A 72,089-nucleotide genomic window follows, 5' to 3' on the forward strand; every position below is an offset into this window, starting at 1 on the left:
GGAAGGAGGGAGTATGAAGCAGTTGACAAACCTCTGTAACATTATCTTAAATTCACACAAGATGCCTAAGTAATGGAGTTATAGTAGTGTGATACCTATATGTAGGAACAAGGAGATGCACTAAGTTGTGGAAACCATAAAGGTATTAAACCTCTTAGTAGTATAATGAAAATTTTGGAGAGAGTGTTGGAGACTATGACGAGACATGATAATTAAATTAGTAGCTAAAAATCAATTCGACTTCATGCATGGGAAGTCTTACTAAAAACCAATTCAATTTCATGCCTGGGAGGTCCATGATTGAGGCAATCCACCTACTTAGATGACTTATTAAGAAGTTTACATAAAGAAATATTGACCTCCACTTGGTGTTCATTGAACTAGAAAAAGGTACACGACAATGTATATAAAGGGACGATTTGGAGGACTTTAGAAGCTAGAAGGGTCTCAGGTTGTTATGTAAGGGTTATAAACAACATGTATTGTTGTTCAGATCTAGAGTCTCAACTCCATGACAAGCTCCAGCAACTCAAAAACCACAAGATAAGGGGAAAAAGCCCTAAAACCCCTAGAAGGAGATCTATCACAAAAAATGCTCAAGGTGGTAGCTTTTTACCTCCAAACTGAAGCTAGCACAGAAAAACACTTGATCCAACTCTTCTCATTCCAAGGCTTGATGCTCCTTAATCTCCTTCCAAAATGCACTAGAAAATACAAATCTTAGCCTTTTCTTCTCTCACAAGTGACTACAACTCGATTAGGGTTTCTCTCAGAAGGTTATTGTGACAAGGGTGGCGGAAATGAGGGCTTAAGGTCCTTTAAATAGAACACAAACCCTGAAAATTAGGGTTTTCTCACTCAGCTCCAACTCGTCGAGTCGGGGTCCTCTGACTCGTCGAGTAGACTCTAAAAATCACGCGGCCATAATATTCTCTACTCGGCGAGTTGGTGCTTACAACTTGTCGAGTTGCCCTCTCAAAATGAATAAAATAATTTAAATGCCATACTTGGGAGTCGGGATTTTACAGTTGAAGGTTCTTGTTCTTGAGACTCTTTATAGTTTTCATAAGGTTTTATGATAGATCAACAAGAGGGATAAACTAAAACTATGGTATGATTTATTTTCTTAAGTACTTGGGTGGCCATAAGAGGTAACATACTTTTAGCCTATTCCCATAATAACACAACAGTTATAGTTTTTTACCCATAGTAGCCACATACTTTAAGACTAAAATTTTGAAACTATTTGTAAGTATGTTGCTTCCTTGTTTAATGAAACGTAAGTAGAGTGTTATTGGTGGTATTAACTTTGCTTCCTAACCATAGTATGACTTACATACATGTTTGACTTATAATTTGAATTTGGAGCAGGGGCACAATTAGAAAGTTGAAGGTAAGCACAAATTGAAGAGTTTGTGTTGATTAAAGTAAAAATAGGACTTACATGAACAAGTTCAAAGGCATGTGGGGATAATAGAAATACAACGAAGACAAACACAACTTAAATAGCAATTGGAGGGTTTTATTAGATAATTTAACACTTGGTAATCCAACAAATGGTTTTTAGTTTTGTTGTTTCAAACTAAGTTGTTAAACATTTATTATATTTTGTATGTAATTGTATTAGACATTTTTAATGTATTAGACAATTTGTATAGTATGTCTATTAAATTAAGTTGTTTATCAGAATAATGTACATGATGTTAATTGAAGAATATTTGTCATATAAATGATTTTAAGTTGTTCAATAATAGTCATGAAAAACAAAAAAATGTGACTGAATGTCAATAATAGTCACTGTTTAATTTATTATCTCTCACTATAAGTTAATAATAGCTATGGAAAACGAAAAAACATGAGTAAAAACTAGTTTATGGTCATGGGTTAATATATTACGTGTCGCTAAAAGTCAACAATAGTCATGACAAATGAAAAAAACATGTGAAAATACTACTTTATGGTCATGTTTTAATATATTACATGCCACTGAAAGTTACCAATAGTCATGAAAACAAAACAACTTGTGAGGGAAGTAGTTTATGGTGACGGTTATCAAAAAACAATTGAAAAAACTACAAAAATTGGTACCCAATGGTGATGGTTTTTACCTATAGAAAAAGTTTTTGGGTCATAGTCATCACAATTAAACGTCACCATAACTTACCTTTAGTGATGCGACCTTTCGTGATACATTGGATGAAAAAATAAAGTCATAAAATGTCTATAATGGCAGGTTTTTTGCGTGGCCAAAGACCAGTTTTGTACTAGTGTTTGTCAACCGTGTATTACACGAGTTATAACGTAGTTGTTAATATAAGTACCATATGAAAATAATAAGATATTTTCACATATATTGATTTCAATTGTATGTTTACATAAACAAACTAAAAGACTTCTAAAAAATAACTTCCTGTTGTAACCAAACATTTAACATTGACATATATTGTTTTCAACTAGACATGCAGAAAATTTGTATATCATTGTTTCAACTGTATGTTCAAAACTGAAAAAAGAAAACATCATTTGCTACCTAAATCAAACATTTTTGCAACATTTCATTTTATTTATGCTTGCTCTATATACACCTCTCGTATTGAAGGATCAATCAACTGGTAGTGGTTTGCCGCTTTCTCCATTCGTCCTTGTGCATTTTAATTAGCCAGTTAGGTGTTTTTTTTTTTCCTAAAAAACCACTTCTGACCACTTATTGTTTCACCGCGCAGCACTTAGCCATTCGCACATGTTTGTTTTTTAGAAGACTTCTAACTTAAAAACTCTTGCGCGTGTGTTGCGTGGCGTATCACTAGACCATCTGCTTCAAACCTCTTCACACCTTACTTTAACTTATTGCAGCAGTCTGCAGACTTTAAAAACCAAACAAACTTTTTATTACATGTTGCAGCCGTTTGGTTCACCTCTTCTGCTACACAGGGTTGTAGAGGTGGTCCGAAAACTTCAGACATTTTCGCTTTGAGAAAACAAGCAACACATTAATGTCACATACCAACAGTTTCACAACATACTTGAACCTTAAATTTATCAGTATCATATTTTGAGCTTTGGATTCCTCTATAGCTCTGCAAATCGAATCCATAAATCTTTCTATTCTTAGTGTTTCTGTGTGATGCATAGTGAAAATTTCACAGTCGGCATTCTATGTCCTCTAGGGCATTGGAAGTCTATATGATGTCACATGTGGAGCACAAATAGCTTCGGCCTTAGACGATTAACTAATAAATCTTATATAATTTAGAAGCCTCAAATGTTGAACAAAATTAAAAAAACAAAGGTTATTTGCAAGTTGTTTCAATACTTTAAATAATGTTATATGCTTTATGTTTGGCACTTGCCAATTTCGTAGAAGGGTACCATATTGTTCTTCAGTTCCAAACATGGCACACAACTATATTTGCTAGGGTTTTACGGCTATATAATAGTATTCGCAGCTATAGATTCCTATTTAATCATTCTTTAAATAATCATTTTATTGTTAATCTATATGGGATTGGGCTAATATTTACATGTTTTACAGTTATATAATAGTATTCGTAACTAGGGATTCCTATGTAATCATTTTTGAAACAATCGAGTAATATAAGAGTTTTCCGGTTCCTGTGTGTGGATGTAGATCACTTCGACCGAACCACATTAATTCTTGCCTTGTTTTGTTCTTTAGCTTTCTTGCGTAAAATTGATGATATCAATACTTGGCCTCTTTAGATTGAAAAAGAACATATATATATATATATATATATATATATATATATATATATATATATATATATATATATATATATATATAAGTATACAAGTGTTATAAAATGTTTTTGAAAAATAAACGATAAATGATCCAGTTTCGATGATTGAGGGCGCTTTAATTTTTATCAAAATGCCCAAGTTTGATTCCCGTCTAACTCTGTTCCTTTTAAGGACCTTTTTTTTTCAAAAGAGAAATTAAATATCCTCCTACCTTTTGATCATACCAATCCTCCTATCCATTTAAATGATGACATGTGTTATATTAGTATCCTAAAATATCATTAAATCTCATTAAGTGAACATTAAATGTTATACATGTCACCATTTCATTGGGTAGGAGGATATGTAAGAACAAAAAGTACGAGGATATTTAATTTCTTTTTTCAAAAACAAATACTTTTTTGTAATTTAATTGGCTATCTCATACTTTGTATTCTCTTTTCAAGGAAAATACTTATATATATATATATATATATATATATATATATATATATATATATATATATATATATATATATATATATATATATATATATATATATATAAGTTTATACAATTGGTCCGTTTGTATGCTTTTATTTTTATCTATATTTGGATTCAAATTTTTAAGCAACTATCGGTTTTATAAATTTAGTTGTCAATATATATATATATATATATATATATATATATATATATATATATATATATATATATATAGAGAGAGAGAGAGAGAGAGAGAGAGAGAGAGAGAGAGAGAGAGAGTTAGGTTCAAATGTTTTCATTTTAGTTATTTTAAGAAAGTAATTAATGCATATTAATCTATTGTGTGCATGTATGATTGATTCTGTACCAATCATTTTAGTTATTTTAAGAAAGTAATTAATGCATATTAAATGCTGAAGATGTAATTAATATTCATTATATATCTTTAACATGTAATATGCATTAATTACTTTATTAAAATAACTAAAATGATTGGTCCAGAATCAGTCATACATGCACATAATAGATAGTCAAAACAAAATAACCTAATCTGTGCAAGGAAAACCCTAAATCCAGGGCTTGGAGCCTATTTAATCGCCTCATTCTTCTTCCTAGTGCTCCTTTACTGTCTCTCATACCCAGAACGCCGCACCCTAAGCCCCCATTGTGCTCATTCATGCTTTTGGCCATTTTTGAGTGATTTAAAGGAAGTAGAAGAAGTGGGAATCTTTGAAGCATCAAGGAGTGGCATTGGATCCGAAGTTTGGGGATCATTTTAGAGCATTTGAAGGTATTAAGTCGTTTATCTCCTCCAGATTTTCATTGGTTATGAGTTTTGGGGATTTTAAGCCATGTTTGAAATCAATCTCGAGCTTGAGGTCTAGATCTGAGGTTGCTACCTCAGATCGATGCTTGTTTTGGTCTAGAACTCCGTAAAGTATCAGCCCTTGAGTGGATCATGGAGTCTTTTTGCCTTAAGCCCTAGTTTTTGGCATGTTTTGCCTAGATCTCCTTCTCTGCACGTAAAGATTGCAACTTTACGTAGGGAATAGGCTTGGGAAGGGTAGATCTACAGTTTGGAGTCCATGCATGACTCAAAAGTCCTCTGCATGTAAGGAGAACTGAAGGGACTCGGTGAGTCCTTTGAGTGGACTCGGTGAGTAGCATGAAGTTGTGGAGAAACTCGACGAGTGGGATGAACAACTCGTCGAGTCGTATGAAGATTGCCTTGTACTCGGCGAGTCTGTTCTTGGACTCGGCGAGTCTGGTCGCGAAACCCCCAAACCCTTCGAGTTGTGACTCGAATCAGTGAGTCGGGTTGAGACTCAGTGAGTTGGACAGGTCTGGACTCAGAAATCGGTAGACTCGGCGAGTCATGGACTGACTCGGCGAGTCGAGTCGCGAATGGAAAGTATCTGATCATTTTGAACTCGGCGAGTCAGTAGGGTGACTCGGTGAGTAGGGTTGACTTGGAAGGTTGACTTTGACCAGGACTTTGACTTGGGACCAGGGTGGACTTGGTTGTCTTTCGGGGGTCAGTTAGACTCAGTGTTGCATTGATATTGGTAGTTCGGGGAGTAAGGGGAGCAGGAGTTCCGTGAGTTGTCAGGCAGGAACTAGTGAGATCATCAGCAAGTTCAGCCAGTGCAGGTGAGTTTCCCTTTGTGTGAATGGGTCTAAGGCCACAATGCCGACCCATGTAGTTATGAGTAGAAGACCCGGGGTTAGCCCTAGGCACAATATGCTAGTATTATTTTCAGGACGAGGTCCAGTAATAGCGGACGGGTGCCTAAGGAATTGTTTATATGATAGTTTATACTTGTTGTTTGTGTGATACATGTATGTGTCTGGTAGGGAGGTGAGTGTGGGCGAGGTCCCGTACCTCACCAGTAGCAGAGTGTGGATGGGGTTCCATATCTCATTAGTAGCAGAATAGGGGCGAGGCCCGAACTAGAACAGGAGTGAGAGTGGGCTAGGCCCGTACCTCACTACCATTAGGAGCGTGGACGGGGTCCCATGACTCATCAGTAGCAGGACATGGGCGAGGCCCATGATAGGCGAGGCCTTAGGACAGAACCAGTTGTATGTGTTAGTTATGAAATGTTTATGTGTTATTATTTGTTGGCGGGCGAGGCCCTGTGACAGGCGGGGCCTAAGTAAAACAGATCTGTATCCGAGCGGGGCTCGAAGCCAGGCGGGGCCTGGAACGGCGGGGCCGTTGTAGCGGGTGAGGCCCGAGGTAGGGGGCATGGCCCAAGATAGTAGGCGTGGCCCAGTATGTGCATTATGTGGTTATGCATGGTATGTGGTAGGGTGGGGAACTCACTAAGCTTCGTGCTTACGGTTTTCAGTTTTGGTTTCAGGTACTTCTGGTAGCGGAGGGAAGAGCTCCGGGTGATCGCATGGCACACTCCATAGATTAGACAGCCTGGGAATGTTTACTATGATAATGAACATGTGTTTTGAAAACTTATACTCATAATATGTTTTGGAATGATGACTTTACTTTAAGTAATGATTTATTAAAAGAAATTTTTGGTCTTAAATTTTGGGTCGTTACAGGAGGACTGTTGACTGAGCGACTCCGCCTTAAATCCACAACCAAACGAGGAACAGGAAATGAGGCAACATCACTCAGTCGAGGTCTATCCATCTTAATTATACATGGCTTTAACGTATATACCGAGCCATTATAGCTTTACCTTATGAAATTTTTAGTTTTACAACAGTGCTGCGACTTTTAACAGAGTTACTATATTATATTTACTACAAGATTAACGTTGTGAACTAGGTGTATTACAAAAGCAAGTATACGTAGTATGAGGGTCCCTTTACTGACGGGATCTCGCAAAAGATAAGACTCTGGTCGCACTAGTTCTAAACAGTTTACGAGTCTGATACAACAAACGCTTAGAATACTTTAACGAGGGTCTGGAGTAGTTTCTCGTACAGCAGTGATCCTTAGTATCTTCCCGTCAGCGCTGGAGTTCTTTATTATTGGAAAGTGCTTTTTGAGGTGTCCCATCTCGCCGCATTGGTGACATGTCTGGTTCGTACTAGTATTGGTGGTGGGAGTGAGGTGCTTAGTCAGAGTTACATGGACACGGGTGCCCTCCTCGTTCCTCCACTTTGCAAATTTCCCTTTAAAGAGTCCGGCTTTAACACCACCTTTGTGTGTGGGTTGGTCCCGATGCCAGGGACTTGTGAAGTGGGTCGTGCTGGTGCTGAAGGGGCGGGGGTTGCCACTTGCTGCTGTTCCGTGGCAAGTCTTTGGAGTCGTTGGCATTCCTTTCGAGCATAGCGTTTTCGTTTCCTCCTCTCGGTTTTACAACTTTGCGTGTCCGTGACTGTCTCCATTTGTTGGCTTCTTGGATCAGTACGATGATCAGAATTTTCCATTCCTTTTCCAGTGATTGCATTACTAGCGTTGACGTTTGCAAGGACAGCTGTCACTGTAGCTGTTACCGCGGCTTGGAAGGTGGCAGCGTCGATATGAATGATAGGGGTTTTGTTGTTCGCCTGACTATCTCCGGATGTCGACATGATTCTGTAACATGAAAGACAATGGGTTCGTGAGTGACCAAGGTTGGCTCTAGTTTATTTGATTCTGACTAAGAGGTGAGTTATTATACATGAGAACTCAGCTTATACACGCTATGATATAATCAAGACTGGGCGGATAGTAAAATGTGTGATTCTATTTTAGTTTCAGATCCCGAAGAGAAAAAGAAATTAGGTCAGCAATCTCACACTTTACTGTTTACCAGGTCTTTGTTATATATAACTTGGAAATGTATGAGCGAGGAAATCATACTAATAACCTTATTACTAACCCCTTATAATTGAACTAGAATTCCTAGTAAGGGGTATCTTTGAACCTAGATGTATTTTAATCGTTCACCATTGGAGTAGGAGTATGTTCTCGAAGGTTTGACCTACATCCCTATGATGCAGTCCTGGTATTTAAGGTAGGAGTATGAGTATCGGAAAGCCATAAGATGGGGGTCGTTCCTACTAAGTTATCTTTATACTGAAGAGATTCATTCTCCGGCTCTGGAAATATCTGAGGATAGTTCGGAATGGAGACCGCGAGAAGAAAGGCTCCTGAAGGCTTATGGCTAATCATTCTCAATCGAGGTTTTGAAATCTGATCTAATTGTATTACTTGCGACCGGAAAAGGTGGTTTACCTAACACATAGTGTGAGTAGTGTAATCACTAACTCACTAAATTGTATTATTTTATGGGTGTATTAGCGCGACCGTAATGAGGAAAAGACACTTCTCCGGTTCCATGTATTGGCTCCCTCTATCTACCTCTTATCCTTGACTGGGACCAGCGTTGGTTTTCTTCGGATAGATACCTAGACTTCTCTTCTCGTATAGACATATTGAATTTCTACTCCATCTTACTTCCGATTCTGACTTTGGGTGTCATCACTTCATGATAGATGACTGGAAATCTCGGAAGTTCAGGCGAATTTCCCACCGATGTCCCTAAAAGGTATAGGCACTTGGTAGTTTCAATAGTCTCGTCCTAGTTCATTTATTTCCGAAGTGGAATTCTTCTCAATGAACTTCTTCTGGGTCTGAATCAACTCTTCTATCGAACACTGAAGTGGATAAGGTTTTCTACAGGGTTCGTGCGAGAATGGAAATGTATAAAGAATCCTAAGAGATTATTAAAACATCTCACTGGGTGATTCATATCGAGTCCTGCTATAATTACATAGGGTACACGAATTATATATAGCTTAGATCCGATAGGCCTTCGAATATGTGATACTACTCTATATCCACATCCCAACGAGGAAAAGGAAGTAGAGCAAAACCGCACATTCTTAGTTTATGGGATCCCTATTATATATAACCTTGAAGGTATACCCTCTGTAATCATAGGTATATCAATAAGGATCTTTTTAGTTTTTCACACAAGGTTATCTATGGATCCTAAAATACCCCTATGGTTTTCTAAATACTTGATTGGCTCTTTAACTTCTAAATATGATTATGGGATTAATGTGAGTCTTTTAGTATTCCAAAATACTCCTATAGTATTTTAAGCTTTATGTTTGTCTCTAGCATTCCTAGTTGGTAAGTTTCAGACCTGTTGCAACACCACCATCACTCCCAAGCACACGTTCATCGCATCTCGAATAAATGTAGTTGATCAGGTTACATTTATTCCAGCTTACGATTACATAACTGCCCAGGTTTGATGGTAATGCCCAACATTAGAAGGCTTTTATTCTTGTTCTCCTTGTGATACTTTGTTCGGGTATTTAGATTTTGGATGTTCTTATACTTTGGTAAAACATGGTTATATTTTTAAGTATAATTCTTGGTCAGAGTGTTTTTATCCCTATGTATTTATAGGCTGCATATCTTTTATGAATTGATATACTGAGCTCACTATAAACAATGCTCTGATACCAATCTGTCACACCCCAAAACCGGAACGGCGGAAACGTTCTGGGGTGGATAACGTCATGTCAAGTATCACAACACATACAGTATAGTAATCAAGGTACAACAACCATTGCATTAATAGTAATAATTTTACATAGTTTACATTTCATAGCAACATCAATGTAATACAAGGAATAATATAGGTGAAGCTCGGTACTAGGCCGTCTTCACAAAAGCTCTCGGGGTGTACTTGTCTATCGCTGACCTGAGAATACAAGTTATTTTGAAAGTGAGTATCATCATTTTTATAATGCTGGTGAGTCCATAAGTATTTAGTGTCATTTTTACAAATACACATTTTTATTCAAAATAACTTTATGAAGGATAATAGTTTAGAATCTATGGTGTATTAGCGTCCTTTCCAGAAAATCCTATATTTTCTAAATAAAAGCAGTCTTCTACCAAGACCCGACCGATTTATGTTTTAAGGAGTAGTTTTCCCCAAATTACTATCATTACCAAATACATAATTAACTTTAAAATGGGTAATGAGAAAATTTCAAGTGAAAGTACTAGGGGAAAATAATATATATACATTAGCAGTAACACTGCTGACTAAAACGAAGAAAACATAGACTCCAGGAGAGTATCGAATGAATGATACGCTTGGCTCAGTCTAACAAAAGGAAGCACAGACTCCATACAATATCGAATGAGCGATACAGCTAGCAAAGTCTAAACAAAGGGTAAATCTGAACTAGTATGTAACCATGCTGATCGATGATAGAGTATCCGATGACCCTCCAGGTCTGGGTGTGGGAGTGTCAGTCCCGTATAGATCTATAAACATGAGGTTCGCTCTCCTTCCCGAAGACTCTGGTTACACGGCGTTGGCGTAACGAAGCATCGTAGAGGGAAATAGTGTGTCACATTCTAAAGCCAAAAGAGAGAGAGATAGAGATAGAGATAGAGATAGAGATAGAGATAGAATTTCCTAACTATTCCTATAATAGTTACTAGGGTTCTAGAAACGTGAATAATAGAAAGTTGCATTTACTACCCAAAGGCCATGAACTAGCTGTGTGTGTGTGTGTGTGAGAGAGAGAGAGAGAGAGAGAGAGAGAGAGATAGCTTTTATGTCCATATATGTATACGTGATATATAATTAAAGTTTAAACGACCTTCGGATGGATGCCCGATACCCACCAAAGCACATCTAAATTTTTGCTCACTTATTTTTGGTTCGCTTGTCGAATATTATTTAAAATATTCCAACTGGCTTAAATCTGGCCAAAAATATTTTGAGATAAATTTGGCTAATTTTTGACGTGCTTAATTACAGCGTTAAAACAAACGGAAATTCCGGGTTGTCACAAGAAGAGTACATACCGTCCTTCTCCATGAAGAACTGGCGCATCATCCCTTAGGCCCTCCAGGCGTCGCACATCCCCGTAACAACAATGATGTAATCCTCCCAAGCAGATACTCTTCAACGCTAGTGCCACGATTAGACTAGCACCCTATCGTGATGGAGACTGGTCAGAAAAGACAGTTACTCGGGGGTAGCCAAAACCAACTAGGTTGCAATTCACCCAAAGCTACTTGTCCTGCCAGTTTTTCTTGGGCGCTTTCTGGTTAATGATGAACGTGTTGATGCCTCGGCTTTGAGAAAAGGTATGAACACCTGATTGTGTGTAGGAGTTGATGTAGGCCTTGAAGGCCCAAAATTAAGGAAGCACTTTGAGGGCTCGACAACCCAGTTCGAACCCCACAATCTTGTTAACATCGTTAGGGGTCAAGTCATCCATGGAGAATCCATATAGACGCATGATCTCATTAAATAAATTAGTGGTAACGTTATACCTGCCTCAAAGATCAGAATGGGACTCCATCTTTGCCCTCTGGCGGCTGAAAGATAATCGCCCCTTTCCTGGGAAATTACAACCCATGTTCAGCCATGAAAACGAACTGAATCTGAAGAGCCTCGAACTCATATGGGGTTAGCTCGATTCCAAATCATGGTGTCACTATTTTTTCTTAGAGCAAGAACAGGAAAGAAGAAAGGGTAAGCGAAGAGAGGACATAAGCAGTTGAAGAATGGAAAAGGTAAAAAGGAAACTGTTCATGGTAAGGAAGTTTTAAGTGAAGAGTGGGAATATCGAATCGTCACCATGATGAAACCGCTTGTGCTGATGACTCCATCACATCAACGAACATCCAATCCATCTTCACCGAACACGTGTATTGATCAAGGCTAGAACGAGTCAGCTACGCTATGCCAACGCTAATATCTACTAGCCTAGAGGACTTGTTAACGTATCCCTCTAGGAATACATTAAAGATAACATAATTGTTATCTTTAGGACGACCTAGTTAACTGCTAGGATCCTGATGCTTGGCGCCCTCGTGCCCAGGTCCAATTCCTGACGATAATCTCTAGTCTATTATAAGCCAAACCATAGCTGCGCATTTCCCAGAGCGACAAGTATAGTGTTCAGGGCGATGTCCTCTGTTTCTTCTACACCAATAGCAGATAACCACTATTGGTGCACGATCCACCAGTGGGACTCCTCCACGTCTTGTTGGACCATACGGGATAAAGGATATTGTTGGGATCATGTGCAGAGAACAACATGTATAAAAGGAATCCATCTTCTCTAGAAGAAGGGATCGCTTCTTTATTCTCCAAAATCCTAATCACCATATTCTCGTACACATACTAACTAGACCGTCGGAGCTTCATCCCAAGACCACCTTTTGGACGTCAACTGACATTATCTCTTCATTGTTGTGATCATAAGACTCTACGTAGTTGGAATCATCAAGTAACGACGTTATGTCCCATGCACATATCACAACACGATTTGACAAGAGTAAGCCCTCCCCTACCCCTACCCTCCAAATGATATACTTTTAGCTTTCCATAAAGACAAATTATTTTGAACTTCTCATTAATCGTATTCTAATTCTTGTCTAGCCTCATATTGGCTCCAATTGCGAGACCAATATATTTAAAGGGAAAATAAGAAGGCTCACAAAGCAAAATGCTAGTAAGACGAGCAATATCAATAATAAAGTACAAGTATAGTTATAATTTATAAGTCCCATAAACACTGCCCCTCTCCCTCTTGAAGGCAGCCTTACGTCAATGGTGCAATGCCTTCTCAAGTTATGAGGACAACAAAACTATCAAGACTAACATTAGCTTAAAGTTTTCTGTAATTTTTGTCCAACTGTGCAACTCGTTCAAATGTTCATGTCTAAAGTTTGGTCAAATCATAGATCAGTTAGGTTAAAAAAACGCTTGGTTGACATCAAAGTTTTCAACTTCCCTTAATTAGATGTTGACACTTGACAACTCACGTGCATAATGAACAATGAACAAACAAGGATCATAATCGAAGAAAATGAAGTTTGAACATGTGATATCTACCCTAATAAATAAGAATGATTTTGCCACATGCCTTTCTCTCATTCAATTTGCCACATGTCACTTTGTCATAATTTAGAAATATATTTATTTTCCACTTGTCATTTATTTCATTTTCCATTTATAATATATTATTAATTAGTTTACATAAATTAAACCTATCATAATGATATTAATTTCAAATTTTAAATTTAAATTTCAATTTCAAATAAATTTACAGTTTAAACCTTTGTGTTTAATATTTTGTTATAATTAACCTGTTTAGTATACGGGTCTGATAACTAAACAATAATTTTAATTAATTTATTTTTTGCATGTTTTTTTCTCATAATTTTTATTTATTTCAAATTTCAATTTCAAATAAACTTCTCATTTAATCGTTTCTATTTAACATTTTGTTTTAATCAACCCGTATAATATACGGGTTTCATAACTAGTCTATGTATTATTCGTAGAATGTAAAATAGGTATTCAATATTACTAAATAAATGGAAGCAACACATTAGTACTCGATCTCCGTTGGTGGATGAAAGCAGTGAATGAGTGTGATTACAAAAGCGGTTGGGAGCCTACAAAGTAATCTGGGCCATCGGATGAACTTTCTGAATCTCTTGTACTCTTTCGGAGATTAGGACACCGAGAAAGTTTTTGATGAAGTCTACGAATCTGTTCATGTACTCTTTTGGAGGGATTACAGTCGGCAAATGGTTCTTAGGCACCTTAAAGTTGGACTTCCACCAGTTCTCCACTATCCTCTCTGGATCATATGGTCTAAGATAATCAATTATACCGCATAGAAGCTCTTTTTTTTCAGTGTCCACTCCAAGCAACAAGGAATAATCCATCACACCGATCCACTGAATATTAATAGAGAGAAAAATACAATATAAGCAATGTTAGAATAATCCCTCCTAATTGTTAAAGATCATCACTAGCCCAATAAAACAAATATTATTTAGAAGACTTTAGCTTGTTCTAGAATGCTCTAGAAGATTCTAGAACATTATGGAAGACTATGGAAGACTATGGAAGACTCTGGAATATACCGGAAGAGTCTAGAATACTCTAGAACAACATGGAAGACCCTGGAAGGATATGGATCATTCTAGAAGACACTGGAGCAACCTAGACCTCTCCAGAACATGGTAGAATATTCTAGAAACATATGGAAGCATATAGAGTATGTTAGATAGTTCTAGAGTTATCTAGTATGTAGTAAGTGTATACTAGTATCTAGAACCTTCCTAAGAGGCCTATAAATAGGTATGGAGCTCATTTGCTCCAAACCATCCAAGAAAGCCTCAAAGAGAGAAAAGTGTGTAGTAGTCTCACAAAGTGTAAGGTCTTCTTAAGTGTCTTAATAAAAGTCTTGTTGTTTCCCATATAAAAGAGTCGTGTTCAACAATCTGGTATCAGAGCAAGGTTTCTTGATAGTGATAACGAGTGATTCTCGTTGTATCGTGAGTAGTTTGTGACTCTGCAAGTTTAGTATCGAAACTAGCTTGTTTGGTATTACCGAGGTACTGCCAACACGATGGGTGATCTCCAAGTCGTCGGAGGAATCAAGAAACTCAACAACAACAACTACAAAACGTGGGAAACATGTATGAAGTCCTACTTACAAGGACAAGATCTATGGGAGGTCGTTGGTGGAAGCGAAACTACGCCACCAGAGGAAGACGTTAATGGTGCTTTACGCAAATGGAAAATCAAAGCAGGCAAAGCAATGTTTGCCTTGAAGACCACAATTGAAGAAGAGATGTTGGAGCATATTCGGGATGAGAACACCCCGAAAGAAGCTTGGGACACGTTTGTGACGCTTTTCTCAAAGAAGAATGATACGAGACTACAACTTTTGGAGAACGATCTATTATCAATCTCACAACGTGACATGACGATTGCTCAATATTTCCACAAGGTCAAGTCGATATGTCGGGAGATTACTGAACTAGATCCACAATCCGTCATTGCAGAAGCTCGAATGAAGAGAATCATTATCCATGGACTGAGGCCGGAATATAGAAGCTTTGTTACTGCTGTACAAGGATGGCCCGCTCAACCATCACTTGTAGAGTTTGAGAATTTGTTGGCCAGCCAAGAAGCTATGGCTAAGCAAATGGGAGGCATCACGCTGAAGAGTGAAGAAGAAGCACTCTACACAAGTAAAAGTCGGAGGAATTTCAAGCCACCTTCTAAAGAAGGATACAAAAATGCTGACAAAGGGAAGAGTCAGCAAGGAACCTCAAAACCATGGAGATCTCAAAAGACCGACAATAAGAGTTCTCGGGGGAGGAGGTTCGAAGGCAACTGCAACAACTGTGGAAAGTGGGGCCACATGTCCAAGGATTGTTGGTCAAAGAAAAAGTCTGTGGAAAGCAATGTAGTAACTTCCAAAAAGGAAATAGAGGATGAATGGGATGCTGAGGCATTATGTGCCATTGAAGAAAACGAGTTGGCACTCATGACAATGATGGGAGAGCGTATCAACTATGAAAATGACTGGATCATTGATTCAGGATGCTCCAATCACATGACTGGCGATCAGAACAAACTACAAGACGTGAAGGAGTACAAAGGGAGTCGCATGGTACTTACAGCCAACAATGCACGACTTCCAATTGCTCAGATTGGAAAAACGACGATCATGCCTGGTAATAAATCTGACATGGTGTCACTACATAATGTGTATCACGTGCCAGGTATGAAGAAGAACTTGTTGTCGGTATCGCAACTAACATCGTCAGGCAACTACATCTTGTTTGGCCCACAAGATGTGAAGGTCTATCGAGATCTTAAAATATCAGAAACGCCAACAATGGAAGGACGAAGAGTGGAGTCCGTTTATGTGCTCTCCGCAGAGTCTGCCTATGTAGATAAGACTCGTAAGAATGAGACAGCAGATCTATGGCATGCACGGCTGGGACATGTTGGTTATCACAAGTTGAAGGTAATAATGGAGAAATCCATGCTCAATGGCTTACCTCAACTTGAAGTTAAAACAGATGTTGTTTGTGTTGGATGTCAGTATGGTAAAGCTCATCAATTACCATACAAGGAGTCAAATTTTAGAGCAAAGAAGCCACTAGAGTTAATTCACTCAGATGTATTCGGTCCAGTCAAGCAGACATCAGTTAGCGGGATGCGGTACATGGTGACGTTCATTGATGATTATTCGAGATATGTGTGGGTTTTCTTCATGAAAGAAAAATCTGAAACATTCTCAAAGTTTCTAGAATTCAAGACAACGGTCGAAGGAGAAGTGAGAAAGAAGATTCAGTGTCTACGCTCAGACAATGGAGGAGAATACACCTCAGAAGAATTCAATCGCTATCTAAAAGAATGTGGTATACGTCATCAATTCACATGTGCCAACACACCTCAACAAAATGGTGTAGCTGAGAGAAAGAATCGACATCTTGCAGAAATTTGTCGAAGCATGCTACACGCGAAGAATGTCCCAGGAAGATTTTGGGCTGAAGCAATGCAAACTGCTGCCCATGTGATCAATAAACTTCCCCAACCAAGGTTAGGTTTCATCTCACCATTTGAGACACTATGGAACATGAAACCTACTGTTAGCTACTTCCGAGTATTTGGCTGCGTTTGCTACGTATTTGTGCCTAGTCATTTACGTAGCAAGTTTGACAAGAAAGCAGTCAGGTGTATATTTGTTGGATACGACAATCAAAGAAAAGGGTGGAGATGTTGTGATCCAACAAGTGGAAGATGCTACACTTCAAGAGATGTGGTGTTCGATGAAGCATCTTCATGGTGGTCCTCAGAGAAGAAAGTACTACCAGACTCGGAAAATATTGAAGAAGTTTTAAAACAAAAGATGGGGGAGCAAACTGCACATATTTGGTCAAGTGTTGATACACCTGATGATCCGAGCGACACTGATGTCATTGAGCAAGAAGTCTCTCAAACAAGTGATGTCGGTGAAAGGGAGCCGCCGCCTCCACAACTTCGAAGGACGGAAAGAATCCGAAAGCCTAATCCCAAGTATGCTAATGCGGCCATTTTAGAAGACGGTGTTAAAGAGCCGGAGACATATGAAGAAGCAATTAAGAATAAAGCTTGGCAGAAGGCGATGGAAGAAGAAGTTACAGCCTTAGAGCAGAATCAAACTTGGGAACTAGTACCAAGACCAAGAGATTTAAAACCCATTTCCTGCAAGTGGGTTTATAAAATAAAGCGTCGCCCAGATGGATCAATTGAGAGATACAAGGCTCGTCTGGTGGCTCGAGGGTTCTCACAACAATATGGATTGGACTATGATGAAACATTTAGTCCAGTGGCGAAGATAACTACTGTACGGGTGCTGCTAGCTCTTGCGGCTAGTAAAGACTGGAAATTATGGCAGATGGATGTGAAGAATGCTTTCTTGCATGGAGAATTAGATCGGGAGATCTACATGAACCAACCAAAGGGATTTGAGGATGCAGTTAATCCCACTCATGTGTGCAAGCTGAGAAAAGCTCTTTACGGATTGAAGCAAGCACCAAGAGCCTGGTATGGTAAGATTGCTGAATTTCTTACCCGAAGTGGTTATTCAGTTGCACATGCAGACTCAAGCCTGTTCATCAAAGAAAAAGAAGGGAAGTTGGCAATTGTGTTGGTTTATGTGGATGACTTGATCATCACCGGGGATGACGAAAGAGAAATCCATCAAACAAGAGAAAATCTATTGGTACGATTCCAAATGAAAGAGCTGGGGGAGCTTAAACACTTCTTGGGGTTAGAAGTTGATCGTACAAAAGAAGGGTTGTTTCTCTGCCAACAAAAGTATACAAGAGATATACTTCAAAAGTTTGGCATGTTGGAGTGTAAGCCAATATCAACACCAATAGAGCCAAATGCCAAGATATGTGCTCATGAAGGAAAAGAGTTGGACGATGGAACGATGTATCGACAACTAGTAGGTAGTCTTATCTACCTAACTTTATCTCGGCCTGACATTGCTTATGCAGTTGGAGTTATGAGTCGATACATGCAAAGTCCGAAGAAACCTCATTTGGATGCTGCCCGACGGATCTTGAGATATGTCAAAGGTACGATTGACTATGGTCTCTTGTATAAAAGAGGAGAAGACTGCAAGTTGGTTGGATATTGTGATGCTGACTATGCAGGAGACCATGATACCCGAAGATCAACCACTGGGTATGTGTTCAAGCTTGGGTCGGGACCAATATCATGGTGTAGTAAAAGACAACCAACAGTATCATTGTCAACCACGGAAGCGGAGTACAAAGCAGCGGCTGTAGCAGCTCAAGAAAGTACATGGTTGGTACTCCTAATGGAGGACTTACATCAAAAAGTTGACTATGCAGTACCACTTCACTGTGACAACCAGTCTGCAATTCGGCTGACAGAAAATCCAGTATTTCATGCTAGAACAAAGCATGTGGAAGTGCATTATCACTTTATCAGAGAGAAAGTCTTGATGGAAGAAATTGAGATGCGGCAGATCAAGACCGATAATCAAATAGCAGACTTGTTCACCAAAGGGCTGAGTACTGGAAAATGTGAAGGTTTTCGCTGTCAGCTTAACATGGTACGAAGAATGAGGGCTAGTGTTGAGGGGGAGTGTTAAAGATCATCACTAGCCCAATAAAACAAATATTATTTAGAAGACTTTAGCTTGTTCTAGAATGCTCTAGAAGATTCTAGAACATTATGGAAGACTATGGAAGACTATGGAAGACTCTGGAATATACCGGAAGAGTCTAGAATACTCTAGAACAACATGGAAGACCCTGGAAGGATATGGATCATTCTAGAAGACACTGGAGCAACCTAGACCTCTCCAGAACATGGTAGAATATTCTAGAAACATATGGAAGCATATAGAGTATGTTAGATAGTTCTAGAGTTATCTAGTATGTAGTAAGTGTATACTAGTATCTAGAACCTTCCTAAGAGGCCTATAAATAGGTATGGAGCTCATTTGCTCCAAACCATCCAAGAAAGCCTCAAAGAGAGAAAAGTGTGTAGTAGTCTCACAAAGTGTAAGGTCTTCTTAAGTGTCTTAATAAAAGTCTTGTTGTTTCCCATATAAAAGAGTCGTGTTCAACACTAATTACTAGTTATTCATCTGCATTACACTATTTACTTGTTTTTTTGCATAAATTTTATAATAAAATGAGAGATAAAAAAAAAAGAAATACTCACGTGGAGGAAGGAAGTATCGTTCAGTATAGCTGCTAGCAATTTTCGTACTGATCTAATTTCAACGTATATAGGAGAAAGCTTCATGTCATCTACAAAATTTTGGTCCAAATATACGTTCCCCACGACATCAGTAGCAGGATTGGAACGTTTAAACAGAGCTCCTTTCAGATCATACAGTCTAGTAAATTTTCGGCAATAAGTAATGTTCTCCATCACCATTAGATCATATTTTGTTCCACTCTTTTTGTTTGTTACCTGCAACCATATAGGTCACCACCGGAACAGGCATACAAAATAAAATATAAATTCTGAGCTATTATTGAGCATAAAAACAAACCTGATAAACCCCAAGAATTTTTGCAAGGCATGTCGTGTGTCCTTTTTTAATGTACGCAAAATAGGCAAAAGCAGTTTTATGAAATGTGCAAAACTCGGTCTTGTGAATTTGCTTTATAATGAAGCGATCATCAAGAGTTTTAGCAAAGAAACATTCACTCTTTCCTCCTTTGGCATCCCAGGGCTTACAACGGCTTAGTGAAGAAATATAAGATACCTCGGATAACCCACAATGCTTACGAAGATCAAGAAACTCTTTGGGAAACAGAGAAGCTACTGTGTATTTGGGTGTGTTAGCTAATCTTCCCATACAGATGACCGGGTGAAGATAAGTTGAAGAATCAGGCATATCTAACCCATCAGAAATAGAATGAAATGATTCATCAGAAGGATAACAAAATAAAGAACCTAGAGAATCCATGAAGTAACTGAAGGAAAACCAATTCGGGGAACTCAGAGAGGAAAACGGATGTAAAGTCTGATATGATTTCACATCCAATGAGTTGTTCTGGTCTTCTTGATAAGCCAAAGCTAAAGCACAAGCAATGATACTAGACAACTCATCCTCATAATCTGATACCATATGATTGTCAGTACCCAATAGAAAATGAAGGTTTAATCCCTCTTGGGTATTCCTTTTGTGTCCCCTTTGGAGATCCTCCAAAGAAATACTTTGGATTTCTGAGAAAGGCCTCCACATCCACCCCTTAGGATCTGCTGATTTTAGTGAATGCACCAAAGAAAATTTACCATCACTTGTTTGAGTGTCAACCAGTTTTAGATCAGATGAATGAAGGGAACAGACACGCTCATTCCAGATGTAGGAAAGCAGCATAAGCTTCCACCGTATATGATTCAAGGAGAGCGCCTTGTATGACCATTTATTCATAGAAACATCTCTCATGTCAACCTATAGTATTAGATGGATGATTAAAAAAAGAACGATAATAAACTATGTGTCATATATATATATATATATATATATATATATATATATATGTATATATATATATATCTATGAGTGAGAAAGTAACCGACTTCAAATTGATCTTGTTCTTGCTTCAAGGTCTCTTTGATGTCAGAGAATCGTTTACATGATCCTTCAATGTTCAACGTTGACCCAACAAACTTGTTTTCCATCTCCTTCAGAGACTTCTCAATGTCAACAAACATTGAACGTCCTTGTTGCAACACCTTCCAAAAAGTAAAATTTTATTAAATGATTTGTTGACCTGCTACGGTTATGTAAATCTTTCTTATGAATTTGGTAATGAAAAAGTATAAATTATAAATGGCTTGGCAAATAATATAGCAAATAATACAAAAAATAAAACTTACCTTCACCATTTTATTGATTTAGATACTTAAGCTACCTTTTTTGGTGATTTAATAGTTTGGAGCATACAGACCATTTAAATTATGGATGAGTGAGAGAATGACAAAGGGGAGAAAGAAACCAAATTATTTAAAACGGACATAACTTTTCATCCATCAGAAATTTGGAGGTCCAGTTCCCCAATTACGATTCATTTCCAGTTTTATTTATTTATTTTGTTTTAATAACAGATACTGTAATTTCCATGATTTCGGTTTTACCAAGATTGTTTCAAAGGTTACTTAGAGAAATTAATTGTCAATTCAATTTTCAGAAAATTGGAATACTTGCTAAATTTAGCTCCAACTTATATATAAGGGTATTGTATGCTTTCTCAATTATTCTAGAAAATATGTTTGTTTAACGCTTTTTTGGTGTTACTACTTCTGTTATGCTTAATTGTACCTTTTTTAGAAACTAATTTTTTTTTCCAGTTACCCAGTTTTAAGAAAACATACAAAACACAACATACTTTCCATATTTCTATGATGATTATAACAATAGTTCAGTGCTAAATCAATCAAAAATAATAGTTCATAGGATAAACCCATTAAATCACGAAAGTTGATCACGCTTTTCTCGATATGTCCCTGACACATACCCTGGAAATAGTCAAATCGATGAAATTATAAAAGTACAAGACTACAAGTGGTTATTTATTTATTTATTTTTTATTTGTTTGTGTTTCTCCGAATAAAATAATAATATATAAATGCCACTTTCACACCAAGCCAATAAACTACCCATGATTATACATACCTTCTCAACCTCTTCTTTAAGAAAATCGCCTCCATTTACATCGCTAAATTTGACCTTCCTAGGCGGCAGATATACAGAGAAAGTAGGCACAGTTGAGTATGTAAGCATCACAACCATCGAGCCTAATCTGCAAGTTTCACAAATTCGTGTATGCATATATATATATATATATATATATATATATATATATATATATATATATATATATATATATATATACTCTCTCTCTCTCTCTCTCTCTCTCTCTATTGTGTATAGAGTATCCCTATATGCTTGCCTTGGTAGTATGGTGTGAGGTTCAAGCCATGACCTCACTTTCGTTGCTATGAGGACATTGTGATTTACCTACCTCTTGGTTGTGCAACCGATTAGTAGGGATGCTTGTCGGTGGCATACTAGCATTTACCCTTTTTTATTTTCTATGAGACCAAAGAATGCGTATATTTTGAACATGAATCCCCTTCTTTACCTTGTGTTGATGATTTCTGTCACATACAACCTTCACTACAAAGGTCTGCAAGATGAATATTGAGCACCCTTTTATAGAATTACGTTCCAAATAACTGAGATCTTCAATGTGAATATGTGCGCATAACTTTTTTTTTTTCATCTAGATTACTAATAACTCAACTAATAGCAATATTATATAGAATTCCTATTTTTCAAGAGGATCGAGTCGCACAGCCAATATGGGGAAGGCAAATCACAGAGTCCGCAGAGCAATGGAGGAGATGTCTAAAGCTTGAATCGTAAACTGCCTGGTGTGTCACACTATAACAGAGAATATCAGTTTTAGCCACCTCTAAAATGGAGAACCATTATACACTCTAGTTCTTAGTACACATCAAACATACTTGATAGTGAATAACATATTCACAGGAGGCGTACCCGTAGAAGTGAAGATAGTCCCCATAAAAGTAATGTCCACAGCTAAATCGTATTTCCCATTTAGGGTGGTTCAAGAAGGCAAGTTCTAAGATGCTCCCAAAGGATACGCCACGAGCATCAATGGGGAACAATACTCTTTTGGTAGGATTTAAGCTTCGAGCGGAGGGTTTACATTGTCCACAAAAATTCCACATCCATAGCTTTCCTTCATTTTCACCAGGCAAGTGCTTATGGGAAGGAAGACGTTTGACTTCAACTGTAACCTTCCTGTCTTGATGAGCATAGTAGGAAATATGAGCTTCTGCCAGTTCCTTACATGTTCCACAAAAAAGCTTCTGCATAGTGACAACCAACTAAAAAGTTATGCTTGACCTATTGGGCTACACGTAAGAAATAGCAACATACTTCATATGTATTATTGCATCTTGCTTTCATATTTTTTTACAGCATTTTACTTTCTATTTTTATACCTTGTTATGGCATTGTACTATGAAAAATCTTCCCTTTAAATTATTTTCTTATTTGGATATTGTACTTTGAAAAATCTAAAAATTGCTTTGTAATTTGAAGACATTCTATTATCAATACATTTTTCAAAATACAAGGTATTAGACACTCTTGTAATTATCGTAAACTACCGGTAATTGTAATATTTGTCTTTACATATAGAGATCTCTCGTAACCTATAATATTCATTTAATAAAATACACAATTATAAACCCCATTATGCAAGGTATCTACATGCTAGGATTTATTACACGCATGGTAACCTATAATATTCATTCTATAAAATACACAATTATAAAATGCATGGACACATGCTAGGGTTTACATACTATTCACATCGTTACTGTTCATCTGCACAATATAATTCATCCCCTCTTTCAAAGAACTATTTTGTTTCACTTCGTCAGCTTCACCACTACAAATAAAACCTCTTACAACTCAAACGTTTTCATTGAAACAATGTCATACTAACTAAGGTTACAGGAAGACCATGGTTCATCCCTACCTCCTCACTAACCTATTTGGCTATATCAATAACACAACCGTATGCTCTCCAAATTTGAAAATACATCCAAGAGACAATCCTAATTACCCAATTTGGATCTAGGGTGATGTGCATGTATGTATGTTGATTATCTCACCATATTATTTTTTCATCTTGTTCAAGGTATCACTTCTTGTGATCAATGGATTTCCTTGGATTAGGCCTTCATATCGCACCCATCATCCAAGTGCACCGATAAGATACACCCTAGATACACCTTTTCAAAATCGAGATGAAAGATGATAAAACATTGATGCCTACTTTAATCATGCACAAGGGTATGTCGGTTGTCGCTCCTGTTGCTGACATTATGAAGTAGTCAAAGATAAATGCCTAGTCATACTTGTTCTTTCCTGTCTTCGAGAGGAATACAATGGTTTTAAATTACCATCACAACATGTTAATTCCCTACCACCTTCAGTGAACTTCCTATACTATACGGTGCCTACAAGTTAGGCCATCTCCAATTCATTAAACTCATTGAGAGTTGAATAGAGTGCCAACTAGGAGAGAGACTATATATATTAAATTAAATTCTTAAAAAAAACCCATAACTTTTTCACTACATATTTTATTCAACCGTTCAGTGGTGATTTAACTCCACATTCTCTTTCCTCTATATTATATTCAAATTTATTCTATTAAACTCGCATTAAACCCCCATTATGGATGGCCTTAGGACTTTCACACATTAACATCCTTGTCGACAAATCTGAATGCTCTTTAGCATCCTTAACTGCTTAACTAGTCCTATTGTGTTAGCCCTCCACTTTCAAATAATACACATCATACCTATCAGTCTTGCTTCAGAAGAATGTTAAGCTTTCTATCTTAGAACGACTAATCCTGATTAATACCTAGTATTCTAAAATCGATCACCATATCAACATCCTCCACAACCACACCCCACCCCCTCTTAATCGTCTATGTCCCTATTATTTTTAACTAAAACCAAAACAATAGGTCCCTTTTCGCCTTTGGCTAACCACACCACCACATCCTTCATTCCAATAACATAGCCTACGTCTTTGACCATTGTCAACAAATTTTGCAAGTGGCGTCAAGCAATAGCCCATAAGTACTCTAATCTTATTAAAAACAACACATGGTCTTTGGATCCTCTTGTTCCTCTCAATAATGTTGTTGATTGTAAGTGGCTTTACATGATGAAGTGAGAAAAAAAGTGCCATCATTCACCACAAATGCAGTTTTGGCAACAAATATGGGAAACTTTCAAGAAACCTTTATCATTGTTAAATCTATTACAATACTGTTTGTTCTCTCTCTCTCTCTCTCTCTCCCTCTCTCTTTCTTTCTTTCTTTCTCTCTCTCTCTCTCTCTCTCTCTCTCTCTCTCTCTCTCTCGATATTACACAAAATATGGTCATTTTGGAAGTTCGATGTTCAGATTTCTTTTGTCCAATACACCCTTAACGAAATTATATTTGTGAAAACATTGCACAACTTCATTGGCCCACATAGACAAGATCCATATATGGCCTTATGAAAGACCTAAAGCTGATTATATAGACTTTCAAAGGTCCTCCACGTTTCCAGATTCACAGACTCCAAAACAAGTAATTCCCTATTTATTTACTCATGTGTAAGCACAAATCTATACATATTTGTCTATATTGACGACACCATTGTTATCGGGAATAATACTGCCAGAAATGACGTCATTAAAAAACTCAACACAACCTTTTCTTTGAACGACCTTTACTAACAATTATTGATCTTCCATAGACGGGTCTTATTTTATATTCATGGCACAATAGACCAAAATATGTTTATTTTGGAAACCTCAGGTACAACACTTAGGCTTTTCACCGATGCTTATTGTTGATGATTTTAGTTTGTGTGTACCTCTATTGACAATCATTCTTCTTCCATAGACGGATCTATTTTATCTTCAGAGAATGTGGACTGCATGAATATATAAGATCAAATTTTAAGTTGGTATGATAGAATGGCGTAGGTTAAGGGGGTCACACCCCTTTGTAGGGTCCTAAGGGTACCGCCCTTAGCGGGGTCCAAGGGGCGGAGCCCTTGACGGTAGCCCAATCTATTGGTATTCATAAATTTGAATTTGTTTACTTATGGAAAATCCAAATCCTAATGGATGGCAGTGGTAAGATTGACAAATCTCGTCCTTTTTGGAAACCATTAATTAAGCCATTAATCCATGATTCTGTTAATTAATTTAGAAGACAGAAACTCTAATTTGTCAAAGTATAAATACGTCTCCTCTATAGAGCCGTCATTTGAACCTTTTCTCAACTCCCCTTCTAGAAAAAAAATCTCTAGCAATTTGGCTTATGTTTTTGTGCCAAGATTCGTGAGCGTCCTTTTGGATTATCTTATCTAGTAACCCGGGCATAGGATGAAAATATCAGTTTGGAAAGTGTCCTTACATGATCCATAAGGAATCTGGTTCTCCACCATCACCCTACTAATATTCCCCCAACAATTAGCAAGCTTCCATAGCTCCTCCGCCTAGCCGCCTTATACGATATATAGACGAGACTTGTTGTGGAGAGGATCATTGGTAGATGAGGTGCTTCCCCGCTGATTGATCTTCAGAAATTTGAATTAGTTTCTTTATAGAAAATCCGAATTCTAATGGGTGCCCATGGTAAGTTTGACAAATCTCGTCAGTTTTGGAAAACATTAACTAAGCCTTTTATCCATGATTCTCTTAATTAATGTAGAAGACGGAAACCCTATTTTTGTTAAAGTATAAATACGTCTCCTCTATAGAGTTGTCATTAGAGCCTTTCCTCAGCTCCTTCTAGAACATACTCATAATTCTCTAGCAATTTGGCTTATGTTTTTGTAACAAGATTCGTAAGTGTCCTTTTGGATTATCTTATCCTGTAACCCGGGCATAGAGTGAAAATATCAGTTTGGAAAGTGACCTTACATGATCAATAAGGAATCTGATTCTCCACCATCTAATATTTCCCCAACAATGAGCAAGGTTCCACAACTCTACCTGGCCGCTTTATTTGATATGTAGACGAGACTGGTTGTCAAGATGATCATTGGTCCATGATGCGCTTCTCTCTCTCTCTCTCTCTCTCTCTATATATATATATATATATATATATATATATATATATATATATATATATATATATATATATATATATATAACCTTATTTCATGGAATGACAAGCAAGCAACACACTATTTCTCACTCCTTTATAGAGTCTAAATACAAAACTCTATAGCTAATCTAGTTGCTTGAACTTATGTGGCTCCAAACTCCTATTCGTGAACTTACTATTAACACACCTTCCTCATGATGTGACAATTTGGGATAACTTCTCTATTAATCTTGTTTTTCATACTTGTATAAAACATCTGGATGTAAGTTTTCACTTCATTAGAGAAAATGTTGCTAAAGGGGACATCCATGTTCAATTCATATCAACATACAATTAGATTGCTGGCATTTTACAAAGTAGTTATCGACTCCAAGATTTCTATTTTTATGATCTAAGTTGCAGATTTGTCCTTATCTTGTGGGGTGGTATTAGATAGTCTCGTAATTATCTTAGACTAGAGGTACCTTTGTGCAATATTTATCTTTATATATGGATATCTCTTATTTAATATTAGATTTATTCTATACAATGCACAATTATATGACCCTTTATTGGATAGATATTTTAAAGTAGAATGTTATAGCTATAATGTAAAGAAATTAAAATAGAATAATATAATACACAAATAAATGAAAGTACGTGCATTCAATCCCAATAGAGAAGATGGAATACTCGAAAGTAAGCAGAAGAAAATGATAAATTGTTTGTAAAGGCATGAAGAATGTGAACTAATAAAGCATTAGGAAAAATATGGAGTTTCAAGTAACCTGATTGAATAGATCATCCACCAAAAACTTTCCAAAGGGCATATCAAAATTTTGGTAGAAGTTGATGTCCGGTAGACATGCAGTCCGACTTGTTGCATTGTGCCTAGATATGAATAATGATATCCGTCGTGAACCTAACACTGCAGTAATGTCACCCTTATGTGTCATAAGGTCTTCATTGCAGTTTGATAATATTGTCTTTTCTGTTGGGTCAATCGCAGCTGCCCTTTGAAAGAATAAACCCTTACGGATCACATGGTATACAATGATAACCGCATGCCTTACAACCCGTTTAATCTTTTTTAGTTCATCCCTGTGAGATCCCTTGAGCAAAATCTGTAGGGTGTCACATTGAAGTTATCTACAACTGACATACAAGAAAGGACACACAAAATACACTTGTTAGTAGTGAACCCTATGAACAACAATATATAAACTCACTGTCAATCCCATTCGTGCAGGATTCCCCCCGAGAAACATTATAGTCTTCATAGGCCTTTTTCCATTATCAAAAAGAGCAGCATGTTCTTCTTCAATCTTTTCTAAATAAAATGTTTCACACTCCATCAGCTTGTGGTCATTCGGTTGATCAGAGGACATTGGTGAGCTGGTACAAATAGCAACTTTCTCCAGGTGGTGTCGTTTCATTTCCATGACTAGTGGCAACCCTTTTGCATGGATAGATTTTTGAATATCCTGGGAAAGAATTTTCTCAACTAGGACCACGTCTGGATGGAAATTCTCTATCATTTCCATAACATCTTCCTGGTAATATTGCATATAGCATATATTAGAGCCAATAATCAAAACATATAAAAAGGGGTGATTGATCACAATACTGAGACTTGAACCTACAACCACACTTATGGCTTCTCACCTCCTTACCACTAGGAGACGCATGTGACTCAAGTGATGATAATCCATCTGAAGAAACATCCCAAACCAATAGCAACTGGGGTTTTGTAATTGGCATGTGACTGTCAGCTGCCTGCGTTTTGAAGACTAGGCCTTTGAAAACTTTACTGAAAAATTAAAGCAAATATTAATATAAAAAATAAAACAAGTGTTGTGTACATGATACTGATTCTTTTTTGGATTGAATGAATGTGACTAAATGACTAATTTATCCTTCTGTTTAGAAATGATTCTACAAATGCACTAATAGTTAATAGCAAGATGATTAGTAATTCTCTACATATGAATACAAGCATTAATCAGAACATTAAACAATTCTACAGATATACATCCTAACCTAGCCCTATCGAAAATACCCGATACCCGAATTACCCGCCCGATTTTTTCGGATATCGGGTAAATTTTTCCGGGTAATCGAGTTACCCGATTTTTTTCGGGTCGGGTAAAGGGTACATTTTTTGGGTTTCAGGTATACCCGAATTACCTGAATTACCCAAATTATTTTTAAAATTCTTTTTTTTGTAGAGCTTGTACTGTATAGCAGGTATTTGATCACGCTTAAACTAACTATCATTATTGTAAAACATAAATATATTTATTATGACAATACGACACTAACAATATTAAAAGTAATTTTTATATATCATCACGTTCTTTAAAACTTAATTGTTTTCTAGATTATAGTTTTTATTGCAATTAACAAACTCATTATCTTGACGAAACTTCAGAACATGACAAAACTTATGGCTACATTTATCTTAAACATTTTAAACTTTTAAATTAAGATCTTTAGGTATTTATTTTTTTAACATCTTATTAGATTAGATTAAGTTGTTAAAAAATTATTTGATATCTCATGTATTATTAATTAAAAAATCTCAATGTTCAAAAAAAAAATTATATATTTCAAAAAAATTATATATTTTGGGTGAAATTCAAAAAAAAAAATATCATCAGCTAAACAATTAATACCAAAAGTTTAGGGGATGAAGAAAAAGACTAATAAGATAACCTTTGGTTTCTAGAACCCGTTGCAACACATATAACCTTCACATATATATCGGGATTCACTGCCTTTCCATATAAAGTATCTAGCTTTAGAGATACGACAGCTTCCAATGATAAAGCCCAAATTGTATCTACCCATGTATCACCATCATTTCCTGCACAAGAAATTCCCTTAGATATAAGAAGATGCTCCACATGTTTCTTAACACCCGATTTCATAAACACCATCATATCCCGTATCTTTTCCTTCAAGTTCCCACTGCGTTCGTCTCCAAGCATGATGCCATCATCATAATTGGCAACATTACCCTTAATATCACCCTCTTGGTCTTCTGGTTCAGGAGGAAACCAAATCTTAGAATCAATATACCCATTCTCATTACATGGCTCATGATTTTCAGTGCTTGATTCTTCTCTGAGAGTCCTAAAGGGAAAATAAAACAAAGAGTAAATGTAATCAATTAAATAACTATGCGAAGGGCCCACCAATACATGATATGTGATCCATCATCCATGCATCTAACTTTTTATTGATTCCGAAGGAGATGCCACTGATTACCTGTCATTTGAGGGCATTTCCACAACAGAATCATCTGAAATATAACAGTCATACGGATTAGGACTTGAAGAGAAAATGTTACTTGGGATGCATCATTAGCCACTTTAGCCATACATGACTCAGTGGAAAAAGGAAAAGAAACAAACCTTAAGCGCTGTTTCTATTAAATCTATTAAGTGAAAAAGAAACAAGTTACTTACTGGAACATGAAAAAGAGTTATCAGTTTTTGTTACAGGCACAGCTGGACTGAGTGCTGATGTTGGTAGAGAAATCAAACTACGATGTGTCATATCCTCAAACTCTTCCCTTCACCAGTAAATTGTCATCAAAATGTTACCCTTTCAAGATTAAGAATCCTGCAACATAAGAAAGGAAGAATATGTTAAGGTTTAAGCACTTCAACAAATTCACAGACAATTCCAACAAATAGTAATAACGCAAATGGAAAACAAGAACACAATATCTAAGGTGGTTCAAATGATAGATTTTATTGATCGACTGCCGAATTACAATTCTGCTATCTTACTTCTTAGGTTACACGAATTCAATAAATATATATATATATATATATATATATATATATATATATATATATATATATATATACCACATAAATTTTCTTCCGTGGCTCCCCTACCCTCTCTTTGGGGAGCGGATGCCATCATTGGTATGCCCAAAAATCGTTTTTTAAGGAACCGGTTAAAACCAGCCGGTTCAAAGGAAAACCGAGTTGAACCGGAACAGTTAAACTGGTAAAAAAACTAGTTCTAGATAAAAAAATCATCTAATTTTTTTAGAAATTATGGTTCAAACAGGAGGAACACATGATACACACGTCTTATGTGGGTAATAATCAACTAATCTTTGGGTAAACAGTCTCTAACACTTATGTTTACATTTCTTAACTCTTATATATAGAAAATGAGATTCATCTTTTACTGCAATTTGATAAGCTGTTTCTTTCACTCATATAACTATCTAGGTTTGCTTCATCAACTGCTGAATCTTGAATAAAAAATGAAAATAGATATTCAAATGATGACACTTGTTTTCTAGACGGAAAAGAAATACGGGGCAATTTATATCTTAAGGAATCAGACATAGAGATATTCATAACACATAGAGTTAATGGTATTTTGGAACTAATTGATTAAGCGGCAGCTGGTAGACCACCTAAAACAGAAAATTTATTATTTTAGTCATATCCTGACATAAGAAGGCCAACATGAGCAATGCTTGAAATAACAATCCAAAATAAACATCAAACTGGTAGGACTACCGGTTTGGTGATAGGTATTGTTTTTCAAGACATTGGCTACAAGGTCAATGTTAAATAAGGCTTCACAACGTAACATAATAATGCAATCATTGTCTAGAAAAATAAAAAACAAATTTGTTTCAGCCGTCCGTCCAACAAAATATAAACTTTTATATAAAAATGTTAAAGAAAACCACAATAAGACAGGACAGAGCACATTCAAACGTATGCAACTTTTCAGGTAACCAGATTTATCCGGTTTTCAAACTCAGTCTTCTTTCAAATACTAGTTAAAATCAAGATCAATACTCAAAGTCACCAAGGGAACAAAACCGTAATTAATCATGCACACTGTCTTATAAAAAACTGAAATAAAATAGTAATCTTCTGAAGATAACAAGAAATTCGAAGCTATATTTAACAAGGTTTTAGCTCTAAGCTCCATAATTCTGAAAACATATAATTAATGGCTACAAGAAAAAATAAGATAGTAGAAGACCAAACCTACCTGACGCAACCAGTATATATCTCCCACCACCCAGAAATCGAATTACTGTTTCCTTTTGAGTAGCAACATCAAATTATCATCAAATTACGTATACGAGCATCGATATCAGAATTATGGACTGATATAAGCAAATTAAGCAAATCAGAAAAGAAGACATAAAAACATCAACCCGAATATGGTGAACCTCGGACCACTATAGGAACTGGGATAAATCCGATCAATCCGGAAAAGATGGAAACCCTGATAGCAGCGGGTCACCGACGGACATGAGAGAAAGAGTACACTAGAGAAGGGAGATTAGAATATGGAAGAATATTAGCGGATGACTTGACAAATGAAGCAAGAGAAGTTCTACAAACGACGAATGAAAGAAATTTCGTAGCGAGTGGTAGACTATATATGCTATAGTAGTAGCTGGAAAATAAGAATATATAATGCTACAATAGCTATGTCTATGCGAATGAAGAAATCTCAAAAGGAGAATCAAAGGAAGTTTACATACCTAATGGGTCATTTGACTCGTTTCCAAAAAAAAGAAAGAAACATACGTAATGGGTAGTGGGTCTAATAAGAATATATATATATATATATATATATATATATATATATATATATATATATATATATATATATATATATATACACACCAACAAAGAAATTTTAAATTGAGAATCAAAGGTAGGTCGAATATGCTTATGGGTTCTAGGTGGAAAATAAGAATATATATGCAGGTAGCTATATGCTTATACTTTAGAGCATTTTAAATTTTTGTGAAACTAATTTGTCACACAATGTTTTTAATAAAAAACTTCTCTCTAAAAATCATTTTCAATGCATAAGTTATCGGTAATGTCTTTTGTTTTTAAATCAAATATTTATCATCATCTATTAAAAACTCGGCTAATACTCAAGCGTTGCAAAGAAGCAACATTGTATAATAAATTTTTTGACAAATCATATATATATATATATATATATATATATATATATATATATATATATATATATATATATATATATATATATATATATATATATATATATATATATATATATATATATATATATTATAATAAATGAAAGTTTTTTTTACCACATATTATCTTCTCATTCATTTGGACATATGATATTTTCTAAAATTGTTAAATTTTTTATTTTCCACTTGTTATTTTATTGTATTTTTCATTTTACTAAATTAAAATTCCACATTTAATGTGTAAGGTAATATATATGTAAAGTATTTATTAAAAAAAGAGTATATATGTAATGTATTCAATACATTAAAATCTCATTAATTTTAATAATTCAAATTTTTCTCATTTTTCTTATAAATTCAAACTTTTCAAATTGTTAAAATTTTATATTTATTTTTTTTAATTAAACTCATGTAATACATGGGTCTCACATCTAGTGTGTGTGTATATATATATATATATATATATATATATATATATATATATATATATATATATACTATAATAAATGAAGGTTTTTTTTACCACATGTCATCTTCTCATTCATTTGGATACATGATATTTTCTAAAATTTTTAAATTTTTTATTTTCCACTTGTTATTTTATTGTATTTTTCATTTTACTAAATTAAAATTCCACATTTAATGTGTAAGGTAATATATATGTAAAGTATTTATTAAAAAAAAAAATTATATATGTAATGTATTCAATACATTAAAATCTCATTAATTTTAATAATTCAAATTTTTCTCATTTTTCTTATAAATTCAAACTTTTCAAATTGTTAAAATTTTATATTTACTTTTTTTTAATTAAACCCATGTAATACATGGGTCTCACATCTAGTATATATATATATATATATATATATATATATATATATATATATATATATATATATATATATATATATATATAGGGAAGGGTTATATGGAAAATAAACAATTAGGGCAACACATGTTAGAACCAGTGAAAACATGACAACACATCATTTTGGAATAACTACATAAATAACTTTCATAGTAGATTGCTTATGAATATAGAAATGGACACGTGTCACTTGATCATTGGTTCCAACATTTGTTGCCCTAATTTTTTATTTTCCATTGAACCTACTTCTATATATATATATATATATATATATATATATATATATATATAAAAGAGTAGCTATTTTGTCATGTGTCACCATATTAGACCTCTTAATTAATATGTTGCTACTTGTCAATCTATTAGTTCTCCATTTTAAATTTATTACACCTCCTCATTAATGTGATTCTATTTGTTAATATATTTATTCTCTATTTTAAATTTTAAATTTTATATTATTGTATTCATTAATTCATAAATAAATAATGTCTAATATATAATAAAAACTAATTTTACATATTTTTTTTTGAATTAACGATTAAAATTTCACATAACTAATAAAAATCTCTTAATTAGTAATTTATTTAAAATAAATGATTAATGATTTTAAGTTTTTAGTATAAAAGTTTAATTAATTTTATAACCGTGGTTCCCACGGGTTATAAACTACTATATATATATATATATAAAGAGGTGGGTTCAATTGAGAAAATAAAAAAGATAGAGAATGGAGGAATCATTATCAGCCACTCATTTAATTAGTCGTTAAACATAAAGGATACGGTGACAAACTTGTAAATTTGATATACTAGTATTTAATCACAAATACGAACAGTTGAAATTCATTCGTTTTTTGCTCTTTCAATGCAACCTTCAATTATATTTGAATACGAACATATCTTTAATATCTACGATAATTATGCTCCCAGCATCATTAGAACAACATCATCGATAATCAACAAAAAATTCAATTTATATCATTCATTCAACATCGTTTATTAAATAAAACATCGAAATTAAGGTTAGAAAAAGATCAAATCATTTTTTTTTTTGAAATTTTCATATATTTCTCTACCAAGCGACTATTTTGTAAGATATAAGTAGTTAAAGTATCATACTTATCACATTTTTAAAAAAGTTAACTTGTATGCACTCCAACTGTTTGATGAAATGCATAAACTAAATTACCACGTTATATTCACATATGAATATGTTTTCTCACCTGAATCAAATCATTAAAAGAATATTTAAAACCTTTTCTGAACATGCATGAAATGAAATAATGTTTGTTGTCATCTCAGATGAATAGCAACAATTCAATAAATCTAATCTAACATCATTAATAAGAAAAAATTGATAAACTCCGATCTTGTTTACTGGTGAAGACTTCTTGTTTCCCATGATCAAGTTTATCCTTCCTTGCTCTATCTCCTCACTTTCCTTTAGCCCCTGCAAATCAGAACAAATGTGAAAACCACATCCTGCATCAAGGACCCATGAACGAGAAGATAATGAGTTATTAGAAGAAATAGTGTAAATACCTACTGAAGACGGCTTCACTTTGCCATCTTTGATATCCTGCAGATATTGTGGGAAGGTTCTCTTCCAATGCCCCTTTTGATTGCAATAAAAGCAAACAGCTTCCTTTGGATCAGAGACACGGGGAATGGAAGCATTGGGCTTAGCTTTTGGGACTCCGCTAGATGACCCGACTTGGACTTTTTCCTTCTAGTTTTGCTTAGGAGGACCTTTCCTCCTTTTCCCCTTTATCTGTCCAATAGCTAGAACAGGAGCACTTGCAGGAGTAGAGGCTAGACTTTTACCCTTCATCCCTGCTTCAGTAGTCTGCAACAAGTTGTGCAATTGGGCCAATGTCTGCTCAGTGTTGTTCAAATGGTAAGTTAAGATAAATTGACCATAACAATCAAGCAATGAGTTCAAGACCATGTCAATGGCCAATTCCTCATCAAAGTGAATGTTGAGCTTGACCAAACGCTCTATGTAGTGTTGCATTCTTTGCACATGAGATACAACCGACTCCCCCTCTTTCATCTTGCAAGCCATGAGTGACTTGACTACTTCAAACTTTTCTTGACAAGCTCGCTTATGGTACTTTTCCATAAGGTACTTGTTCATCTCAAAAGGCCAGTAGTCCTCATAGTACCTTTGCAGTTCTGGGGACATGGTTGCGACCATGATGCATGCCACTTTGGTAGCATCATCATAGTGCTTCTTGTAGGCATCATACTCTTCGGGAGTGGCTTTGGACTCATCAAGTTCTTTGAGCTCCTTTTCAAGGACATACTCTTTGTCCTCGAATCTAAGCGCCATCTTGATGTTACGCATCCAATTGCTATAGTTAGAGCCATCCATAACGACTTTGGAGCAGATGTTGAGTAAAGAGAAGTTGTGGTTGGAGGATGATGAAGCAGAACTGTTTCCAGGAATAAATATCTGAAAAGAAAGATAGTTTTAGTTAGATTTCAAGGCACCTCAATATAATAACCCAAAGATATCATATCAAGGTTAGGACCCAACTATGACGATTTACAACTTAGAAATGGGATGCCGAGATCCAAGTTCAAATCTTATAAAGGTTGGTGAATGACGATTCACCAATTCCACCATTAGACAAAATAAACAAAGTGAAATTCCTAATTCTTTTTGAGATACATTAAAACTATTTAATGGCATGTTTTAATCTCGGATTATGCTCTACTATTTGTGACTGGGATACCGAGGATCACAAACTAGATGTGAATAACCATGCAAATGGGCTTGGTAACCTTATTGTCTTTATCATTAACTATTGATGTGCCGGTAAACCACATATGCTCCATCAAAATGATAATTATAAGATACCCATTACTACTCTTTATTAGTGCCTATTAGTGTGTCGGTAATCCACACATGCTCCACCAACGACCAATAAAGCATAATGAGCAATTTCATGGATTAGCATACTTTTCACATTTTTCCTAAAGTAACTAGAGTTGGGATTTTCTGTAAAATAATGTTCTAGTACTTTCTTTAATAACATTATACTTTTAATGAGATGTAGTTGTCCTATCAAATCCGTTTGGCTAACGACCCTCCACTAATCAAGGAAGCGGTGGGTGAGAGTGGACACCCATTCAACTACCATTTTATAGGCAGTTTCCTTATACCCCCTTATAGACTAGCTTCGTGAATGAGGCATCCTAGCAATTTGACTGACCATACTCTTATACATATATAATATTTAACTTTTAATTATAATATATATATATATATATATATATATATATATATATATATATATATATATATAAGGTGTGTTTTAAACTTTTAAAACTTTAGGGTTTATATATAAATTTCGAAAATTAAGCCATTAATTTTAAATTTAAAATAAACCAAATTACTAGATTTAATCTTTATCTATTAATTAACTTTTAATTAATTTATTAAATCTTGTAAGGATTATCTAATCAAATTAAACACTTAATTCAATCCTAATCCTTATCCCTCTAAATTTTGAAAATTAGGGTGAAGGATAATTATCCAATTAATCTAATCAAGTAACAATTATCCAAAACAAGAAACCCTAAAAATACTAAGCATATTTCGAAATTCAAGGGAGGAGGCTAGGGTTTTTCAAAACCCTAACCCTAATTTCGATTAGGGTTCATGGAGGCTAGGGTTTTCAAAAACCCTTTGAACCAAAAACCCTAGAAATCGAAAATTTGGCCTTTTAGGGTTTAATAGCTATAAAACCTAATTTGCAATTCAGCTATTATAGCAATTCAATTTAAAACAACAATGGCTCTGATACTACTGATGGGTTTTTGGTAAAACAAATAAACTAGAAAACAATTCCTAAGTTCACATGCAACCTACTTTGGATCTATGTTTAAACTATTGAACATATAACTTTGAATTGCAAAATAAGAACCCTAGAGGAGAGAGTCTATTTTCGAAAATAACAAACTAGGGTTTAGGAGTTACATACATTTTAATTGTTATAGCGAACAATTGACAATCCTCTTGATCTTGATCTTGATCTTCTTGGAAGCTTAGCACCACAAATGTAATGCCTCTAATGGAATCACACCCAAGAACTAGCAAGAAGGAAACTTGAAGGAGAGAGAGAGAGAGAGAGTAGGGTATGCAAAAAGTCAGACTAGGGTTTCTTCCAAGGTAGGAGTGGCCGATTTTGGGAGCTGGAAGGCTCCTTATATAGCTGAGGGATCTAGGGTTTAGGGAAAACCCTAATGCTCCTTTGTTTAGGGCCTAAGCAAACCCATGGGCCTTATCCAAGCCCGCTTGGACGAAATCCTTAGGGTTTCCCTTATAGATTTCGTCTACCTCCTTGAAAGGAGCATCTGGAGCCTTCCACTTAACTATCTGATATTTGCGAACTAGTCCCTCCACTTTATAATTAATACTTTTAAACCCAAAATTAATTCTAATTAATTTCCGGCTAACTATTAATTAAACATAATGATTTCTAATTAATATATTAGTCTTTTAACATATTAATAAATTAATTTATATTAATTTATTAATCTTATAATAAATCAATATCTCTCTTTTTATAATTTCCATGTCCGGTTGCTAGGTTTGAGGGCAACCCAAAAGGATTGTGCTGCTGTCAATTCAAGTACATACCAATTATAGTTATGGGCTTAGACACCTAATCCAACAGTTCCATCCGCAGATGGATGGGCAGAGTGAGCGGACCATCCAAACCCTCGAGGATATGTTGAGGGCATGTGTCATTGATTTCGGTGGGAGTTGGGATTCCCACCTACCGCTTGTGGAGTTTGCCGACAACAACAACTAGCATTCCAGTATTGGCACCCCGCCTTTCGCGCTGTTGTATGGGCGGAAGTGTAGGACCCCAGTCTGTCGGGGCGAGGTTGGGCACAGGGTGATGGGTCAAACAGAGGTAGTTCTTCAAACTACCGAGATGATACAGCAGATTAGACAATGATTGTAGACCGCTCAGAGCCGGCATAAAAGTCATGCGGACCGGCGCCGATCTGAGCTGGAATTTCAGGAAGGTGACATGGTTCTCCTGAAGGTCTCGCCCTGGAAGGGTGTGATCCGTTTCAGGAAGAGGGGAAAGTTGGACCCCTGCTATATTGGGCCGTTCAGGATTGTTGCCAGGGTGGGCAAGGTGGCTTATAGGTTAGAGCTCCTAGAAGAGCTTAACCGGATCCACAGCACGTTTCATGTTTCGCAATTGCGAAAGTGCGTGAAAGACCAGGAGGAAGTAGTGTCGTTAGATGACATACATGTTGATGAGTGCTTGAACTATGTGGAAAGGCCTGTGGCGATTTTGGAAAGGAAGAACAAGATTTTGCGGAACAAGGAAATACTTTTGGTTAAGGTACAATGGGAACATCGGAAGGGATCCGAGTGGACATGAGAGCCGGAGGCGGAGATGCGCAAGCATTATCCGACATTGTTTATGCCAACGGACTTCAAGGACGAAGTCTAGTTCAAGTGGGGGAGAGTTGTGACGCCCCGAATCTTAGGTAATACTTTAAATATTGTTGGGTTTTGGCCCTACTCGACGAGTGGGTTGCCCTACTCGTCGAGTAGCAGCGGGTTGGATCGCGAATTAAGTGATCTACTCAGCGAGTAGGAGCTGGAAAGTGAAACCCTAATTCTTGGGGTTTGCACCCTTATTTAAAGAAGCTCAAACCTCTTTTTGTTCCTTTGCAACCCCCTTTGCATCTCTAACTCGTGTGTGTGTGTGTGTGTGCCATTGTGTGTTGAAGCTTTGAGAGAAGAGTTTTGGTATAGGAGTTTGGGGAAACAAGTGATTGAGGCAAGGAGCTGGGAGGAGATCCGAATTCTACTTCTGTGGACATCTTTTTGGAAGGTATTTAACCATTTCCCCTCAGTTATTTCAGTTTAGACCTCATCTTTGAATGAGTTTTAGGGTTTTATAAGGGTATCAAGTTGGTATGGCAATCCATGGGCTAGATCTAAAGTTGTAACTTCAGATCTGGACCCTCTTTGAAGTATACAAGCATAAAGTTCCAGCTTTAGTCGAGATTAAGGTTCCCTTGGTCCATGAGCACCCATTAAAAGTTGGTTTTGACATTAAGAACTTGTAAAGTAATGCATGCACGTAAAGTTTGCAACTTTACGTGATAAGCAGGCTTAAGGAAGTTAGATATGTAATTTGGGACATTGCCATGGCTTAAAGACATTTGCATGTTAAAATGACTGAAGGGACTCGAAGAGTCGCAAAGCCGACTCGGCGAGTCATATGAAAATGTACATTAAACCCGACAAGTTGGATGAGTAGCTCGGCGAGTCAGATGAAGGAAGCCGTGAACTCGACGAGTTGGTTGAACAACTCGGGGAGTTAGATGAAGATGGTCACGAAACTTGACAAGTTGAAGAACAACTCGGTGAGTCGTATGAGTTTTAGCCAAGGATATGTTTGCGTGTATACCCGTCGAGTTGCAAAGAGGAAACTCGACGGGTGGCCTTAAGATTTGATCGGGATTCGAAGGAACTCGACGAGTCACCCCAATGACTCGGCGAGTTGGAATGTGCTTCAAAGACTCGGCTTATTGTACTGTTGGCTTATTGTACTGTGGGAGGGAAGCAGTGATGACAATCCGTATGAGTTGGATTAACTTTTGGCTTATTGTACTGTTGTTAATGTTTTTGGCATCTTTGACTGACATCTTTTAACTTTGGAATCTTTTGGCACATCTTTTGAAAACTAGTTGGAATAGCTTAAATGCATGTTTAAGCGTGTAGTGTTTAACTTTTTGCACATCTTTTGGGTGTAATGAATGTTTAACTATGTTATGTAAAACTTTTGACACATCTTTTGAAGTCAATGTTCCCTGGAATGTTTATAATGTATTACCATCTTTTGCACATGTTTCTAATACCATTTATATTGTTTATAATTTATTACCATCTTTTAGAATATCAACTGTAATCACAATTCCATTACAGTGTAATCACAATAACATTACAAGTTTTGTACACTACCATTCCAATGATTCAATTCTATTAACATGTTTATTACTATCTTTTATACTACCAAGTTTAATAACAGTTCCATTACAATGTACAATTCCATTACAAGGTGTAATTCCATTCCAATGATTGAATATAACCTTTTTCATTGAAAACATCACAAAAACATACATAATTTAGTCATACTACATCATAATATATCATTTAAAACAACATTTTGACATACAAGAGAAACAAGAAAATTAATGCAAGTCTATGGGTAAACAATTTCCAATTAACTTTGTCAAGTTCTTGTTTATTCTTGTTCTTGTCTTCTTCAATCTTCATCCTGCATATGCTGATTTCATTCTCCAAGGTACAAAATTTCAAGGTAAGATTGCAGCTTTCTTCTGCTTTCATCCTGTAATGCCCTCTTCCATCTTTCCTCCCTTCATCCTCATCCAACCATTGCCAAAATTTACAGCTTGGACTTTTTCCATTCTTCAAGAAATTTATAAAAACATGTTAAATTGAAGGATGAAGAAGAAGTAAAAAAATATGAATTACCAGTGAGTTTTGACAAAATTTGAATTTCCTTTCAGGATTGTCTAGGGTTCTTGATGTGTTCACATGAGATGGCAAGTCGCACTCACATGGATGATCCGGTTGCAATTCGTCTTATCGTTTGGAAGAAAAGGAAGAGGAGAAGATGCCATCGATCGATCGATCTAGGTTTTTAATTAATAAGCAATCATATCTCACCCTTCTTATAATGTAGACACTTCTCAATGCCACGTAGGTGATGAGTATTGCAGCGTACAAGCCACGTAGATGCCACATCACCCAAAACCTACAATAGCCAGTAAAGTTGGTTATTTGTGAACGGGTGAAACAAGTTAGTTGGGTAAATGAGTACAAAAAAAAACAATATTACCCATATGTGATCATTTGAAATACTTAATTACCTTAATAAGTCAAATTCCCATGAAAAAATAAAGTCATAAAATGTCTATACTGATAGGTTTTTTGCGTGGCCAAAGACCAGTTTTGTACCAGTGTTTGTCAACCTTGTATTACATGAGTTATAATGTAGTTGTTAATATAAGTACCATATGAAAATTATAAGATATTTTCACATATATTGATTTCAATTGTATGTTCACATAAACAAACTAAAAGACTTCTAAAAAATAACTTACTGTTGTAACCATACATTTAACATTGAAATATATTGTTTTCAAATAGACATGCAGAAAATCTATATATCATTGTTTCAACTGTATGTTCAAAACTGAAAAAAGAAAACATCATTTGCTACCCAAATCAAACATTTTTGCAACATTTCACTTTATTTATGCTTCCTCTATATACTCCTCTCGTATTGAAGGATCAATTAACTGGTAGTGGTTTGCCTCATTCTCCATTTCGTCCTTGTGCATTTTAATTAGTCAGTTAGGTGTTGTTGCTTTTTTTTTCTTCTAAAAAAGCATTTCTGACCACTTATTGTTGTACTGCACAGCACTTGGCCATTCGCACATGTTTGTTATTAGAAGACTTCTAACTTAAAAACTCTTGCACGTGTGATACGTGGTGTAGCACTAGACCATCCGCTTCAAACGTCTTTACACCTTACTTTAACTTATTGCAGCAGTCTGCAGACTTTAAAAAACAAACAAACTTTTATTACATGCTGCAGTCGTTTGGTTCACCTCTTCTGCTACACAGGGTTGTAGAGGTGGTCCGCAGACTTCAGGAATTTTCGCTTTGAGAAAACAAACAGCACATGAATGTCACACAACAATAGTCTCACAACATACTTGAACCTTAAATTTATCAGCATCATATTTTGATCTTTGGATTCCTCTATAGCTCTGCAACTCGAATCCATAAATCATTCTACTCTTAGTGTTTCCGTGCGATGCACAGTGAAAATTTCACAGTCAAAATTCTATGTTCTCTGGGGCATTGGAAGTTGTGACAACCTGAAATTTTTTTCTTTGAAAGCTCAGTCAGTTAACTCAAATCAGTGATAGACTCACTCCTGCTATCATTTAGCACAATTTAGAGTCTGTTTGAGTGTTCTGAGCCTAGTACACTTAAGGAATAAGTGTTAGGATCTATCTGCTAAAGCCACAATACAAGATTCAAGCCCTAAACTCCAACATGTGGAGTTTACGATCGTAAACATGGAGTCTACGACTGTAAACTCAACCATGGCCGTGAACTCCCCTATATAACCTCATATTCTTCAACTTTCTTTCATTATTTCATTCCCAACTCAAGAATACTTCCAAATCCTCTCAAGTATCATCCAGATTTTCATCCTTGATCCTCAAAAATCGTAAGTGTTCTTTCTCTAGTTTGTTGTTAATCCTTTTTAACTAGCATCATCTCATGATTTCATCCATGAAAATCATGTTTTCTTAGATCTTCAAGTTTCACTAAGAATACCAAGAACACACACTAGTGTTATTGGTCAAAATCAACCATTTCAAGCCTCTATATCGTAAGTACTCTTTCCTACACTTCATATCTAGTAGATGGCCTTGAATTACAACCTTGAAACATGCCTTTTCCCTTGAAGGTCATGATTTTACGGCCCAAGATCTTCATAGGCCGTAAACTCTATGTTTTGGCATATTTGGGCCTTAAACTCTTCCAAACAAGCAAGCCTTTGACCTAGAACCATTCCTTGATGTGTTTAGGACCTTAAACAAAACTTATTTCATGATGTCCATGAGTTTACATCCGTAAGCTCCTTGCTTGGCTGTAAACTCATCAAAATCCTCCATTGGTTTGGTCTTTCTCATCCTCCAGTAGAGCAAAAGTCTGTCAATCTTCCCTAGTCTTCAAACAAACACTTATGCATGTTTGACCATGAGTTTCTGAGCGTAAACTCCCTTTTTCCGTAAACCAATGGTAGTAAACTCTTTTTAGTGCCATTCCACACCCTTTAGGTCAATCACATGTGATTCAACACTTCATTCAAAGTGTTTCCTAGTCCCGTGAGGTGTTTCCCTGCCTTTGGTTACCTCTAAACCCTATATTTATGTCAATATATGTCATTTAGGACTTGTTAAGTCTCGGGACATCATTCATGGAACTTATCATCCTTACACACATACCCGTTTGAATCACTCACATCAAGTGAGTTCATACCCCGTAATGAATCTTTTAAACTATTTTAAATGCTTTTAAGGGGTGGGTGGGTGGGGGGGGGGGGGGGATACAAGTTGAACATAATTTATAATTGTGTAATTTTTTGTTAAAAATCCTTTAAAGGATTACTTATCTCTTTTATAAGTAATCAAAACATTTCAAAAACTCTTTTAAAGTTATGCTACTTTTTAGTTTAACCAAAACTCCATTTTAAAGTACAAGCATAACTTAGTAGTAAAACGAGTCTTTTCAACAACAGTTCAAGTTAAACACTAGTAAAATATAATGGGTATAGTTTAGAGAGTCAGTTCATACTAGATACTATACACGATAACATAAGAGAACACACAATAAAGAGAAACAGGGAGGAAGATACAATACACGATAACTGAAAGAACATACTATAACAGAACAAACATAATAAGGTGCTATAGCATGGGACAAGTACAGGATCTAAGTATACCAATGAATCACTAACACATTGTTCTAAACAAAAAGGTGATAGTTATATTAGGTATACATGATCATATAACTTTAATGTGGATGTTCACGATGCAACCACCGGTTTGCCAAGTCGTGTTTGGTTCCCAGACTCTTTTGACAATGAGAGCATATATTATGGGAACTAGCCATCACATTATGACCTTAATAAAACAAATATGTTTTAAGGTATTTAGTACGTCCAGTTTGTCATTTATAAGACAACTGAGTACTTATATTTTTCCCATTACTTTCATAAAGTGACAGTTCCGCTTGAAAGTTAATGCAAACTATTTTCGAGTCGAGATAGTTATAAACTAGGGAAAAACTTACATCTTTTCAAAACGACAAACAGAACAGTCAGGTCTAGTACATTCAGTAGAAAGGGACCATAATGCTAACCTTATGATTCCTTAATGTATACATCAAGAGGTATATATTAATAATATATGATAGGTAATAGGATGTGTGCTTTCTGCTTCATTTCATGTTCCTTGTTTGGTTGTGGGCTTAGAGCGGATTCACCCAGTCTATTATCCATTCGATAGTAGTTGTATATATGTTCTGTATACATTAAGTCATCATAAGGGGTACCAGGTATGGGTCAGCCGGTCAGGTCATAGGACACTAATTTAATGCACAATTTTCTAGTACAAAACATACTTTTCAAATCAGAACTTTGGATATACAAAACTAGAAACTTACCAGTAAAGGGTTTAATCCGTTTCATTAAACCATCATTTTAAAAGACCTTAGGTAGTTAACTATATAATACCTTAGTTTATACATCGAAGATTATATATAATTAATATCCAATAGGAAGTTGGATGTGTGCCTTCTGCCTCATTCCCTATTCCTTGTTTGGTTGTGGGCTTAGGGCAGATTCACACAATTAACTATATGTTCGATATTAGATTATATATAGCTAGTATAAACTAAGTGATTATAGAAGGAACTATTGTGGTTACTATTTTATCATAAGAAATAAGGCTTTTCTTAAAGAATCTTTTCATAAATTATAAAGGAACTATTACAGTTAAGTCCGTGAGTACCAAGGGAATACACCAGGGTTATATACAACAAGGATCTAACAATCAATGGAATGTGTGTCATCTGCCTCATTCCCTATTCCTTGTTTGGTTGTGGGCTTAGGGCAGATACACACAAATGATTTGTTTACTCTGAGTTTTATATAATTTGTATCCATTTAGTACTCATACAAAGGATTGTAGAGTCATTTTTACTTATCTTTCATCAAAGCAGGAAATATAGGATTTTCTGGAGGAACAGACGAACTTTTCTAAACATAGCTTACAACTTACAACTTACTACATTTTTCAATTACATTTCACAACAAATTTCTACAACTTACTTACATCACTAAAATCTTATGAACTCACCAGCTTAATTGCTGATAAACTCTTTCAAATAACTTGTATTCTCAGGAAACTAGTAGATAGGTACTCGCGTTGGGAATTCAGAAGATGGAGCAGTATAGCTCCAAGTCTTGTTTTGTTATTTGTTTATGTATTCTATGTTTTGTGAACACATACATTGTAAACACTTTCTTTCTAATGAAATGGTTGTTCATTACTTTGCTTACTATGATGCATGTCTTGTGATACTAAACATGACGTCCACCACCCTTGAACGTTTCCGCCGTTCCGGTTTTGGGGTGTGACAGAAGTCTATATGATGTCACATGTGGAGCACAAATAGCTTCAGCCTTAGACGATTAACTAATAAATCTCATATAATTTAGAAGCCTCAAATGTTGAACAAAAGTAAAAAAAACAAAGGTTATTTGCAAGTTGTTTCAATACTTTAAATAATGTTATATGCTTTATGTTTGGCACTTGCCAATTTCGTAGAAGGGTACCATATTGGTCTTCAGTTCCAAACATGGCACACGACTATATTTTCTAGGGTTTTATGGTTATATAATGGTATTCGCAACTATAGATTCCTATTTAATCATTCTTTAAACAATCATTTTATTGTTAATCTATATGGGATTGGCCTAATATTTACATGTTTTACGGTTATATAATAGTATTCATAACTAGGGATTCCTATGTAATCATTTTTGAAACAATCGACTAATATAAGAGTTTTCCAGTTCCTGCGTATGGATGTAGATCACTTCGACCGAACCACGTTAATTCCTTGTCTTGTTTTGTTCTTTAGCTTTCTTGCGTAAAATTGATGATATCAATACTTGGCCTCTTTAGATTGAAAAAGAACATATATATGTGATTCTTTTACAAAACGGGGAAAAAGACCTCTATTTATAATAAGGTTGTAAAAAACGCTCGACGTTAGCTAGTCGGTGGACTAGGGTTAAGCGATTAATCGGCTAGGCGGAGATTAATCGGGGACCATTAATTGCTAATTTACTAAATGTTATAAAATTAAATATGACTAATATTATATCAAAGTCCATAAATACCAATAATATCATAATAAAATAGGTTAATATGATTAATACAACACTAATCATGCTTCAAATAGTTTCCACTGAGATAAAACTTCTTGAAAATGTTAAAATTTATCTTTTTTATACTATTTCACTCATTATGTGTGTAGGGATTAATCGATGGGCGCCCTCTAATCGGTCGAGTAGCGCCTAGGGATTAATCGGGACCTAGTCAGGATTTTTACAACAGTAATATTTTATATTAATTGAGGTTAATTGTTCAGGTCTTCCTTTGGGGGTTTAGGAGGGGGATCAATTAGGGCTCCAAACATAGCATTGATGGTAAAATGGTGGTGGCGATTAAGATCAGATCCATCTCTGCTTTGGTGTAGAGTAGTGTCAGGCATACATAACGTCCAATCCAAACCTGATGATCATTATGTAGATAATAGAATTGCAGGTATATGGAAAAACATAGTAGGGGCAAAAAAGGAATTAGTGAAACTTGGAATTCTGTCATTGGGGGGGATCATGGAGTGGAGATGTAGAATTGCGCCTGATGGGCTCTACTCGGTACATTGTTTGAGGAGCAGAAGTGACTAATGTATCCCTTCCAACATTTCGAAAATGGAATGGTTAACAGAAGTTCCACCAAAAGTTTCATATTTTGTGTGGAGGGCAAAACTAGACAGATTTCCATCGGCTGTGGCGCTTCAAAAAAGGGGAGTTTGGTTGGACTCCATAGCTTGCACGTATTCTAATCATGAGAAGGAATGTGGGGATCACATACTGATTAAATGTCCGTATGCAAGAGAGGTGTGGGAATGGATCCTAAAATGGTGTGGTATAAATCACACGCCATTTCAAACAACTATGGAAGTTCTTGACTTCACCGCTGGATGGGGAAATTGTCCCAAGAAAAGGCGCATTCGTCTGGTTATCTGCTATGGAACCTTGTGGAGCATTTGGAAGGCGAGAAATGATTGACTATTTAATAACTAACAAATATCACAAGCAAAGGTAGCAGACATGGTAAAATCCCTTGTTTTCACTTGGATCAATTTTCGGGGAACTTTTGGTAGGTCATCACTTGGATCAATTTTCAGGGAACTTTTGGTAGGTCCTTGAATTGGAATGAATGGTGCTTAGTTCCGTTGTTGAGTATTTAAGTTTCATTTCTTGTACTTCTTAACTTTGTACAACCCTGTCTCTAGTTACTTGCTAGAGGCGGTTTCTTTATTTATTTATATATATGTTTGCCGGTTCAAAAAAAATTGTTTGGGTCTCAAATACTGACGTCACTGTTATGGGTGGATAACATACTAACCTTTTGTCAATTTCATCACCAACGGTATAAAAAAGATCACCATGAAGATGTATCATCATTTACCAAACAAACAGTACGTCATAACAAAACAATTAGTTCAAAGCAAGTATATATAGAAAATAACTTTAAATACATATGAATATAAATATAATTTAAAGAACTTGTTGCACATTTCTATTCATATTCATATGTGAACAGACAGTAAGTTCAAATCATTAATTTTTATATAAACATTAAGCACGAATCATTGGTGAAAATTTTCTATTTAATTTTTCCTCGTGATTGAAGACATATATACCGAGCTTGTTTGCAAAGATTTGACAATTTGGCTTGAGCCTTTCCTTAATTACTCATAGTGATACTTGCTCGTTCTTTGTTCTAAAGCCTTGGTCACTTCGATATACAAAACAAATCGACATTATTCACAAAATGTATAACAATACATTAAGAACATTAAATGAATTACATTTTTTCACAAAATGTATAACAATACATTAAGAACATTAAATGAATTACATTTTTTTCACATTTAGAACTAAACAGCCGCTTGTTAATCAAATTTTCGACATCCACCACCATGTTTATGCATGTTGATTGCAAATTTGCCCCTTGAGTTTTCTCCCTCTTTTCTTTCACCAATATCTGATTGCTCTTCACCATCGGGTATAGTTGTCATTGACATCCTTGTAACCGGCATTGGATTCACAACTTGCATGGCTTGTTCATTTAAAGAATCTAAAGTCTTCTCTCTCATCTTTTCTTCACCAATATTTGATGGTTCACCACAACTAGCAGTACCTTTCATCTTCAATTTAGTAATCGAACAGTTACCACCTAAGGCATTTGTCAATTCAATTAGTTCCGATATTCATGGGAAGATTCGATCAAATGTTTAACATAACACAAGATTAAGGATTTGATTCCATCATTTTCACCATTGCCATCTACAAATTCAAGCGCTCTACTGATTTCAGTTGAGGAGTTCAAACCATTGTTTTATAACTATACCTTAATAGGTTTCAAAATTACAAAAGAGTTACAAAAATGCCACTTTATTTAGTTTGAAATAAATTGATTGTTTAAGGTCTTTTTTTTTTTTTTTGGGGGGGGGGGTATATATACTACTTATACATTAATTCATGAGTACTACTTATTTGGGGCGCTTACTGTTACAAAGTGTTTGATGAACTTTCTTGTACTCAAGTAGTCTTCCGGAGACTGGATCATTAAAAGAGTGTTTGATGAAGTTTGTGAATCTTTTCTTGTAGTCTTCTGGTGGGGCTATAGTCGGCAAATGGTTTTTATGTACATTCAAGTGGGACTTGAACCAGTTCTCCAGTTTCTTGTCAGCCGTATATTGTCTGACATAATCGATTATGCCGCATACAATCTCCTTATTTTCAGCGTCCACTCCAACCAACAAGGAATAATCCATCACATTGATGAACTAAATATTAAAAAAAATAAAACTTACAATATATACGCCCCTCTGGATTGTCTACAGATGAGAACGAAAACAAAAGAAGGAAGTACTCACGTGGAGGAAGGAAGTATCGTTCTGTATGGCAAGGTGCAATTCCCACAATGATCTGCTATCAACGTACAAAGGAGAATGTTGCATGTCATCGACTAAATTTTGGTCTAATAGAACAACTCCCACACCATCCCTAGCAGGATTGAAACGACCATAGAGAGCTCCTTTGATATCATACTGTCTAGTAATGTTTCGTCTATAAGTAATGTTCTCCATCACCATTACATCATATTTTTCGCGACTTGTAAATTTTGTTACCTACAACCATTTATATCAGAAGGGGAAAAACATTAAAAAAAGCAAAAGCAAAATACTGAGAAAAAAACCTGATAAAACCCAAGAAATTTTGCAAAGCATGATAGATGTCCTTTTTTCAGGTGCGCAAGATAGGCCAAAGCAATTTCTTGCAATGAGCAAAACTCAGTCTTGTTAATTTCCTTGATAACGAAGCGATCATCCAGTGTTTTAGCAAAGAAAGATTTGCTCTTTCCTCCTTTGGCATCCCAGGGCTTACAACGGCTTAGTGAAGAAACGTAATCGAGCTCTGATAAACCACAATCACTACGAAGTTGAGCAAAATCTTTGTGAAATAGACAAGCTACTGAATATTTAGGTTTGTCAGCTAATCTTCCCATAGAGATCACTGGGTGAAGATAACTTGAAGAATCCGGCCATTCTAAACCATCAAAAATAGAATTTTCTGGAGGACCAACAGAATCCATGAAGCTGAAGCAGCACCAATTTCGGGAACTCAAAGAGGACATCTTGTGTAAACTTTGATACGTTGTCGCATCCTCATTGGGGACATCTGATGAGTTGCTCCGATCTTTTAGAAAAGCTAACGCACAAGCAATGATACTAGACAACTCATCCTCATAATCGGATACTATATAGTTATTGTCAGTACCAAATGGAAAATGAAGTCTTGACCCCTCTTCAGTAATCCTTTTGTATATGATGGATCCTTTCTTATAACTGGAAGTTTCATACCTTGGCAAGTATCCTCTCTGAAGATCCTTCAAATAAATACCTTGTATTTCTAAGAAAGACCTCCACATCCATGCCTGAGGATCTGCTGCTTTTAATGAAAGCACGCCATCACTACCACACTCGGTAACTTTTTTCTCCTTAAAACATGATTGTTTTTTCACACTGGTTTGAGTTTCCACCACATTTTGAAGCCAACGAACACGCTCATCCCAGATGTACGCATGTAGTGAAAGCTTCCAGTGTATATGATTCAAGTAGAGAGGCTTGTATAACCATTTATTCACACTCATGCTTGTTGTCATGTCAACCTATTGTGTTAGATGGATGATTAGAAAAGTCGAGGATAATAATATAAACTATGCAACATTGTTTAATAGATTGTCATATCATCATTCTTTTTCATACAACTTTATCATTTTTTCCATACAATACATTGAACTCTACATAGTTCAATGGAACATATCTAAAACCAATCATTTATTACAAACCCTAATTGATGACCTTTCTTTAAGGATTAAAAATTTGTATATCTTGCCATCTCTTTTCCGTATAGATTTCAACTTCATGTATAGAATCGTATTCAGATTTATCTTTTAGAAAATGCAAGGATATTAAAATATGTTCTCATTTAGTTTCTCCATCCATTATATCTATAAGCAAGATTTATCATCTACAAAAGAAACAAAAAATAGGAACCAAATCAAGTAATAGAGTACTGAAATATCATTTAAATCTATGAATCATGAGAAAGTAACTGACTTGAAATTGATCTTGCTCTTGCTTTAACATCTCTTTGACATTACATGATCCTTCAAGGTTCAACGTCGACCCAACCAACTTGTTTTCCATCTCCTTCAGAGAGTTCTCAACCTCGGAAAACATTGAATGCCCTTCTCGGACCACCTTCCAAAAAGTAACATTTTATCAAATTATTTACTCGGTAAATAATATACAAATACATAAAAGTGCAACGTGTTTTCACCATTTTATTGAAATAAGTCACTTGACCATTTATACCCTGTTTTGGTTAAACCATCGAAACTTTTGTACGCTTAAAAACACCAAATATTCCTGTTTTAATATATAGGTTAAAACACAACATACTCAGAGTATATTATGGATTTAACTGGTAAACATTTATTTTTTTTGCTATCATTTAGGACAATTGTTCAGTGGCTAAATCGACATAAGATATTAGCTCAGTGGATAAAACGGTGAAAGTAGGTTGTGCTTTTCTCAGCTTGTCCCTGAAATGGAACAAGGAAAAAATGGTTTCTTTTTCAAAACTCAAGATAAGCATAATGGTCTGATTACTACTGGAAATGGTTAAATAGCTACATCGATAAAGTTATAAGTATACAAGTGTTATTTTTCCTGAATATACATACATCCTCAACTTCTTTTTGCAGAAAATCTCCTTCAATTGAATGGCTAAATTCAACTTTCCTAGGTGGGAGAGACACAAAGTAAGTAGGCACTGTTGAGTATTCAAACCTTACAATCATGGAGCCTAATCTGCATGCTCCAAAAAAAAATCATTATATTAGCCTTTTCATCTAGAAAATAATTATGAACTCGAATTCCTAGTACACATCAAACAGTGCATGACTTATTGACAGGTGAGGTGGCATACCCGTAGAAGTGAAAATAGTCACCATAATAGAAATGTCCACAGCTAAATGGTATACACCATAGATAGCGATTTGACAAAGCATGGTCTATGATCTTTCCAAAGGATACACCTCGAACAGCAACAGGAACCAATACTCTTTTAGTAGAGTTTAAATTACCCTTACATTTTTGACAAGAACTCCACATCCAAAGTTTTCCTTCCTTTTCACCAGGCAAGTGCTTATCGGAGGGAAGACGTTGGACTTGAACTGTGATTTTCTTGTTGTCATGAGCATAGTAGGAAATATGAGCTTCTGGTAGTTCATTACATGTTCCACACAAAAGATTCTGCATAAGAAACAACAAAGTTATGTTTGATGTATTGGGTTAAATGCAAGAAAAATAGCAACATATATACTGTATCCTATATTCACATCTTTTTATTACAACACTTTTAAACCTTGCTATTATGGCGTTGCACTTCAAAAAATCAATCTAACCGGTTACAGCATGTTACCTAATTTTTTTCTTATGTACCTTGAAAAATCTACTTAATAATAGGGGTGACAATTTCTTTACAATTGCAAGACATTTCTATTAAAGGGTAGAATTTTCAACCACAGTACAAGGTGGTAATGGGATGAAATGAAATAATAAACATATTGGAGTAAGTACACTGATTGAATAAATCACCCACCATATATATTTCACAGATAAGATAGAATACTGAGGTGAAATAAAAAACACACTATCATTTTCAAAAGCACTAAAGCATAAAAAATGTGCAGATTGAAGAAGTAACCTGACTGAATAAGTCATCCATCATAGACTTCCCAATGGGCATATCAAAATTTCGGTAGAGGTTGATATCGGATAAACAGGCAGTCTCTCTTTTCAAATTGCTTCTTGATATCAAGACAGAATACCTTGCTAGACCTAACACTGCAACAATTTCATACTTATGTTCCATAAGGTCTTTATTGCAGTTTAAAAATATTGTCTCTCCAGTGGGGCCAGTTGCAGCTGCCTTTTCAATGTATAGGCTCTTACGGATCAAATGATATGTCATGTAAACCGCAAATTGAACAACACGTTTAATCCTTTTAAGTTCATCACCTTGACGTCCCTTGAGTAAAATCTGTCAGTGTCACAGCGGAAGATATTTACCACTGATATATATATATATATATATATATATATATATATATATATATATATATATATATATATATATATATATATATTACAGCCTCATCTAAGTTTAGGTAAAAAACCTCATGAAACTACATCGTTTTATTAACAAATGATTTTCCTAAACAAAAAAATAAAATAAAATAAAATACTATGTGATTTCCTAACAAATCATATCCTTCCTAAACACAATGTGATTTCATGGAAACAAATTTTTTTTCCAAAAGATTTTTTTCTCATTATTCATTTTTGGGTACATGTTAGTGAAGTAATAAACCATAATGGAGGAAAGAAAATGGAGATGGTTAAGCGATAATGGAAGACAAAAATATTATATGGGATGATATATTTCCAAAGTGAAAACCGAACCGTATATATTTACTAAGTTAAAACGACATAGTTTCGAAGTTTAGTAGCTAAGCTTAGGTGAGACTGTAATCTGTATATATAGAAGCACCAATATATATATATATATATATATATATATATATATATATATATATATTGGTGCTTCTATATATACAGATGACTAACAAAATATAAACTCACTGTCAATCCTGTGTGCGTAGGACAACCCCTAACAAACATTATTGTCTTCACAGGCCTTTCTCCATTATCACCGAGAGTAGCATGTTTTTCTGTAATCTTTTCAAAATAAAATGATTCGCACTTCCCCAACTTTTGGACATTCAGCGGATTATTAAAGGATAATATTGGTGAGGTGGTACAACGAGCAATCATCTCCAGACGGTGTTGTTTCATTCCCAAGACTAGTGTCATCCCTTTTCCAAGAATATATTCTTGAATATCATGAGAAATGGTTTCCTCAACAAGGACCACGTTCGGATTGAGCTTCTCTATCATCTCCATACCTCTCTCCTGCTCATATAGCACATCATAGCATTAGAGACAATAATAAAAACAAGTACAAAGGGGTAAACACCCCACCATAGCCAACATAGGGAGGTAAATCACGATGATGCGTAGACCTGAACTTATGACATCATTTATGGATTCTTTATCTCCTTAGGGCATCCGTAATGTATTGAACTCCATATGGAGTTCAATGGATTATCACATTATCTTTCTACAATTTATATTTTTTTCCCACAATGCATTGAACTTCATAAAGTTTGATAGAATCTTACAAAATGTAATTTATAGTAAATAATTAAGAATTAAAAAATTTCCTTTTTCCCATTGCAGAGTTCAATGGTCATTGAACTCCAAATCCATTGAATGCAAGGTGACATCTCACAATGATACATTCATTAAATGACACATAGACTTGCCACCTCATTCAACTCTCCCATTGAACTTACCATTGTGGATGCTCTTAATACTAACCTGCAATAGCACATATACGAATAAGAGGTTACAGAATCTAAAGTTTTTCTTTAAGTTTACCTGTTCTTCCATCGATGATAATTCATCGGAAGAAACACCTCTAATCAATAGCAACTTTGGATTTCTATATTTTGTTGGCATTTGTTCGTGAGCTGCATGCTTTTTGAAGACTAAGCCCCGGAAAACTTTACTGCAAAAATTAACCCAAATTTTAAAAGAATCAAATATCATTGTGAGGTTGAACAGGTACATACCCAAAAGAATACGACAAACATACGAGCTTTTTACATGGTCTTTTATTCAATCAAATCTCTTGTGCATATATAAGATAGAATCATATATAGGATTTGGTTGTTGTTTGTTGGTAAATTGGAATGTGTGATGGTTAATATGCAATTGTTTGTGCATAGGTTTATTCATCAACCTGGACCAACCTTTGTGGATTTTCATAACTTAGTTGATTTTTGACCAAAAGAGTAATATAACCCTGAAACAACCCTAATTACAAAGTGAATTGATTAGCTAAATTCAAAACCCTGTTCCTGCTGCCTATGTGATGCTGCTTCTACTTAACCGGACAGCATTTATATAATTTTCAGCAAGTAAGGGTTAGTCTTTGTGATGTCAGAGTTAACTGTTTCTTGATTGAAAACTATCATAAAATCGTATAACCAATCGAGAAGATTATCATCATGCAAACGTTAATGCATAGAAAAAGTTAAGGGAACTAATAAGACAACCTTTGCTTTGGAGAACCTGTTGCAATACATTTGACTTTGATATATAAATTGGGATCCACTGCTTTTCCCAAAAAAGCATCTGGTTTCAGATATGAGACAGCTTCCCATGATAAATTTGTAACTGTATCCACCCATGTATCACCATCATTTCCGGAAAAAGAAATTCCCATAGACATAAGAGGATGCTCTACAAGTTCCTTAAAATCGGCTTTCATAGACTTAGTCAGTTTCCCTATCATTTCATCTTTAAACCTGAAGCTCCAACTCCATTCTTCTCCAAGGCTGCTTGAAATACATGGCTTTCCCCATTTCATGCCACCAGCATCATCAGCAACACTACCCTCAATATCATCCTTTCGGTATTCTGGTTCAGGGGGGATCCAAATCTCAGAATCAATACATCTTTCCCTGCTTGAGTCTTCTTCGTGTCGCCTAAAATGGGAAAACAAAACAATTAAATAATTCTAACTTTTATCTTTATTTCCAAGGCGATGGTCATATGGATTACCTGTCATTTGAGGGCACACCATAATCATCTGAAACATAGCATTCAAATCGATTATATATGACTTCAAGAGAAATGTTAATTGGGATACAAATGTTACTTGGGATGCAGTGAATTTATTACTACAGGACATATATGGAAAAAAAAAACAAAATACAAAAACCCTAAGTCCTGTCTTTAAGTCCTTTATCTGAAAATGAAATTAACAAAGTACTTATGGATAATGCCGATGCAGAAATTAAACTACCAGGCATCATATCCTCCAACTCTTCTCCTTTGGCAGAAACTTGGCCTAAAATTGTAACCCTTTCAAGATTAAGGACCCTGCAACATAAGCCAGAATATTGCGTCACTACAAATAGCAGGAAACTCTAGAAAGTAGAAAGCATATGGTTGTTTCCAGTGTTCCATATGTAAAATGTAAACTTCGATATACAGAATGAGAAAGAAAAACCTATAACATTGAACAGATCACATTCAGTATGCAGTTTTTCAGGAAACCAGATTAATCGGGTTTTCAAACTACAACATTCCTTCACCTCAACTTAGTCATATATCAAATACTAGTTATAATTATGATAAATACTAAAAGTCAGCAAACAAACAAAACCGTAACTAGTCTGGATAATGAATATTATGCAAATCGTCTTATAGGAAAGCAGAAATAAATAGCTATTTTCCTTAGATAACATGCAACTCCAAGCGCTATTTAACTATATCTTAGCTGTAAACTCCGTAATTCAGAAATATCATGTAGTCAATGTTCACAAGAATAACTAAGATAATAGAAGAGCAACGTATCCAATACAACAAGCTAATACCACTTAGAAATTAAATTGGTGTTTCATTTTAAGTAGCAACATCGAATCATTAACAAACAAATACCAGAATCAATAGCAGAACTATGGACTAAAATGCATTAAAAAAAATAAGAAAAGAGCAACAACAAGGCACCAACCTGAATCTGATGTCCTGATTACTATCGAAACTGAGATAAAAGTGATTACTGGGGAGACACGATTGAAACCCTGATTGCAGCGGCCCACAGAGACGAACTAGAGAGGCAAAAAAAAACTGATGAAAGGAAAGTAGAATATGGAAGGACGGAGGAGTTGACCCCGACGATGAGAATAGCTGTATACACGAAGAAACACTTTCCAAAGTGAAAATCAATGGCAGGTTACATATACAATGGGTAGTAGGTGGTAAATAAGATTATATAGTAGCTATATGTGTCTCTTCGCACACGCAAATTTAAGAGGGAGAATCAATAGTAGGTTACATATATTATAAGCAGTAGGTGGTAAATCCTTCTTGATAAATAAAGTTATCACATGTCTTTTCTTCATTTGGATACATGTCATTTTCTAAAAATTTTAAATTTGTTATTTTATCATTTTATTATATTTTTAATTTAATTTTCATTTTATTAAATTAAAATTCCACATTTAATATGTAAGGTAATATATATATATATATATATATATATATATATATATATATATATATATATATATAATATTTATTAGAAAGAGTTTATATATGTAATGTATTCAATACGTTAAAATCTCATTTATTTAAATAATTCAAACATTTATAGGCATCGCCTTCCTTTCCCGCTTCATTCATAATTTTACAACTAATGAAGTTAAAATTTAAATTTTAGAAGAAAAAATCAAGTTACTTTCACTAATGTTAATGTGACATATACAAGTATAAGTATATGTAAAGGGTGTGTGAGAATTACCATATTGTAACGTCCGTGTTTCTAGGCTAAACACTAAAGATTATGTAATAATCTAGGTTAACCTTTGTAACTCGTTTTGAAGTAATAAAGAGGAATTATGTGATAGCAATAAGCAATATGCTTCCGAGATACTGGCGATTTTGCTTCAAAGCAGTGTGGCAAATCAGAAGAGGTTAGGTCAAATGAATGGTGTGGATGTGGTGTTGCAGGCTGTGGCAATGTATAAGTCGAGGGATCCAAAGAGTTTAGATGAGGAGGAGATGGTTGAGAATCTCTTTGATTGTTTGTGTTGTTTGCTGATGCCATTGGAGAACAAGGAGAGGTTTTTGAATGCTGAAGGGGTTGAATTGATGTTTATTATCATGAACTAGAAGAAATTTTGTTATGGATCAGCCATTAGAGCTCTTGATTTTGCAATGACGAATTATCCACCTGCTTGTGAACAGTTTGTTGATCTTATGGGGATTAAAACCGCTTCCCTGCATTCATGGGTAAGGCAAGTTCATCTCCCTCCCTAGTATCATATCAACGTTGTTTTGATTTTGTTTCAAAGCTTTATCATTCTGCAACTAGCAACCTCCATATTTTGTTATAATTTCTATTGTGTTCTTCACAATCATCTGCAAATAATTATAAGAAAAGATTGCCTTATTACAACCACTACAAGAAATAAGAGTATTACCAGCGACATGCGTCGCCACTAAAGGGTCGTCGCTGTTGGCTCGTCGTTGATGCTCCATTGGTCGCCGCTGATGCTCCATACGTCGTCGCTAAAGTTATGCCGCCGCCACTAAAGGCGTCGCTGCTATTAATATGTATTTCTATTCATATAAATACACATATACACATATAATACACATAAAAAATTCACATATACATACGAAAATACATACACATACATAATACACATATACATACGAAAATACATACACATACATAATACACATACATATACATAACAATACATATATACATAGGATTGTACATACAAAAACACATATACATACATAAAATACATTCAAAATACACATACACATATACATACAAATACACATCCATATCTACAAACACAAAATAAACATATAAATACACATCAATGCTAGAAATTTAGTAAGGAGAAGTGAAAAGGAAAGGAAAAGGAGAAAAATGGAGCAAAGATGGGTGAAATTGCGAAGTTCTTTGTCAAATTCCAATAAGGTCGACGATAATAGTGAGAAAGAAGGGAGAACACAGAAAAATGGAGCAGATCGGGGGGTTTTATTGTTGATGGCCTTTAGTGGCGACGCGTAGTCTTTAGCGGCGACACATGGGAGGGAAAACAACGTGGGGTTTTCTACGTCATTGGATCATCTCTTAAATCAACCTGATGAGATTAAAATTATGCGAATTGCCAAGATAAGCTTTTAGCGGCGACACGCACTCTTTAGCGGCGACACACCGGAGGGAAAACAACGCGAGATTTCTTATGTCATTCTAGTCGTAGGATCATCTCTTAAATCGACGGATGAGATTGAAATTACACGGATCGCCAAAATAAGTCTTTAGCGGCAACGCCTTTAGCGGCTACCCAGGCTTTTAGCGGAAAACGCGTTTGTTTTTTGTCGCCGCTAAAAGTCTCCGTCGCTGCTATTGCCGGTTATTCTTGTAGTACAAGTGAACGTTTTATCTAATAATCTATAAGTTCTTAAATTCTCTCCTTCCTTGTGCATTTCTAGTATACTCTTTCATGTTTAGATTTTATAGATCATAACCTTGAGTTGATTTTACTTCAGATTCTAACAACCAAAAACAAGAAGAGATCTAAAGAAGAATTGGAGGAACGGCTTATATCATTGGTTGCTTCACTTTTTGGTAAGAAGGCAAGTGAACTTTGATCTTTTATGTTTATTTATACCTTTGAGTAACTGTTTTTCAAGATTTTAATTTTCTGTCATTTTTACTTTAATCTCTGTGGTACAATTCTTTTGTTCAACATGAATTATCAAAATCTTGGCCTTTGATTTGGATGATATATGCATTAACAGGTGGAGTTTTGAGGGGTTCAAGAAGGGAAAGATTACTCAGTAAATTTGTGGAAAATGAGTATGAAAAGATAGACAGGCTAATGGAGCTTTATATTAGGTATTTCATTTTCTCTCATTTTTCTTTTACAAAAATACATTAGTATCATGTATATACTCAAATCATTTGTTTTTATTTTCTATAGATATTCAAACAGAGTGAAAGAAGAATCCGAAAGGCTGAATGATCTTGAACTTGATGATCTTGAGGTTTACTTTTTTATATATTTATTTTCTTGCATCTTTTGGCAATCATGGAACTAATAATTATTATTATTTTATAATCTTGCAGATGGATGAAGATGAAAAATACAATCGGAAGCTAGAATCTGGACTCTATTCTCTTCAGGTAATGACTTCTTTTATAATCTATACAATATTTCACTTAATAAAAATAAAAAAATTAGAGATAATAAAATCTCATGCTAATCTCTTTTCTTTGTGGACAGTTAATTGCAGTTATTTTGGGTCATCTTTGGACATCCAAGTAAGTATCTTGGATTTTTTTTGAAGGTTTTCTTGATAAAACATTTGTTGATTTCGAGTATAATTAATATTTGTAGGCATCCTCGGATAAAGGTAAGAATTGAATTACTAGTTAAGCAACAAAAGTTGACTAAAACAGACGTCAAGAATGTTCTACAGGTATATTAATATAATATTAGTAAATTATAAATTATGAAAAGAAAAATTAGGTTTTAAATAATTGTGTGTTTAATGAAATAGGAATATCATGACAACATCGGTGATCTTGATGGCCCAGATGAGAAAGAGAAAGCACAGGCCAAAATCCAGAGATTCATCGCAGCTTTGTGAAAACTATAAAAATGTTACGAGTTAACCCAACCTTTACTTAAATTCATGTACTTTGATTCCTTATATTCTAACTTGTTTTTTATCTGTTTATTACAATCCATATTCCAAATGAGTTTGAATTGATTTGTAGCTTCATTCCCTTTATCTTTCTTGTCCAATTCACAATACCAATCTCCATGAGACGAGGACCAAAATACAAACATGCATTCCATCATTTTATGATATCTTACAAACATAAATCAAAATACATAATTTTTTCAATGGAAAATGACACATTAGCCCTCTAATGTTTTGAACATTTGCTCATTTAGTCTTTTTAAGTATTTTATGTGCTTTATGAGGATATAAACTGTGAGGAACTTGTCTTTTTAGTTCGGATAATTTATTGTACATTTGCCCACATACATACAAACTTCAATATTGGACAAGTTTTATAAAGGAGAAATCTAATATCCTTTTATTTTTTTTCTTGTACCATTTTTCTATACAGTGATACTTATCATATATTTAATAAAATTAAGAGAAAACTTTATAAATGGTTCATATGTTTTCTAGAAATCTGGCATATAAAGTTCAAAAAACCTCATAAATTATCCATGTGGTTTCAAAATTTTTACCAAACTGTTATTGTAACTTGTTTCGGTGTAGATTTAGGGGGTGTTTGACTTAGCTTTTCAAAGCCAAAAGTTCTTTTTGGAAAAGAAAAAAAGCAAAAGATGTTTGGCAAACTAGTTTTAGAAGTTACTTTTGAAGTTTTTACATAAGGAAAATGAACTTTTTGGAAAAGTCAGGAAATCATGATTTTTTGTAACTTTTCCAAAAAGAATTTTTGGGGTTTGAAAAGCTAAGCCAAACACCCCCTTAGAGGGTATTTGACAAAGCTTAAAAAATGAGTTTTTTGACTTATTACGGTATAAACCAAAAAAAGTGTATGGGTAAAAAATAATTTATAACCATTGGTAACCACTAATAAGTCAAAAAATAATAAATAACCTACTCCTTACTTATTAAAAACTCTTTATTTCACCAAATAAGTTATAAGTCAAAAAGTCATAAATCTTTTTAAATAAGTTTTGCCAAACAGTCCCTTAGTCCATTTCGAAAATTAAAATGACTTTATTACCCTTTATATATATTATTTTTCATTTTTCATTATTTCTTTTTAATAGTATATTATTATTATTATTAAATACATGAATTGACCATCTCTCTCTCTCTCTCTCTCTCTCTCTCTCTCTCCATTCATCTGTTTCTTTCCATGTTAATATACATAAAAACCTATAAACTACCATGGCCAAACTGTTTCCCATATCATTTCTCATACGGGTCATCGTCATCATCCAATCTAATCCAAGATTCTACCTTCTTCTTCATCACCATCCTCACAACACCAACATATGAATCATAAATTCCCATAAAGAACAACCATTTTCTGGGAATTCGAGGAGGAATCAACAGGTCTTCCAAAACCCCGATGATGCTCTCAATACACCCAATTCATCATCTGATACATCCAATTCATCTTTTCTCATTTTTCTTGGACCTGTGTGAAGGGGAAAGAAAAGGGTAGATCTTGGTTGAACCCCACTCTACTTGCTGATCATGCTCCCTTCTTAGTAAATGAAATCAATGCTCATAACCAAATATGAAATCAAGCTATCAAAGCTGAAACTAAAGCTCAAAACCATACCAAAATAATATTTGAAATCAAAGCTCAGAACCGAACCTTATAATCAAAATCGTACCTGAAATCAATGCCACATATGATGATTCTCACCTTACTGATTTTAGGGACAATAAATTTGGGTATGTAAAGAAGCAGAAGTCATCATAGATCGAAATTCAATGGATTTTTGCCCCAAATACGATAATACTTGTGTCCAGGTTCGTGGATGGCATAGATCGAAAGAAGTAAAAGCCGATTTAAAAGAATAAGGATGTTAGTGAAGTTGAACCCTAGCCCTCAACTTTCTTTTGCTCTGATGGATCCGCCGCCACCATAGACCTCATTTGTTCCCTTCAAGCTACCTTCTACAATATCAAGCATTTTGAAAACAAAATTGATATGCTCAGAGGAAGAGAAAGGAAGGTGGTTGTTGGTGGGTTTTGGTTACAGGGAGGAAAACAGGTGGAAGGGGAGTGTGTGTTTTTGATTGTCTGTGCTTGAGAGAGAGAGAGAGAGAGAGAGAGAGACATAAGGTGGGGTTTTATTTATTTTCTTTTATTTTTTTTAATTAGATTTAAATCAAGAAAATCAAAAATATATTCAAAAGGGTATATAAGTCTTTATCTGGGTGAGAGACTGTTTGTTAAAATTTTTGAAACCACAAGGATGTTCTATGATGTTTTTTGAATTTAGGGACTATATACCAGATTTATGCAAAGCACATGGACCATTTATGAAGTTTTTCCTAAAATTAACAAATTTTTATTACACTTATCATCATTTAAAAATGTTATGATGATTGGTAGGAAGAATACGTAGGAGGTTATTTATTTAACATCGGAAATCTACAAAGCTAATTAAGGAAATATAATCTTCATTTAAGAGGCCAACTCGTCGAGTTCAAGGGGGAAAACTCGACGTGTTGGAATAATTTGGCATGCAGGAATTTAAAAAACCAACTCGACGAGTTAAGAAGGACCAACACGATGAGTTGGACGGGGTTTGGGAAACCCTAAATTCGGGATTTTGCACCCTATTTAAACAACTTTAACCCCATGAGTTGGCCTCATTTCCAGCCTCCACTGCCCTAAACCCTAACCTCGAAACCCTAATGCATTTTTTGAGTGTTTGTGAGCTAATTTGAGTACTTTGTGGGTGTTTAAAGCCATTGGAAGAAAGGGGAGCTTGGTGATACAAGAATGAGCTATTAGATTTTGATTCCTTGTTGCAATCTCGACACATTTATGGTAAAAGGCTTAACCTTGCTTTATGAATGCATATATCTTATTCTTAGGGCTCTTTTGCTTGTTTTGGTCCAAATGGAACGGTTGTTGGGAGTTGGACGTCCCATATGGGCAAACCCCTTCAGATTTAGGGTCTTGAGGGGCTTTTATGGCATAAAGGTGCCAACTTTATGGTCTAGAAGCTCCATGCAACCTATAAGCTCTTGCTTTTGTCCATTTAAGCTTCAAATGACCATGCATGCAGATAAAGTTGAAGACGTTACCCTTAGTCTCTAAGGTCCAAATCTATGTTTATATGCTCTATCTCGAAGATTTGGTGGTCTTTAGATTAAGACTTAAGCCTTTTAGGTTTAGGGTTTGAGCTTACTTCTATTAGAGTGGGTTTTAATGGGTAAAGTTTGAAACTTTACCCTTCTAGGTGCATTCCCAGTCTAGATCTGGGATACGGAGCTTGGATTTAAAGAATAATGACTTAAAGCATTAATTGAGTTTGGCAGATGGAAGAACTCGACGAGTTCATGGGGGAACTCGGCGAGTTGGGTTGGGATTGTCCCGATCCTGATGAAAAGAAAGCAACTCGCGAGTTGAAGGATAACTCGACGAGTTGAGTCAACTCGATGTGTTGAGTTTGACTTTGCCTTGGGTGTTGACTTTGAACTTGACTTGAATTTGACCAAGGTTGAACCCTGGAGGGTTATGAAGTATGGAATGATTTCTAAAGGGTTGTTCCATGTAAGGGGTTGGCCCAATTTGGAAAATTGGGCCATTGATGGGCTTTTATGGATTTTTATGGTTTTGGGCTTGGGCCTTGGTTGTGAGTCTTGTTGGGCTAGGGGTGAAACTGTCATTTCACCCCAAGTAATGATTATGGATCATGGTATGGAACCTAATTGTTAATCGGGTGATATTTGATATAGATAACTCGGGGAGTCGACACGGCTGCAACTAGGGATTTCTTGCAGTGAGCTTCAACGTTTGAGGTGAGTTTCCTCCTGTTTGAACAAGTCAAAGGCACCAATGTCAGCCTGTATTTATCATTGTATGTGTTCTAGACTAAGGTCCAATGTCGGGCGGTGCCCGATGAATGTTATATGTGTGTTTCCGGACTGCGGTTCGATGTCGGGTGGTACCCGGTGTCTATGTGCATGTTTAGGTGTACTTGATATCTGTGTGATACTTGTATGTTCCTAGTTAAGGAGGTAAGTGTGGGCGGGGTCCTGTATCTCATCACTAGTTGAGTGTGGACAGAGTTCCATATCTCATCATTAGCAGAGTAGGGGCGGGGACCATGATAGGTAAGGCCTTAAGACTGGAACATATAGTATTATGTATGATTCTTTATGTGATAACATGATTATGTGATATTGATTGTATGTGTATATAGGGCGAGGCCCAGTGACAGGCGAGGCCTAGGATGAACAGATCTGTATACTGATCGGGGCTCGATGCCAGACGGGGCCTGATGCCGGGCGGGGCCCGAGGACAGGCGGGGGCCCAATATGTGGTATTCTATGGTATGGGGTAGCTTGAGGAACTCACTAAGCTTCGTGCTTACGATTTTCAGTTTTGGTTTCAGGTAATTCCAGTTGAAAAGGGAAGAGCTCGGGATGACTGCATTGCACACACCATGATGTTTAGCGTGGGATGTTTACTATGATGATTTGATATGGATACTATGATTTATGAATATGATTGGATGTTTTGATAAATGTTGTTTATTCATTAATTTAAAATTCAAAATTTTTGGGACCATATTTTGTATATCTTACAAAATAATTAATGAAGTGTTTTTTTACTAGGTCTAAGAAATTTAACCATTTCCTTCAGGTACTTCTTTTACTAACTTCCTTAACCATAAGTTTAGGACTCTGAAACCATGTCTGACTTCTAGACAGATAGAGCCAACCATACCTCAACCATGCTGAGCAAGACTCACATATTTGATTCGACGATGATACGATACCCCAAACATTATATCTAACCAACCTTGAGAGAAACTAAGTCTTACCCTAATCTCGAAGCCTCCGAGGTTGTGCCTGACAATGTGGTAAACAAACCTATCCTATATGTCAACCTTTCTAACTGGGAAATTTGCAGGTTCGTTCTAACCGAAATCCTTACCAACCTTGCTCCATCTAACAGATAGAGTGGAGAATGAATTTCATAACTAAATGCTAAAACCGAGACCCATACTCATGGATGCACAATGAACTCCAAACAAAAGCCGAAATTGAAAAGGGTAACCTAGCCTATACATTAACACGACCCTAACAACCCTTAAGTCTAAAATAGGAACGACTAAACAAACAATGACAGATCTAATTCAACCCATGTGAATGCTATGACCTAACCATAGTCTTACAGTTAATCTCACTACTACAACCCAGCTGCAGTATTTCATGCTATGATCCAACCATGGTCTTCCATATGTGAATGCTATGATCCAACCATAGTCTTACAATCACTTCCGTTGCTATAGCCCAACTACAATCCTTCCTGCCATGATCTAACCATGTTCTTCCATATGTGAATGCTATGATCCAACCATAGTCTTACAATTACTTCCGTTGCTACAACCCATCTGTAGTCTTTCCTGCCATGATCCAACATGGTCTTCCAAATGTGAATGCTATGATCCAACCATAGTCTTACAATCACTTTCATCGTATTTCAACTAGGTGAGTGTTATGAGCCAAGTTGTAGTCTTACAACACCCTTGTAATTGCCATGGACTTCCCATGGTCTTTTAAACAACCTAAAAAGACGGAAAGAAAAGCTGACACGAGACAGGAACTGTAGTCTACTAGACCCCACCAGGTGTTTGGGTCGTGATTCGAACCCTAAACCCTTCATCATACAAGAACATGCATACAGGCCATCACACAAACCTCGACATGAACTTAGACAATAACCCAAAATTTGCACAACTACCAATGCTTCAAACCTTTAAGCGAAATAACCTTGAATCCTCACTATTTGCTTCCCTGTTCACATTTGACTGATGAAAAACATTCCTTACGTAAGCTTCAAACCAGACAACAACCAAAACCAACTATCCTATAACCCTAGAATATAAAGTTCTAGGATGACCTACACTCGAAAATATTTCCATATGACAAAGAGATTCTCCCTCATTCGGAATTAGCTAAAATCTAACAACTTCATAACCATTCGAATTTCCAAGCCAATCTCATAAATCCTCTACATTGTTCCTAACAACCACACCTATCATTACCAAGCATAAGGGAATCCTAGTTCTTCAACAGAACTCAAGAGCTCCAACCTATGGCAACAACCCATGATGGAAAAATCCAAAGAGTTCTAACACACATTTACAACATCACAACATGTAACATCCTAATTTCCGAGGTAAAACATTTCTATATGCAAGTATGAGTTTGCTTGGATGACTCGACGAGTTGGTGCCTCAGCTCATCGAGTAGGGTCGCGAGTTGGTGACATGTTAAGTGGATGGACTCGACGAATCGGGTATCTGACTCGTCGAGTCAGCGTTGTGGAGGAAAACCCTAATTATCTGGGTTTGTGACCTATTTAAAGGCTCTTATGGCCTTCATTTGTGGCCACACTTTCCCTTGAGAGACCCTATTTGATCCAAAGAGCATAGAGAGAAGGAGGGGGCTAATTTCATCATCTTGGTGCATTCTTGCAAGGAAGAAGGAGGGGGCTAATTTCATCATCTTGGTGACATGTTAAGTGGATGGACTCGACGAATCGGGTATCTGACTCGTCGAGTCAGCACTGTGGAGGAAAACCCTAATTGTCTGGGTTTGTGACCTATTTAAAGGCTCTTATGGCCTTCATTTGCAGCCACACTTTCCCTTGAGAGACCCTATTTGATCCAAAGAGCATAGAGAGAAGGAGGGGGCTAATTTCATCATCTTGGTGCATTCTTGCAAGGAAGAAGGAGGTTGTTCAAGCAAGATCGACTTGAGAGGCTCAGATCTGTTGATATTCCATTTAGGGTTGTTGTTTAAGGTATAAATCTTTACATATTTTCATATGGTTAGTAGATCTCATAAATTTAGGGTTTCTTAACCCTCTTTTAAGTTGAGTTATGAAGTATTTGAAGTCCCTTTGAGGCTTAGACATCAGATTTGGACCATGAGAGGTCCAGAGAGTCCCATGATCCCAGCTTTATGTAGTCATATAAGAAGTATTGAGCCTAAAATATCATTAAGAGGGTCATTTTGTCAAATAGAGGTAGATATGTGATGCATGAGCATAAAGGCTGGACCTTTATGTGACTTTTGGATGCTAGGAGGTTGGATCTATAAGCTAGAATCACAGATCTAACCTCAGGTGGCTGAATGAGAAATCCGATGGAGCCAAGTCGCCGAGTCCATGGGATGACTAGACGAGTCATAGCGGGTGTGACCTAGTAGCCTGGACCCAATGTTAACTCATTAATTTGGGAGTCAACTCAGTAAGTTGAGTGAACCCTAGGAAGAACGTGGAGAATACGAGTGGACTCGGCGAGTCACATGTGTGCACTCGACAAGTCAAGTCAATCTTGGCTGTTGACTCAGTCTGGCTTGCTGTTGACTTCCTGGGTGAGTCAATAAGGGGCAGGAGGGACCAAGGAAGGGTAAAACAGACTTTTACCCATCCTGAGGGTAAAAAGGGGAAAAGAGGACTTAAGGAGTAAAGGAGTAATAGGGCGAATAATGATCGAGATGTTTGTCTAATGTGTAGGCGGAGGCTAGTCCAGGATTTTCGAGTGCTGTCTATTACCTACTAGCCATCAGGTGAGTCTTCTCACTTTACCTTACCTAGAGTGGTAGTTATGTGTGACTGGAAGGTCTTATGTGCTTACACGAGTTATGTGATATTATGCATTTTGTTTATGTGATATTACGCAGTTTGTTTATGTGAGATATGTTCTTATCTATGAGATATGTATGTGTTATGTCATGAGTTGCTTGGTTGGACAGGAAGGTCAATAGAGTAGGACCGGAAGGTCATCAGGGTAGGGTCGGAAGGTCTACCAGAGTTGTGGAGTCGGAAGGTCCACTGAGATGCATTGACTGGAAGTTCTAGTGGAGCTATAGCCTCGAGTGGCTAATTATATGTGTGTGGAATTTTGGGGAACTCACTAAGCTTCATGCTTACCGTGTTATGTGTTATGTGTTTCAAGTTTTCTCCGGATCGCGGGACGACACCAACTTGATTGTACACACCAAAGAAAGAATTATGTTTCGAGGATCCTGGATTATTAACTGATTAAACTCGGAGTTATGTTATGTAACTAAATAAATGATGTTTTCTGAAATGTGTTACGAATATTATATGATTAAAAATGAAAATTTTGTTTTGAAAATTCACGTCGTTACAAGTTGGTATCAGAGCCTTGGTTTGAGGGATTCGGATGCACCTTTGGGTAAATTTGGACTCAAACTGAGGATTTGAGAAAAAATTTCAAAGAAATGATTTTTCTAAATCGAGCAAGAGTTTCTAAGAGAAAACGAGAAGGAGCAGTTTGTACAATCAGCCAGAGCCTGAACGGTAATTTCCCAAAATACCCTATTTTTGTGTAATGAGATATTTTGTGATATTCTGCATGCTAGAGGATAGGCTAGGTATTTCTTATTTTAGGACTAGAGTGGCCTGATTTGTGATGCCTTAGCCTAGGAGTTGCTGTTATCTGTGATGTGCTTCCGAGTATGTGCTGTGTGACAACCATCAATTTCTGGTCGAGTCAAAGTCAACTAAAGTCAACAAGTCAAACCAGTTGACTCAATTAACCCTTGTGTGCTAGGGTTTACGCTATGTTATTTCCGTACAACTCGCTATTCTAATGAGAAATCACCAATGGAAAAGTTCGTATATCTAGATTTCATTAACCTAAAACGGCGTTAAGTAATGAACTAAACCGATTAAATAATGTTGCATACTCATCGGGAGTGTGTAAGATCCTTAAACATGGCTTAACGGGGCTTACGGAACTTGCGTTGCGAAGCCGGACACTCACAAATGTCACACACGAAACCTCTCTCAATCGTTTTCACTCTATCTCTCTTTATCGAGAATCTCTCCCAAATCTCTCTAAGTATGAGAAATCTCTCCAAGTATGTCAAATTTCTCCCAAATCTCTCCAACAATGTGAAATCTCTCCCAAATCTCTCTCCGTATGAAAACTCTCTCCAAGAATGTCAAATCTCTCCCAAATCTCTCTTTGTATGAGAAATCTCTCCAAGTATGTGAAATCTCTCCCAAATCTCTCTCAAAAATTCCTTAAACTTTTTGTAGTCTTTCGAGCCATCTCGACCCTTAACCAGGTCTAAAAAAAACCTTAAAACAGGGTAAAAACGGATAAAATAGACTTAAGGAGCCGAACCCTCTTAAGGAGTCGAACTTGTCAAAAGCGAAGGCGCCATCTCAGACCGAACCCTCTCAGGAACCGAAGGTCCCTTCGGACCAAATCTCGCATGATGAACCGAACCTCGCACAAGGACCCAAGCTACCTTCGGTCTATTTCGCCTCTTACCCTCTTTCACCTCATTTCGCCTTCGGTCCATGACCAGAAGGGACCGAACCTCGACCAGGACCGAGAGGTCTCGCAGATTCAGCCTTCCTTGCCGATTTTCAATTACGACTTTGTTTTCGCTTCGTTTTTCATCATTTTAACACGGGATTTACACCCAAAACTTTATTTTAACAAAAAGCCCATAAATCATTAATTCCCACATTTTTAATATAAATATTATCCAAGAAATGAGTGGATGAAGTACAAAGGTTGAGTGTTGACTTTGCTTTACTTTATGACACAAGCAACCATCCCCACACCCACTCTATGACCAGCCACACCTCCCCACCTTACCTAGGTCACTTCAATGTCCTTTCCACTCATTTAGCGACCCTCCCCACGTCCTTAGGGCTGGAACATCCATCCTCTCTCCTCACTTCTCTCATTTTCTCTCATTCTTCCATCAAGATCAAACTTCATTTTCTCTCATTTTCTCCAAGGCCATTCTCCAAGATTTTCTTCTACTTTTGGTAAGTATTAACATCCTCCATACGATTATTACACCCCATTCTACTCCAATCATAGATTGCTTACACAAATTCCATCATTTTGGTGTTAGATTCTCAAAAATCTTCAAGGCATCTTCAAGTGTTCTTGAGTTGAACAGTTCCCTACTCCAACATTCATCTACTGAAATCACACAAGGTGAGTTCATACCCCTATCTTTTCATGTTTTTCTTAAGTTTTAGGGGGGGGGGGGGGGGAATACAAGTTAAAACACCAAGAACACAACTAAACTCATTTAACAGCCTTCATCAGAAAAGTTCAACTCCATTCACAGACTGTTTTGGGCAACTTCAACATCTTAGTTTTCAAGACTATTTTAGGTGCAAGTAGTTCCAGTTCTTATCTTTAAAATGAGTACTTGCACATCTCCCCACGATTTTTCTACAATGTATGGTGATTTTTTCAAAACAACCTATCATTTCAAGAACAAATCTGGACCAGTCTATGAATATGAACATTTTAACACAAGTTAATGGCTTCCAAATATCATGATAAAAATTATGAATAAACTAGACACATTTTAGGAACTCTCAGAATTTATGGATTTAGTTTTCGACTTCGTATGATTTTTCTATGATCTTTCTAAAATAGTGCAGAAAGGTTAAAAACTAGTTAACAACTTATAACTTTCAACACACTTTGTAACATGTTGAGCAAAGTGTTAAATATTTGATGACTTCATATTTTACATGTGTTTCTTGTTGAGGTATAATTATATAGCAGAAAATACTCACTGAATTGTAAGAATCCTTCATCATTACCATTAGTACAAAACAAAGCAAGATAAACATAGTTATATTTTGCTATACATTCGACTTACATAGAAAAGGGGTTCTTATACACCACAAACAAACATACTAAACTATAATAGGTATAGTTAGGTTGCATTTACATTTCAATCATTTTGATAAACTATAATAGGTATAGTTTATGTTCATTTACATTACAAAAGGTTTTCATACGAAAAGGGGAAACAAAGTACCGATTTTATACAAAAACTGGTACAAATACAAAGTACCAGGTTTTCATACGAAAAGGGGTACAAATACGATGTACCGGTTTCATACCAAAAAGGGGTACAAATACAAAGTACCGGTTTCATACCAAAAAGGGGTACAAATACAAAGTACCAAGATTTCATACGAAAAGGGGTACAAATACAAAGTACCGGTTTGATACAAAAGGGGGTACAGATACAAAGTACCAGGTTTTTATACAAAAAGGGTACGAATACAAAGTACCAGGTTCACATAAAATAGTTTTTATGATATTAAAACTATATTTCATCTAGAATTGTTAGACTTCAGCTATAATTTCTAAGCGGATATGTTAGAGTTGTATAAGAATCCAGTCTCGACCGACTTAGAATTGGTGGACCCGCCTCATGTCTTGTTCCTCGTTGGGTTGTGGACCTAGGGCAAACCCACTATATTCAATAGTTTATTTAACTTAAATCTTATATAACTTATATATGTTGGACGATTATAGAAGAAATGTACAGGTCTATCTAGGGTTCATTATCACATAATATATGAATATTCTTTTCACAACTTAACTAAGAAAATATTAGATTTTCTGGAAATCAAACTCTATCGCTTTTACAAGGAAAACGATTTCTTCCTC

General features: G+C 35.7%; 2 protein-coding genes and 1 pseudogene across 7 annotated transcripts; 1 reads left to right on the forward strand and 2 right to left on the reverse strand.

Annotated features, from left to right (window-relative positions):
• Positions 1–13,519: 13,519 nt before the first annotated feature.
• On the reverse strand, positions 13,520–32,310 carry LOC145036735 (putative 1-phosphatidylinositol-3-phosphate 5-kinase FAB1D). 3 transcript variants are annotated; one of them, XM_078985204.1, is made up of 14 exons: positions 31,936–32,240; positions 31,767–31,818; positions 30,200–30,356; positions 30,000–30,033; positions 29,445–29,864; positions 28,395–28,539; positions 27,959–28,282; positions 27,518–27,853; positions 22,591–22,925; positions 21,703–21,829; positions 20,607–20,762; positions 19,570–20,478; positions 19,233–19,487; positions 13,520–13,918 (listed from the first exon to the last, which is right to left on the reverse strand). In XM_078985204.1, exons 3-14 carry the CDS (start codon positions 30,288–30,290, stop codon positions 13,631–13,633), a joined length of 3,420 nt encoding a protein of 1,139 aa, XP_078841330.1. In that variant the 5' UTR covers positions 30,291–30,356; positions 31,767–31,818; positions 31,936–32,240; the 3' UTR covers positions 13,520–13,630. The 3 variants fall into 3 exon arrangements, with proteins under 3 accessions (XP_078841330.1, XP_078841331.1, XP_078841329.1); XM_078985205.1 differs by lacking the exons at positions 31,767–31,818; positions 31,936–32,240 and adding an exon at positions 32,269–32,310; XM_078985203.1 differs by having other exon boundaries at positions 31,767–32,239.
• A 16,046-nt stretch (positions 32,311–48,356) lies between these two features.
• Positions 48,357–57,053, reverse strand: LOC145036736 (putative 1-phosphatidylinositol-3-phosphate 5-kinase FAB1D). 3 transcript variants are annotated; one of them, XM_078985207.1, is made up of 14 exons: positions 56,841–57,053; positions 56,130–56,206; positions 55,886–55,913; positions 55,378–55,809; positions 54,698–54,827; positions 53,840–54,169; positions 52,902–53,237; positions 52,122–52,447; positions 51,877–52,003; positions 51,248–51,391; positions 49,825–50,796; positions 49,502–49,756; positions 49,132–49,411; positions 48,357–48,798 (listed from the first exon to the last, which is right to left on the reverse strand). In XM_078985207.1, exons 2-14 carry the CDS (start codon positions 56,137–56,139, stop codon positions 48,515–48,517), a joined length of 3,654 nt encoding a protein of 1,217 aa, XP_078841333.1. In that variant the 5' UTR covers positions 56,140–56,206; positions 56,841–57,053; the 3' UTR covers positions 48,357–48,514. The 3 variants fall into 3 exon arrangements, with proteins under 3 accessions (XP_078841333.1, XP_078841332.1, XP_078841334.1); XM_078985206.1 differs by having other exon boundaries at positions 56,097–56,206; XM_078985208.1 differs by lacking the exon at positions 48,357–48,798 and having other exon boundaries at positions 49,229–49,374; positions 56,097–56,206.
• Positions 57,054–57,073: 20 nt separating this feature from the next.
• Positions 57,074–60,505, forward strand: LOC145035627 (uncharacterized; annotated as a pseudogene). The gene is made up of 9 exons (XR_013678354.1): positions 57,074–57,087; positions 57,712–58,125; positions 59,402–59,480; positions 59,654–59,750; positions 59,836–59,899; positions 59,982–60,038; positions 60,139–60,176; positions 60,253–60,334; positions 60,416–60,505. The product of XR_013678354.1 is annotated as an uncharacterized LOC145035627 (transcript).
• The last annotated feature ends 11,584 nt before the right edge of the window (positions 60,506–72,089 follow it).

This window comes from Lactuca saligna, chromosome 3 (genome assembly GCF_052625555.1).
Source record: "Lactuca saligna cultivar CGN05327 chromosome 3, ASM5262555v1, whole genome shotgun sequence".
NCBI lineage: Eukaryota > Viridiplantae > Streptophyta > Magnoliopsida > Asterales > Asteraceae > Lactuca > Lactuca saligna.

What these genes read in the sequence shown, in the direction of transcription:
- LOC145036735 (XM_078985205.1), bottom strand. Translation starts at nt 30,290, where the DNA reads ATGACACATCGTAGTTTGATTTCTCTACCAACATCAGCACTCAGTCCA. An exon ending in CTGCACGAATGGGATTGACA is followed by an intron (nt 27,854 to 27,958) that starts GTGAGTTTATAT and finishes GACACCCTACAG; the next exon opens with ATTTTGCTCAAGGGATCTCA. An exon ending in GACTATCTTCACTTCTACGG is followed by an intron (nt 21,830 to 22,590) that starts GTACGCCTCCTG and finishes TGAAACTTGCAG; the next exon opens with ATTAGGCTCGATGGTTGTGA.
- LOC145036736 (XM_078985206.1), bottom strand. Translation starts at nt 56,139, where the DNA reads ATGATGCCTGGTAGTTTAATTTCTGCATCGGCATTATCCATAA. An exon ending in GGTGTGCCCTCAAATGACAG is followed by an intron (nt 55,810 to 55,885) that starts GTAATCCATATG and finishes TTCCCATTTTAG; the next exon opens with GCGACACGAAGAAGACTCAA. An exon ending in TGGATGACTTATTCAGTCAG is followed by an intron (nt 52,448 to 52,901) that starts GTTACTTCTTCA and finishes TTTCTTATGCAG; the next exon opens with AATCTTTTGTGTGGAACATG.